At 44.3% G+C, this 72,089-nt stretch overlaps 1 protein-coding gene across 1 annotated transcript; it reads left to right on the top strand.

Moving 5' to 3' along the window:
- The first annotated feature begins 17,818 nt into the window (after nt 1-17,818).
- ATMIN (ATM interactor) lies at nt 17,819-48,436 on the top strand. Its single transcript, XM_073605513.1, has 4 exons — nt 17,819-18,094; nt 35,590-35,715; nt 38,878-39,077; nt 46,331-48,436. Exons 1-4 carry the CDS (start codon nt 17,903-17,905, stop codon nt 48,081-48,083), a joined length of 2,271 nt encoding a protein of 756 aa, XP_073461614.1. The 5' UTR covers nt 17,819-17,902; the 3' UTR covers nt 48,084-48,436.
- Nucleotides 48,437-72,089: the final 23,653 nt, after the last annotated feature.

Below are 72,089 nucleotides of genomic sequence, written 5' to 3'. Positions count from 1 at the left end.
GTGCGGCATATAGTCTGAGCACTGACAGGCTGACCCCCCCCACCCTTTCAACCTCTGCAGCAATGCTGGCAGCACTCATATGTCTATTTTCCAAAGACAACCTCTGGATATGACACGGAGCACGTGCACTCAACTTCTTTGGTCGACCATGCCGAGGCCTGTTCTGAGTGGAACCTGTCCTGTTAAACCACTGTATGTCTTGGACACCATGCTGCAGATCAGTTTCAGGGTCTTGGCAATCTTCTTATAGCCTAGGCCATCTTTATGTAGAGCAACAATTCTTTTTTTCAGACCCTCAGAGAGTTATTTGCCATGATGTGCCAATGTTGAACCAGTGACCAGCATGAGAGAATGAGAGCGATAACACCAAATTTAAAACACATGCTCCCCATTCACACCTGAGACCTTGTAACACTAACGAGTCACATGACAACGGGGAGGGAAAATGGCTATTTGGGCCCAATTTGGACATTCTCACTTAGGGGTGTACTCACTTTTGTTGCCAGTGGTTTAGACATTAATGGCTGTGTGTTGAGTTATTTTGAGGGGACAGCAAATTTACACTGTTATACAAGCTGTACACTCACGAAATTAGTGTATGTTATGCTGCGATCTGGACTAATGTAGACTATAAAGTGTAGCAGTCAGGACTATGTATTATAAAGTACAGTGTATACAATACTGTGGCCAGGACTATGCGGTGTGTTAGGTGCAGCAGTCAGGACTATGTGCTGTACAACATTGCGTTTACAATGCAGCAATCAGAATGAAAAGCTCAGGACTATGTAATATACAGTATCTCACAAAAGTGAGTACACCCCTCACACGTTTGTAAATATTTTATTCTATCTTTTCATGTGACAACACTGAAGAAATGACACTTTGCAATAATGTAAAGTAGTGAGTGTACAGCTTATATAACAGTGTAAATTTGCTGTCCCCTCAAAATAACTCAACACACAGCCATTAATGTCTAAACTGCTGGCAACAAAAGTGAGTGCATCCCTAAGTGAAAATGTCCAAATTGGACCCAATTAGCCATTTTTCCTCCCCGGGGTCATATGACTCGTTAGTGTTACAAGGTCTCAGGTGTGAATGGGGAGCAGGTGTGTTAAATTTGGTGTTATTGCTCTCACTCTCTCATACTGGTCACTGGAAGTTCAACATGGCACCTCATGGCAAAGAACTTTCTGAGGATCTGAAAAAAAGAATTGTTGCTCTAATAAAGATGGCCTAGGCTATACGAAGGTTGCCAAGACCCTGAAACTAAGCTGCAGCACGGTGGCCAAGACCATACAGCGGTTTAACAGGACAGGTTCCACTCAGAACAGCCCTCGTAATGGTCGACTAAAGAAGTTGAGTGCACATGCTCAGCGTCATATCCAGAGGTTGTCTTTGGGAAATAGACATATGAGTGCTGCCAGAATTGCTGCAGAGGTTGAAGGGGTGGGGGGGTCAGCCTGTCAGTGCTCAGACCATACGCCGCACACTGCATCAAATTGGTCTGCATGGCTGTCGTCCCAGAAGGAAGCCTCTTCTAAAGATGATGCACAAGAAAGCCCGCAAACAGTTTGCTGAAGACAAGCAGACTAATGACATGGATTGCTGGAACCATGTCTTGTGGTCTGATGAGACCAAGATAAACTTATTTGGTTCAGATGGTGTTAAGCGTGTGCGGCGGCAACCAGGTGAGGAGTACAAAGACAAGTGTGTCTTGTATACAGTCAAGCATGGTGGTGGGATGAGTGCTGCCGGCACTGGAGAGCTACAGTTCATTGAGGGAACCATGAATACAAACATGTACTGTGACATGCCAAAGCAGAGTATGATCCCATCCCTTCTGAGACAGGGCTGCAGGGCAGTATTCCAACACGATAATGACCCCCAAACACACCTCCAAGACGACCACTGACTTGCTGAAGCAGCTGAAGGTAAAGATGATGGACTGGCCAAGCATGTCTCCAGACCTAAACCCTATTGAGCATCTGTGGGGCATCCTCAAATGGAAGGTGGAGGAGTGCAAGGTCTCTAACATCCACCAGCTTCGTGATGTTGGAGTGGAAGTGCTGGAAAATAATGGTGGTCAGTGCCACACAAAATATTGACACTTTGGGCCCAATTTGGGCATTTTCACTTAGGGGTGTACTCACTTTTGCTGCCAGCGGTTTAGACATTAATGGCTGTGTGTTGAATTATTTTGAGGGGACAGCAAATTTACACTGTTATACAAGCTGTACACTCACTACTTTACATTGTAGCAAAGTGTCATTTCTTCAGTGTTGTCACATGAAAAGATAGAAGAAAATATTTTCAGAAATGTGAGGGATGTACTCACTTTTGTGAGATACTGTACAGCACAGATTGCAGACTTCAGAGGCCAAAAGTTGAATTGTGGAGATTTTTTTTTATAACTGTTTTGATGTTTGTTATTAAAAGTAACATTGAACTCTGAGTAGATACAGTATATTCAGTTGCAGTGTTCCAGTCCAGTACACTGAAAGTCAGGGGTCGGTGGCTGTCCATTGCAATTCTTAAAATGATTAAAAGTGGTGTCTTGGGGCTAGTTTACATTAGAGGCAGACCTTGCCACCTCTCTAAAATGCAGTCAGTAGTGGATTGCATTTCAGAGGACATATAGGAGACTATATATGGCCTAGTCACTGACCATTTTAACCCTTAAAAAACAATTGCATGTGGTTGCAGGTGGTGCGGGGTGGATTCCTTTGAATGGGTCACGCTCTGTGGCGGTACTGCCTGCTGAATGCAACAGTGGTATAATTTTTGCTGTAGCATGTGTAACTGGCTCCAGGACGCTGTGTTGGGTAAAGGTGGGGCGGACAAAGCATGGCTCATCCACTTATTGTTATGGCTCTCCTGTGCAATTGTGACTAAAACCCTTACTGTTTTCATTTATTTATTTAATTATTGATTTATTTTACAGTAATGTGTAATTTCCATTCAATTCATTGTATTTAAAAAATAAAATTTCCAGCACACGAGAAGCCCCGTGATCACTTCACTGTCCTGCAGACAGTTAGCATCATACATAAGTTGGTGGTTTGTATGAAAAGAACAAGCATGTTGGTAATAGTTACAGCCCAACTACAGGCAAAAAAACAACCTGTTTCCAATGCAGTGGGGCTGTACCTGCACTGCATTGGTCAACTGCTCATTTTATCTAGGGGTGAGGAGAAAGCTTATACTTACCCGATCCTTCGTTCCACTAGAAAACAGCGCTCCACCATGGTTTAGCTGTGGACTGTTCCTGGTGCAGTGGCAGCTGGTGCTCAAAATTTTTGGGGGGGCCCAAACAAACTGAAAAATTGTGAAAAATACTAAAAAAAAAACCCTATCAATTGCAGCCTCACTGTGCCTATCAAATGCAGCCACTGTGCCATTAATTGCAGCCACTGTGCCCATCAATCAATTGCAGCTACTGTGGTCGTCAAATGCAGCCACTGTGCCATCAAATGCAGCCACTTTGCTCATCAAATGCAGCCACTGTGCCCATCAAATGCAGCCACTGTGACCCCAGCACCCCCCCCCCCGCTCGCTGTCTGACCATCACTTACCTCAGCTTGGTGGTGGGTCAGGCAGCGTGTGATGGTGGCGAGCTGTAGGACGGGCAGTGGGTCAGGCGGTGGCTCCTCCGTGCTTTCGTCATGGTTTTCAGCCTGCTTAGCCTCCAATAGGAGTGCCTGTCCTAACAGAGCGCCTGTTCTAACACAGCTGGGTGGGCTCATGGCGCAATGCTCTGCGCCACGAGTCCACCCTATTTTGAAGCCTATTAGTTCCTATGGCTCTAATCAGGTGCTTCAAAAAAACCACCCCCGTCGCTGTAATTCAGGCACCCGGTGTCCTAAAAGGGGCTGGACGCCTGAATAGGGGGTGGCCGTGGCACCCATGGATAGATTTATGCTATACATGAATCTATCCATTAAGCATATAGGGGGTGGCGTGATAGAGGGGGCGGCGCTTGGGTACCCCTATGGACGGGCACCACTACCTGCTCTGGGCTTGATGACATCAGGAACAGTTCACAATTCAAGACCACAGGATTGTGGGGTGATGGACCGATCTACTGCTGGGTGGATTCAATTTATAGGTAAGTAAATCTCTTTTCTCCTCTTCCCTAGACAAAATCGATCAGTTAACCCATGCTGTATGGGCACAGCCCCACTGCATGGGAAAACTTTCTTCTTGCCCGGAGACGGCTTTAAAATAGAAGGAAAAGTAAGCTTATAATTAAAAAAAAAAAACAATAAATAAATAAAGGAAGGTAGGTTTGGTCAGACGCAGACTTATGACCCCCATGATCATGTGCACAGCAAAAGGACACACTATTTACTGCTCCACAGCCCTTCCATCCTGTGTTTGGTATAGAAGTTCCATTTAAATTGAATTCCCCTACCAACCCTGGTGCCAGTTATTTTCTTGAAATGACACAGATTATGTAGCTATACATATTGCTGTCACTATGGCAACAACTATAAAAATTCTTATTATGGCGATATGCAAATACTATGGCAACCAGTACGTGGAATTCTTACTATAGCAATATGCAGTTACCATGGCAACCAGTACACTGAATACTATGGCCCTCCCAAGCAAGTGTGAATGAGCCTTTACTGGAAAGCTCTATTGTTATTTTATTTATTTTACAATAACTTGGTATTGTCATTCAATTTATCGTTTTTAAAAGTAAGCTTCCAAAAAACCCTATATAGGAAGGTGGGGTTGGTTGGATTTGAACTCATGACCCCCATGATCATATGCACAGTGAAACGACATCCTACGAGCATGTACTCACCACAGGACTTCATACCTACCTGTGGTATAGAAGTTCCATGTAAGTTGAATCCTTAAGCCTTGTACACACGATCGGATTGTTCGCCAACAAAACTGTGGAATTTTATCCGAAGGGCGTTGGCTCAAACTTGTCTTGCATACACATGGCCAAACAAATGTTGGCCAACATCTACAAACGTAGTGACTTACTACGAACTGATAAAAAGGAAGTTCACTAGTCATGCGCCACCCTTTGGGCTCCTTCTGCTAATCTCGTGTTAGTAGAAGTTTGGTGCGTGTCGATTCGCGCTTTTCAGGCTTGTGCTTGTCAGTTTGTTTCTGTTTTTCAGGTCGTGCTTGTCGGTTCATTTCTGTTTTTCAGTGCATGCTTGTTAGGTTGTTTCTGTTTTTCAGTGCGTTCCTTTCAGTTCGTTTCTGATTTTCAGTGCGTGCTTGTCAGGTCGTTTCTGATTTTCAGGTCGTGCTTGTCAGGTCCTTTCTGATTTCCAGTGCGTTCTTGTCAGTTCGTTTCTGAACGGACGTTCGTCTACTAGCCACGTGGCATTCTCGTCGCAGAGATCATGCTATTGTTGGGCTTGGAGTTATTGCTTTGACCCAAGTCCAGTCCAGGAACAGGGGTAGGAGGAGTTCTTGGACCAAGAATTGGTTGCTTAATCGTGACCAATTCTGTCATATGCCTTTGTTGCGGGCGCTCCAGGAGAATAATCCTGATGATTCCAGGATTTATCTCCGGATAACGGACCCCTGCTTTCACCGTCTATTGGCTTTGCTTACCCCCTATATTAGTAAACAGGACACATTCATGCAGCAAGCCATTACTCCTAAGCAAAGGCTCGTCGCCACCTTGTGGTACTTGGCGACGGGGAGAAGTCTCCAGGACCGTTTACAACTGGGATCTCCCCTTCGGCTCTGGGAATCATTATTCCAGAGACCTGTTCTGCCATCATCCAAGTCCTGCAGAAGGACTATATTCGGGTAAGTTTTAGCCTTTGACATCACATTATATGTATTTAATGTTTGCTAATGTTTTGTATTAATTTCAACATTCCATAATTTCCATTATTGTAGTATGCCGTGAATGTCCTCTTTGTCCTCATGCATGCTGTAAGCTTTTAATGCTCCTTTTTTGTCCTTCATGCATATTTGCCTTCACTAACCTCCCCAGCATGCTATCCTGGGCCCATATACACCTAACCTAGTAACTTAACAATGTATTTTGTCAGCTTCATTGTGTGCCTACCCTAAACACCCCCTAAAATGTGTACAAATGTTATTATTGTCCTCAAATAATTATTGTCCTCAAATTCAGGCAGAGTGCAAGAGGCTATTTTTTGGGGGCCCAAACTCATTTGGAACCCTCCCCCCCAAATGCTAAGTCAACCAATACCAATACCGATACCAATACCTGCTGACTTTGCCAAACACACACACTATACCTCTTTTGTGGTCATATTTATGGATGAATTCACTAAAGCATGTAGTGCAAGGGCCTGCCTGAATACCTTCAAATGGTACTGTTGAAAGTTTTTGTCTCTTATTATCTTGATAGGTAATTTATTAATGTAAAAATGTGCTTCAATTTGGACAGTGTGTATCCATATTTTTGGGTTATGACAATTCTTACCTGTCCAGTGGGCTGCCAATAGTGTAAGTAAGGAGGGGCTGGTCAAAGTATCACCCATTATGTAGGCATTCAGCTCTCATGGAAGTGGAGAGGGTTACCTGTCCAACATATCTACCCCACCCCCCCCCACACCATAAAATTTTTAGAATGGGCCACCAGAGGGGGTGAGGAATCTGATAAGTTGACCTTATACTTTTGTCTTTAAATACTCATTTAAATAAATGTTATACTTATGTTGGCCAAGAATGTCTGTGTCTAATCTGCTTGCAATGTTATGAGCAAAAGTAGTAATTTGTTTTCTTGTTTGACTCCACAGTTTCCTTCCAACCCACAGGAATGGCAGGCTGTTGCTTCCCAATTCCACCATAAGTGGGATTTTCCCAACTGTGGTGCGGCTATTGATGGGAAGCATGTTCGTATTGTCCCACCACCCAACTCGGGCTCTTATTATTTTAATTTTAAGGGCTTTTGCAGTATAGTGATGCTAGCGGTGGTTTCTGCAAATTATGAATTCCTGTACCCTGATGTTGGGAAGAACGTCCGCAACTCAGACAGAGGAGTGATTGCTCAGACAGAATTCTACCTTTGGCTACAAAATGGCACCTTACGTTTGCCACCTCCTGAGGAGAATGTGGAGGGCATCAATTTTGTTTTTTTGTAGCAGATGATGCCTTTGCTCTGGGGGAACATCTTATGAGGCCCTTTCCCATGAGGAACCTGACCCCAGGGCAGAGGATCTACAACTATAGGCTGTCCCGAAGGGTTGTAGAGAACGCTTTTGGAATACTGTCAAGTCAGTTCAGGCTTTTTCTAACAGCAATTAACCTGGCCGAATACAAGCTGAACAATGTTGTCTTGTGCTGCTGCATCCTGCACAATTATTTAAGGAGGAATGCAAGCAGCTACCTTGCCTCACTTTCAAGTGAGGTGGACTTTGCTCTGTCCGGCCCAGCTGAATCAACTGTGATGACGGCTCTTGAAAGTGGCCGTGCTGGGTTGCCCTCCCAAACTGCCCGAGATGTCCGGCAAAAGTATCTGGAGTACTTTGTGGGTAGAGGGGCAGTGGCTTTACAGCAAAATGTTGCTGATATGGAATAAAACTTTTATTTGATACTAAACTCCTATTTCATTTGAATTACTGTTTGTGTTTTGTATCTGTCTCCTTGGTTCTCAAATGGCCTTAATTTTGGCCATTTTCTTCAATAGTGCAAACGTAACTTATTTGCTCCATGAAGTGACAATCTCTTCTTCAGCTAACTATTATGTTGTGCTGTGGGTCTGCTACACACACAGTGTTCTTGTTGTTAATGTATGTAATGTATTAATGATAAAAATATTCAGCCTTTTCAACTCCTTTAATTATTTGCTTGGAGTCCCTAAAATTGCCTGAGTTTACCACATTTTAGAGCACATTGTCACTGCAACTACACCAACTTAACAAATACACTGGTATTGAGCATTGAAATAAGAAACCACACATTGTTTAGTATAAAACATTTTACTCCAAGCACATTCATATGTGCGTTCTAAAAGGTTTTTAAACAAACCAACATCTTGGTGTATAACATGTATGTTTGCCATCATTTTGCCTTTTTTGGGGCTAAACGGCATGTTTAAAAACATAGGATACACATCCCCAACTGAGGAACTTACAAAGTTCGACTTTGCTAAAGTGAAGGCCGTATGAGACATTAGTATCCCAAAACTATGTTGATGTTGTCTTCCTCAGATGGGGTGATCTCACCTCTCTACAAGCCAAAATTTGAAGCCATGTACACATAGAGGCATAATTGTTAAGTGTCCCTTATGATCCCCTGCCTAAAATGTGTGTAGGTACAAACAGGTTATTTCCTCAAGCCCCAAAACACACAGTGTGTCAACATGTGCTATCTTCCATCACGAAAAATGAATGTACGCATTTTGGGGGTGCAACCCCTTCCTCCAAACTAAAGTAGGTGAGAGGAAGAGGTTGCACCCCAGAAACACGTCCATTGATCCCCCATGATGTGAGCTAGCACACTGGGGCTTATTTCAGAAAGGCCAATCCACTTGCACTACAAGTGCACTTTCAAGGTTTTGCCTTTTTGATGTGCTAGCTACTTTAGTTTGAAGGAAGGGGTTGCACTCCCAAAATGCGTACATTGATATCCCGTGATGGAAGATAGCACATGTTGACACACTGTGTGTTTTGGGGCTTTAGCAAAGTAGATGTAGGGAAAGACACACATTTTAGGCATGGGATCATGAGGGAATTCCTAATTTTGTGGCCCAATTTGTGTGCATCTTCAAAATTTGGCTTTGCGATTCATAAAAACACATAGAGATTACAATTAAAACATTACTTAGGGCAGTGTTTCACAACTCTCTTTCTCCAAATGCATTTCTAGGTCATGTTTTCTATATTTTTTGTTTTTGGCAAAGGTGATGCTGTCATTTTCGAGGTTAGTAATTCACACAGTCGTTTTTAGCATGTGGAAAATAAAGAAAACAGGACCTGGTGGTGCACCTAGAGAAGTGGAGTGGCTAAACACTGACCTCAGACACTATAAAGCCTAGGTTCACATTGTAGCGATTTGTCATGCGATTTTAGCTATCGCAGCCTATTTGAGGCAATGGCACTGTTCTGTCAGAAACCATGAAATCAGGCTGAGACAGAAGTACAGTTAAATCACACTTGTTTAATAATAAAACTAAAAAGAACAAACGTCAAAACATAGCCAAAGTTCAGTAACCAGAACGGATAGTCAGACAAGCCAAACGTCAGGGATCAATGTAGTGGAACAGCAAGCAGAATCTGGAGTCAGAAGGGATGTCAACAAAGCAAGTCTTGAACAGGATCGTAGGAGATAATTTTTGTGATGTTGACCAAGGCGAAGGCAGAGGTCCTCTGGAGTGGATGCCTTAAGTAGGCAGAACTGACGAGCAGGATATCATCAACAGCTGAGTAACTGTGGAGAGATAGGCAGGAAGGATTGAGCCCAGCCCTGACAGTACCCCCTCCTCAACGACCCCTCGGAGGACCACCGGGTTGAGGGGAAAACATCTATGGAAATCACGGAGGAGGACAGGGGCATGTACGTCCGAGGATGAGACCCAAGAGCGTTCCTCCGGACCGTACCCTTTCCAATGCACCAGGTACTATATGCGCCCACTGAACCTACGGGAGTCAACAATGAACTGTACTTCATACTCTTCATGGTTCTCAACCTGTACAGGACGAGGATGTGGCACCGAGGTGGTAAAGCAGTTGCAGACCAAAGGTTTTAATAAGGAGACATGAAATACGCATATTAGAAGGCAGGTCTAATTTGTAAGCCACTGGGTTAATCCTGCGAAGTATACGGAAAGGCTCAATAAACCAAGGTGCGAACTTCAGTGAGGGAAGGCGAAGTCAGGGGTTGCAAGATGACAGCCAGACCCTGTTCTCAACCTGGTAGGAAGGCGCAGGCAGGCGTCTGCGGTCAGCATGGAGTCTGTACCTATCATTAGCATGTCGCAAAGCCTCCTGAAATTGTGCCCAAGTGGAACGAAGACCACAGAGATGGTCCTTTAACGCAGGAATACTCTGCGGAACAAACGAGTCAGGCAACATGGAAGGTTGGAAACCATAATTCACCATAAACAGGGACAATCGGGAAGCAGAATTCAAGGCACTGTTGTGAGCAAACTCTGCCCACAGTAATAGGTCTGACCGGTTGTTATGATGGTCAGAAATATAGCAACGTAGGAATTGCTCCAAGGACTGATTGGCTCGTTCTGTGGCCTCGTTAGACTGATATTGATCTGGTGATACGCAGAGGAGAAACCAAGCTGAATTCCCAACTCTGCACAAAAGGCTTACCAGAACCGGGACACAAACTGACTACCCCTGTCCGAGACAATCACCTTGGGTAGCCCATGTAAGCGAAAGATCTCCCGAGCAAAAATGGAAGCCAGTTCCTTAGAAGTGGGTGTCGGGGCTGGGCTCAGCCCTTCCTTCTCTGAGCTGGCCGCTCAGTTGTCGGCTAATTGCCAGCTCCTTTCTCTCCACAGTGACTCAGCTGTTGATGATCTGCTCGTCAGTCCTGGCTACTTAAAGCCATCCAGCTCACTTCATATCTGCCTTCGCCTTTGGTCACATCTCAGAGACTTTCTCCTGCGTTCCTGTTGAAGACTTGCTCGGCTGACGTCCCTTCTGGCTCCTGATCCTGCTTGTTGTACTACTACGTTGATCTCTGGCTCTCTGACATTGGCATTGGCTGACTAACCGATCTGGTTACTGAACTCTGGCTATGTATTGACTATGCTTACTCTGTTTACCTTTTTATTTTTATTAAACAAGCGATTAACTGTACTTCTGTCTCAGGCTGATGAGTGGCTTCTGACAGTAGGCGAAGGCTATGAATTCAGGAGATGCAGTCCGTCCACTTGTTGGTAATATTTCTTCCAGATTGGATGACCAGGATTACCACATGGATCAGTTTGCCTTGGCATTACAAACACTCCTGAGTCGCACGGCACACCTGGAATCTTCCACTATGGCTGCTCCGGTACAACCTGTGTTGCAGGCCTTCCCTTCCCTGCAGGCCTTCCCCAGCGATTTGAGGGCGATCCAGTTCAATGCAGAGGGTTTCTCAACCAGGTTGAGATATACTTTGAGATGCTGCCCCAGGCGTTTCCCACAGACAGAAGCAAAGTAGGTTTCGTGATATCTTTGCTTTCTGAGAGAGCCTTGGCCTGGGCAAACCCTTCAAGGGAGACGCAAAAACCCGTGGTCCTGAGTTACCCAGAATTTGTGGCTTCCTTCAAAAGGGTATTTGTCGTTCCCATACGCTCCGCTTCTGCTGCCAAAAGCCTCATGTCCATCAAACAGAGTACAAGAACTGTTGCCGATTACGCCATTGAATTCCGTACTCTGGCAGCAGAGGTTGCTTGGAACAATGAGGCCCTCGTGGCTGCCTTCTCTCATGGTCTCTCGGATAACATCAAGTATGAGATTGCAGCCCGAGATATACCCACTGAGCTGGAGAGGTTGATCACATTTGCCATCCTCATTGACTCCAGACTCAGAGAAAGACTCTCTTTTAAGGAGCGCTGGCGTAAGCTTTGCAGTCCCACCCTTGCCTCCCTCACCTCCCGGTACTGAGTCGGTCTGTGAAGATGAACCCATGCACTTGGGCTTCACGTGTCTCTCTGCGGATGAGAGAGCCCTTAGGAGGAGGGAGAGATTGTGCCTTTCCCCCTGATGACGTCAGTTGTGACGAAACGGCCGTAGGGTCACAACGTGAATTCGCATCGCGCATGCGCGGTTTCAATTCTAAATGGTGGTGGAGTCTTTTTACTATTTCCCTGCTAGTTTCTATTGGCATTGTATATGCGATTTTATGCAGTGTATCTGCTATTTTAAATAAATGGAATTTAGCTCTCTGCACTATTGGAGTTCCTTTTTTCTTTTTTGATATGATTCACCCCCGCTGGAGTGTTTGCTGCATGAATCATCCTGTGACCACACTCTCCTGAGTGTTTCCTACTGTTGCTGACAAGCTGTCGCGGAAGGAGGTCTGAGGAACCTCAGCTGCAATCCTGACAGGACATCAATGGTGATCTACTAAGCCTGTTTTGACCCCACCGAGTAAGGGCAGCACTATTAAGTGGAATATTGGATTTGGATCCTGCACTCTTTATCTCACATTCTTTTTGGACATTTTCTTGGACTTTTTCACTTTATTTGAACATTTTCATCTGATTACATTTAGGTTTTATGAGCACTTATTTTTCATTGATGGGTATTAGTACATTGGTGGTTCATCATTATTACTGATTGCTCACAGCATTTCATTTGCACATTATCACTTTTATTGATTGATGTTATATTATCATTAGTTGGTATTGCTATTTATTTATATTTATGTCCAGCGCTGCACTGTTCATTATCCATGCCACTTTAAGTAGGCAAGACTGACGAGCAGGATATCATCAACAGCTGAGTAACTGTGGAGAGATAGGAGCTGGCAATTAGCCAACAGCTGAGCGGCCAGCTCAGAGAAGGAAGGGCTGAGCCCAGCCCCAACATGTTCCAATCGGTGCGACACTGATTTAGCGGCGCCACAACAATTTGCAAAAGTAGTTCCTGCACTACTTTTTCCAATTTCAGGTGGGACTTCAATAGACATCTGGGCATGAAGCCACACGAATGTAATCAATTTAAAACTGTACAAGCACATGTACAACATAACAACAAAAATAAAACATTTTGGTTTTTATATTTTCGCTAAAATATCGATGATGTTGATAACTCTGTTTTGTAGATCATGCATGTTTTCTTTCATTTTCTCCAATTCCCTATTGCAAACCAAGAGTTCACTGATAAGTATTTGTGCACTTGCACTGCTGAAGTGATATTGGTCTTCCACAACATCCACATCACCTAAAAAAAAAAAACACACCATGTATTAGAAATATGCAGGCATCCATCTATTACTTGAAGCTGTGGTCTCAGACACTGACCTGAGGTCGACACAGTTTTGAGAACTTTACATAGTACTTCCAGCACATTAGCATCAACATCTTCTTCAGGGTGTCTGGTGAGTTGACTTTCTGTATCTTCAGGAGGTGCTCCCTCTTCTTTTCTCCCCTATGTGAATCCAAAAAAGGTATACTTAGCAGACAGATATGTTAAGCTAGAAATAGTAATATGAAACATTGTTTGGAAGTGTCTTCCAATTGTCTGTTCCAAGCTGAATACATGATTTTTTCCCTTTCCAAAGCAGGAATACTTACCTGTTGTGTGCAAGTTTCACACATGGAGATACCCCTAGTATCCACTGGAGCACCTGCGTGGGACACCATAACAAGGGTGTTATGGTGTCCCACACTAGTGCTCTTGTGTCCAGATGCGTAAACAGCTGCTGAGTGTCCTCTACTGACACTGAATAAAGTTGACATTTCATTATAGAAAATAGCGATATGGGTGCGTGACAAAAAAGTAAGAAAATGGGCACCAACATCCCTGTAAACAAATGTAGAGAAGGGAAATTATTTGGCGGGACTTTATGGGTGCCAACAAGAAAAACAAGGAATTTTAGTCCATACTGGGTAGAGAAATTGCAAGTTTATTAATGTTAAATATAAAGCATGATAAAAAGGTTTGGTATAGATTATGTGCACAAATACATGGTTACATCAAAGATTCAAAGTAGATGACAAGTAGAATCACTCTGTGATGACGTTGGAGTGAATACTTATATAGTGATAATGCATCCCAAGATGGAAAGATAATTTACTTACATAAATAATGCAATGATTGGAAGAAAGATCGAGGTGCCTGAACTGGAGATGGGAGTCTGTTTAGAAGGTTATTAACATAAGTAGCTTGCAGAGGATGGAATAAATTATAATGAATTTGGTATAAGCTAAATGGATCAACAAAGTATAGATATAGGTATAAAAATAAAGCTAATAAATAATGATGGGGAAGGGAACATAGTTCATGATAGTATAAAAAGAGAATGGTCATCCTATATATGAAGATGGCCAAATACCTGCTGCAGATCGTTTGATGCGTTTATCCATGTGCACTACCCATTTACGTTTTTTCCGTGACTTGACCCTGAGTCACAACTATTAGATCTTCATTTGGGTGAGCATTTGTTGATGAGCATGTTAGTCAACAGCTCATTTTTTACCATCATTATTCTAATTTTTGTTTTGTTGTATTTCTAGTCCATGCAACGGTTCTAACTCTGGTTTGGTTTTATGCAGTGTTACATGTAACTGTTTTTAAATTATCCCCTGATGAGCCCAGAGGGGCGAAACATGTCGGGATCATCACTCCAACGTCATCTCAGAGTGATTCTACTTGTCATCTACTTTGAATCTTTTATGTAACCCTGTATTTGTGCACATAATCTATACCAAACCTTTTTATCATGCTTTATATTTAACATTAATAAACTTGCAATTTCTCTACCCAGTATGGACTAAAATTCCTTGTTTTCCTGTCGGCACCCATAACGTCCCGCCAAATAATTTCCCTTCTCTACATTTGACATTTTATTATAGTTACAAACACATCTAGACAACAATCTAATGAACTTATTTTAATCAAAATAGGCCATAACAAATTAATTTAACACGCATCTCCCAAAAACGAAGTATTAGTGGTCGATAAAACAATGTTTAATGTCCCGCGAACGATTCTTGTGTCCACGAAAATAAAACTTGACATTTTAAACTGTAGAACAGTAAAAAAAAGAACATGGACCAGCACGAAAGTAATAATAATAGGAACCCAGGACAAATACATACTTTTTCGCAGCACTTTCCTGAACTTTCTATACTGATCTTCCTCTCTCAATTTAAGGTCTGACCAGCGTTTTCTCAACTGATCCTTGGATCGTCGTACACCAAAATTCCTGTGCAGACTTCTCACAACTTTAGCCATGATCTTGGCCTTTCTGGCATTTGGGTTTCTGTAAGGTCCATAATTCTCATCATAGTCTGTCCTCACTAAGATGTCCACCATCTCGACCATTTCTTCAAACGACATATTTGTGGCCTTACATCTCCTCCATTTTCTCTCCCACTGCCCCGAAAGAGAAGAGGCGGGGAATACACTAGAAAGAAGGACAGGGGCGGAGTTTCACGCATTTGCAGTGTATATAAATCCATAACGCGTGGTCAATGTAACGGCCGTAGGAACGATCTGGGAGTGGAGGATGAACGATTAACATCGCCAAAACGAAACCTAAAACGAAGGTACAGTTGTAAATTGGGGCATTGTGGTTAGTGACCTATACTGCTTATAGATTGAGGCCTATATTGGGACCAGATTATTTATGAGTTTAGCCTGACATTAGGGTTTGTCTTTTGTTCTGTCTTGCAGGCATCTGCTAATTAATTTCAAACACAATGGTGGATAGATTCACAGCGCCAGATTTTTTGCCAGAATTTATACAGCAGTACCGGGAGCTACTGTGTCTATGGCAAGTATGGCAAGGGATTACTCAAGTAAAATCAAGAGGAAGGCAGCGATGGAGAAACTGTTGGAATTGGTGAAGCCTCTGTATCCCAAGTCAGACATCAATTATTTGAAGGCCAAAATTAGTAGCCTGCGTAGTACATTTTATAGGGAGCGCAAGAAGGTCATGCAATCCCAGAGATCAGGAGCATCAGCAGATGACATATATGTCCCCAGGCTGTGGTACTACCACAGCCTGCGTTTTTTTGTCCGACCAAACAGAACCACGCCCATCACTCTCAACACTTCCTTCCACATCGGCTGAGGCCACAGCTCCTGAGGTCCACCCTGGACCTTCTACACAGGAAGAAGATGTGGAGGAGCCCAGTTTGACCCAGGTATAGCATTGTTGAACATATTTGTAGACAAAAATAGAATGATGTTAACTAGATGTTATTGATCCCAAATTTCTGCCTTAACAAAGTGGCTTACATATCAATAGACAGTAGTGGCTAAAAATGATTGGGGCAAGAATGAAAAATGCTGGGGTCAGAATGATAGTTTTTTCTATTTGTCAACATTCAATTTGCAACAGTCATGAGCTCAAAATTGTGTGTGATTGATGGCCAAAAAACAACAAATATGTCCCATTTTCATACGCAGGAAAGTCTCAGTCAGCCCGTGCCCAGCAGCCAAAGTTGCAGATTCCTCCCCTATGCCCTCCTACTAAAAGGGCCAGGAAGACCAGAAACCTGGATGACGCCACTGGCTGCCTTCTTCAGGCATGCAACAAGTGCCATTAGCATGGCCCCGGATGCATAGGAGGCATTTGGCTGCATGACCGCCAATAAGCTGAAGGGTATGGAGGAGGAGTTGTGTGAGGAGTTGATCCTGAAGCTCCTTAACAAGGGGAGGAGGGGCCAAATTACACAGAAAACCCACATTTGCGATTTAGATGACAATCCTCCACAGCCACCCCACCTACCACAGCAGCATGGCAGACTGTGGCAAATGCAGCCTCAACACCCCAACAAGTTCGCTGGGCTGGGGATTTTCACCCCTACAATTTTTTATTTTATTTTTGTTTATTTTTAAAATTATCATTCCAGTTGTTCTACTTTTTTTGTGTGCAGAGAATGCATTTTTTATTTAATTTAGTTTATTTGTGTGGAAGGAAGCGTTGAGAGCGATGGCCTGGGTTCGGTCTGGTCTGGCAAAAAATGCAGGCTGTTGTAAGACCACAGCCTTGGGACATATGTCATCTGCTGCTGCTCTCGATCTCTTGGAGTCCAGGACCGTATTGTGCTCCCTATTAAATGGACTCCTCGGGTTACCAATTTTGCACTTCACATAATTGATGTCTGCCCTAGGGTACAAAAGCTTCACCAATTCCAACTGTTTCTCCATCGCTGCCTTCCTCTTGATTTTTATATAACCTTGTGCTCCCTATTAAATAAAAAGTATTACGTTTGAAAAATACTTGGCTATATGTTTTACTTAAAAAAGGACAGTTTGTTTGTGAGTCAGCATGAACATTTCAAATTAACAAGGGACACCAACATAGTTATATCTTTGAGCTTACAAACTATGAGATAATAATGGTGTTGTGGTAACTTGACCCAAAAAAAAAAAGAAAAAAAAAAAAGAAGATTATTCTGGATATCACTAGGGAAAAAAAATTGAAATACGTTTGGCAGAACTCTGTCAATATCACCAGCAAAGCAGCTTCATTATTATCCCATTATAAAGAAGAAGAGAATTGTGCGCTGCATTGAGAGATTTCATAATTTGCCGCGTCACGAATGTGAATTCTGCATTATGAACGCTAGTTTTACAAGACTGACCGTTTCCGGCTCGTTCCTTGCTTCCGAGCATGCGTGTTTGTACTTTGGACTTTCGTCCGATGGACTTGTGTACACACGCTCGGAAAATCGGACAACACACACTTGTACGCGGAAAATTTTAAAACCTGCTAGCCAACATTTGTCCGCGGAAAATCCGAAAATTGTCCGATGGAGCATACACACGGTCGGTTTTTCTGCCAACAGCCTGTCATCACACATTTCACGTCGGAAAGTCCGATCGTGTGTACGGGGCTTAAGTGTGTGTGTGTGTGTGTGTGTGCAGTAACACAATCCTGCGAGGGGACCTTCAGAGATAATTATGAAGCAGCCATAAGAGTATTGTGTGTTCTCCCCTACAACCTATATCTGAGCTCCTCTTCCCCGCTCTGTGTATACTCCAGCACTGCGCTATACTACATCGGGACTATTTGTCAGGTGTAACACCAGGCGGAAGGTTATTGGCAGCGACTACACTTCCCTAGAGCAACAATACGAGGTTGCTAGATCACGCCCACAAGAGTGCCCCGCCTTCTTATGTAAATATGTCTTTATCATCCAATCGAGCCTTTGTTTTGTTTTATCGCCCCGCCTCAGGAAGTAGGTTTTTTTTTTTTCTTTTACTGCGGACAGGGGAAGGGGGTGGGGTTGGGTACACGCCGGTGTGTGTACGGTGCCGGGTGGGGTGTTATGGCTGCACGGGGAGGTGCGAGGGTGCGGGCTCTCTATTCCTGCGAGCATTGGGAGATTGTCAAGCCGTCCGTCAGCGAGCTCTCCCGGGAGGTCCGCACCAATATACTGTGCACTGTAAAGGGATGCGGTAAAGTGCTCCCCAACCCCCCCGCACTCAACATGCATTTGGTCAAGTCCCATGGAGTGCAGGTGAGGAGAACGTGGGATATACCACCTGGTGGCGTGTGAGAGGGGGGTATGATTTATACAAGGTGTCCTTGTGTGAATGAGGGATTGGAATCCTGTATAGAGCTGTGAGTCCATGTGGGGGAGGGATGAGAGGTATACAGGGGGGGTGAGGGGGTGTTCTGATAACATAGTAACTATTCCTAGCCTGGAAAAGTTCATTGCTGTGTGTGTGTGTGTGTGGCTGCCATTTGTCTTCAGTGTTTAGTACTGGCTGTAGATGTGTAGGCCATTGTCAGGTGTCCCTTTTATATACTGAGGACAGTTCCATGCATGGGGAAAGTACCACCTACATAGGAGGACCTTCCAGGTCCACCTCCCTCCTGCACCCCCCCCATATTTAAAATGTGCTCTTCCCTCCTGCAGCCCCCAGGTTTAACATTCCTTCCTGCACCCCTAACCCAGATTTTAGATGCCCCTTTTCCTTCTGCACACCCAAGATTTTAAAAACACCCTTCCCTCCCGCACCCCCGAGATTTCGGTTGCGCTGTTCCCTCCCCGGACCCCCGAGATTTTGGATGCGCCGTTCCCTCCCCGGACCCCCGAGATTTTGGTTGCGCCGTTCCCTCCCCGGACCCCCGAGATTTTGGATGCGCCGTTCCCTCCCCGGACCCCCGAGATTTTGGTTGCGCCGTTCCCTCCCCGGACCCCCGAGATTTTGGTTGCGCCGTTCCCTCCCCGGACCCCCGAGATTTTGGTTGCGCCGTTCCCTCCCCGGACCCCCGAGATTTTGGTTGCGCCGTTCCCTCCCCGGACCCCCGAGATTTTGGTTGCGCCGTTCCCTCCCCGCACCCCCGAGATTTCGGTTGCGCTGTTCCCTCCCCGGACCCCCGAGATTTTGGTTGCGCCGTTCCCTCCCCGGACCCCCGAGATTTTGGTTGCGCCGTTCCCTCCCCGGACCCCCGAGATTTTGGTTGCGCCGTTCCCTCCCCGGACCCCCGAGATTTTGGTTGCGCCGTTCCCTCCCCGGACCCCCGAGATTTTGGTTGCGCCGTTCCCTCCCCGGACCCCCGAGATTTTGGTTGCGCCGTTCCCTCCCCGGACCCCCGAGATTTTGGTTGCGCCGTTCCCTCCCCGGACCCCCGAGATTTTGGTTGCGCCGTTCCCTCCCCGGACCCCCGAGATTTTGGTTGCGCCGTTCCCTCCCCGGACCCCCGAGATTTTGGATGCGCCGTTCCCTCCCCGGACCCCCGAGATTTTGGATGCGCCGTTCCCTCCCCGGACCCCCGAGATTTTGGATGCGCCGTTCCCTCCCCGTGCCCCCGAGATTCATAAGCGCCGTTCCCTCCCCGTGCCCCCGAGATTCATAAGCTCCTCCCTCCCCGTGCCCCCGAGATTCATAAGCTCCTCCCTCCCCGTGCCCCCGAGATTCATAAGCTCCTCCCTCCCCGTGCCCCCTAGATTCATGATGAGCTTCTCTCTCCCGCTTGACGAGCAACGTCAGATTACATACAGCGAGCATCTCCTGCTTACTCAGCGGCCTCTGTAATAGGAAGTCCCGTCTCCTGGGTCAGCATTGGACCAGTGTTCTGTCTATCATAGAAGCTGGTCCAAGAGGCGGGACTTTGTATTAAAGAGGCCGCCGATTAAACAGGAGATTCTCGCTGTATGTAATCTGACGGCGCTCGTCCCACCCCCCGCCCTGTCTCCTCCGAGGCAGCAGTAATCAGAGTTGAGGCTGCAGATGGGCAATGGTGAGGCTGCATTGATGGGCACTGACCCTTATTTTGCTTCAAAGTTCTTTATTTAAAATTTAAGATTTTTTCCCTGAAGTTTCCCTCCTATGCCGATAAATACTGTGTGTGTGTGTGTATGTGTATATATATATATATATATATATATATATATATATATATATATATATATATATATATATATATATATATATATATATATATATATATATATATATATCTATATCTCACACACACACACACACACTGCAGCCTTTTGCCTTTGAACACAGCACTGCTGAAATGCATGCATTCAGACACCAAACGCATCTTAAAGCAGTTTTAAGCCCAAAAGCAAACCTTTATTATATTGCAGCTTGCCAGTTCTTGGATGTGATGGCTGCATTAGTTTTCTTTTTTAGGCTTTCTCCTATTTCTATCTGGTGATCCAGCCAGTGGGTCTTCTTTTTTTTTTTTTTTTTCCTTTTTTTTTAATGCTATTTAACACTGACAGGAGTGCTTACAAATTTCATAATTTATTCATTCAAGTAAAACTGTTCTCCTAAAAAGAAAAAATACAGTTGGCTGTAACGGTTTATAAAGTGTGATCCAGAGTTTGCATACAATTTTTTAGTGTATTTAAATCTGCTGGTTCATTTTAACACTACCCACCCCAACTGACAATGCTGCTGTCTGCTTTGCCTCCTGTGCTCATTCATCCACAGTGGGGACACTCTTAAAGTGGTTGTAAACTGTTACACCACTTGTACTTACAGGTAAGCCTATATTAAGTCTTACCTGTAGGTACTGTAAATATCTCCTAATCTTGCACAGTTTAGGAGATATTCACTATATACGCTGCTGCCGACGTAATCGGTGCCTGCGCACTGAAGAAACGGCCTGCCTGTGCCGTGACCAGCGGCTCCCGCGCACATGCGCGGGAGTGACGCCATTGCAGCTCTGGCCAATCACAGTGCCGGAGCCCGTGAACCTGGAAGTAACTCTGGTAAAATATGTTGGCCGTGGGAATGGAGTGCGGGCGGCACTGGAGGACATCGTTCTAAGGTAAGTATTTCATAATGAGCTAGTATAATACAGGAAGTGTTACTGGCCAGATCACCAAGTTAAAAAAAAAGGCGGGGGGGGAAGAGTCTAAGCAAACTAATGCAGCCACCACACCTAATGACTGGAAAGCTGTAATATATTACATTTTTGGTTCAATACTGCTTGAAACATGAACAGGAAAACAACTAAATACAGGGATGAAATGCATATAAGGATGTTTTTTTTTACCTGCCAAATGATTGTTTTTTTTTCTGTTAATGCAGTCCTGAGACTTGCACAGCTCTGCCACACAGCACAGACTTGTCTAGGAAGGCAGAAGACCTGATCTTTCAATGCTTCAGTTTTTCACTTGCATGTTCCCTGTCCACCTTACCCTGTGACTGGACAGTGAGGCTGTATACTGATGAGCTTATGTCACTCTGCTCTCTACGTCTATCAGCATGTCCCTTGCATTCTAAATTCTAGATTCAAATCTAAATGACTTCCCTTTCCTTCACTCCTCTGTGAGCTGACTGCAAAAGGCGGATACCAGGTCAGATTCAGCTGACACTACTTGCATACATTAAAGTAAAGGTAGAAGGTTTATTATCTGAATGCATTCTTTGCATTAGGATAAAAAAACCTTCTGCATGCAGCAGCCCCCTAATACTTACCTGAGCCCCATCTCGATCCAGCGATGTTGCACGAGAGACTGGGCTGTCTCTCCCCCCTCATTGGCTGAGACAGCAGCAAAGCACCATTGGCTCCTGCTGATCTCAGTCAGTGAGCCAATGAGGGGGTGGAGCCTGGCCGCAGCTCTGTGTCTGAATGGATACAGGGAGCTGTGGCTCGGCTCGGGTGCCCCCATAGCAAGCTGCTTGCTGTGGGGGCACTCAACAAGAGGAAGGAGCACCAAGGAGGGACCCAAGAAGAGGAGGATCTGGGATGCTCTGTGCAAAACCACTGCAACAGAGTAGGTATGTATGACATGTTTGTTATTTTTAACAAAAAAAACCCAAGACTTTACAATCGCTTTAATAAATTTATGACGTGTTTGAAAGGGTTAATCCTGTGTCTAGGGGGGGGGGGGTCCCTTTTAACCTCTCAGACCTCGGATCGATGTATTGTGCAATTCAGATATATCCGGAGCCAAGTCCCAAATTACAAACGAGATGCACACGGTATTATGTTTGGGAAAGGGCTGTATTGGTTTTGCATCCTAACGTCTTAATTAATATAGCAAAATTACAAGTCACACAGAATACTAAAAAGAAACATGCGCAGTAGATGATGATACATTTCATATGAAGTTCCAACTAGTTAAAACAAATACTCGTTGTTCTTTGTTTCTCAGCTGCTAGGTACAAGGGAGGCTGAGAAAACTTTAGATAAGGAACGTGTGAAATATTTCATTTTACAAGAATCTCACGCTTTGACAGATATTTGTGAAGTTTAAATAGGTATCTAACTGTACATATCAGAAATGGAAATATGTGAATATTAAGATGGCTGATAGAAACAAGATATGGGTGCTTAACATAACCTTTCAGTGCTGCAATATTTGCATTGTTTACAGCTCTTTTGACGTCAACTTTAACATGGTTGTAAACCCTTAGGGCAGTTTCACACTGGAGCGGTGAGAGCGTCAGCGGTAAAGCGCCGCTAGTTTTAGCAGGGCTTTACCGTTGTTTTAGCAGCTCTTTTCAGCCACTAGCGGGACGCTTTTAACCCGCGCTAGCGGCCGAAGAAGGGGTCAATACCGCCTGTGTAGCGCCGCTGTCCGTTTATTTCAATGGTCAGGGCAGTTTAGGAGCGGTGTATACACTGCTCCTAAACCACCCCAAAGATGCTGCTTGCAGGATTTTTTCTACTGTCCTGCAAGCGCACCGCTTCACTGTGAAAGCACTCGGGCTTTCACACTGAAGTGACAGGAGAGGCGCTTTACAGGCGCTACTTTTAGCACTAAAATGACTGTAAAGTGCCTCCTTTTTTTTTTTTTTTTTTTTTTTATTCTGTACAGCCATTCAGAATCCAGGATTTATAAAACGTGTCTGAGCTTTCAGAGAATAGGGGTTTGAGAGCTAAAATTACACACTGCAGAGCTCAGTGAGGAGAGCTCTGAGAGCGGATTGGAGGGAAGAGACACATCCCCCTTCACACAGCACCCAGGAACAGCTGAGGCTGCCAATCAGCTGGAGCTCCCTCCGGTGTCATCATTTTTCTCTTGGTTGTCAGCAAAACTTGTGAGAAGTGACTCGTGCTGATGGAAGCAAGTACACACTATAGAGGGATCTGCTTTTGTTCTTTTTCATGTCTGAAGTTTATAACCACTTTCATGTACACTACAGCATCTAAACTTGAGCTTAGGACCTTTTGACTTTTTTTTTTTTGCCAAAACTGTGTCCATGTACATATAGGCTTTTACAAGAGTTTAGAAGCTGCTGCGGTTAGGGGAGATTCAACCTCGGAAGAATCGCGTTCAGGATAGGAATGTTTTGACCTCCGGCGGTCAACCTAGTCTGTGTGTACATGAGCCCTAACAGGATCTGTTTCAGCCTAAGGATTGCAAAGCAGGTCAAATGCAGCCTCAGAACTGTCATTCACACTATACTATTAACCACTTCATTACCGGGCACTTAAACCCCTTCCTGCCCAGGCCAATTTTCTGCTTCCAGTGCTGCCTCTTTTTGAATGACAATTGTGCGGTCATGCAACACTGTACCCATATGAAATTTTTATCATTTTTCTTTCACACATAGAGCTTTCTTTTGGTGGTATTTAATCACTGGGTTTTTTTATTTCTCGCCAAATAAACATAAAAAGACCCCCCCCCCCCCCCCTTTTTTAAAATAAAAAAAAAAAACTTTTGCAAACAATAATTCCTCAAATTTAGGTCAGGCGGTATTCTGCTACATTTCCTTGGTTAAAAAAAACAAATCTCTGTATTTAGTCGCTAGGAAAATTATAGAGTCTACAAGCTCTAGATCTATTATATATGTCCATATCTATCTGAAAATGGATCAATCCTGATGTACTGACGGCCTTTTTTTTTTCTTTAATATGGTGTTACCATCGAAACCTTGTACTACTCTGGGGAAGTGATCAGGATTTTTTATTTTATTTTTTTCCCACTGGTATAAGCAACCATTTTTTACTGAATGAAACTGATTCATTCAGTGTGTATTGTGATTAACTGTGGCCACAGCTAATCACATGGTAGAGGTGGACTGTGATTAGCCCTGTCTGTACCATGTGATCACTGTGACCAAGCACAGCTAGCAACACAACTGTACGCAAATGGCATGAATCAAAGCCATTCATTGTCACCTGACAGTTTTTGTGGTTATCTTTACTCCTGGTAAAGAGATTCACCATGTCTATTTGTCCTGTTTACCATTATCATTGAAAGTGAAAGTAAATCCCAAGTTTTTTTCCCCAGAAAAGTAATAGAAGGGAAATCTTCCAATGGGGACACTAGTTCTAGTAACATGGGAGTCCCCCTTAATTTTCAGAGATTTCCTCTCCCTTCCTGTTTGGCGGTGGGACAGGAAGTATAGGGGAAATCTCTGCAATGGGATACAGATGGTGAAACAATATCTGACGAAGAGTTATAACCCTCCCCTAGTCTATCCAAAATAAAATACATTTTTGTCTATAGATCTACTTTAGTTTAATTGTTGGCAACCAAGGCATGGGAAAACTACCCAACCTACTCTTGAAAATGAGTAAAGAATTTTATTCCTGGCCCCTGCTGCTGAAGTGATGGGTCCCGGCAACTTTTCTTTAATCACTGGGAACCTTGGTCTCTGGGATTAATGTGCATGCACCCAAAAGTATTTGGGCCCCCCTGCTGAGCTGATTGGGCCTGAGCTCAGTGCAGGAGGGCCAGCTGTACTCCCATTAGTGTCCCTGACTTTCGAACCACTGCCAAGAGAGCCAACGTCCAATAGAGACATAGAGGTGGCTGCTGAGATCTAATGGCTTCTACTGTAAACTAAAAAGTGCTCATTTCCACCCAGGCTGGTTTCAAACGTAGAGTGTCTATGAAGGTTCTGAATGTATCCAGGTCATGGTATATCTAGTAGTATTTAGTCATTCCACTGGAATGTTCTGTAATGTTGAAGACCTTTTGCAGCCTCTTCAAGTCACTTCTTCAGTTCTGATGAGTGTCAGGAAGATAACCCAGCATTTATAGCTACCATGTTCTAGTTGCTTAGTTCCATCCTTGGTTTTGAAAGGGTTCATAGGCGGTAAACCTTTGATTCCCATGGCTGAAGGTGTTTGTAGCTACCTGTGTGGATGTAAATGCTCGGGTATCCTCTTGACACTCATTAGAAGTGAAGAAGTGGCTTGCATAAGCTACAAATATCCAACATTACAGAACAAGTCCAGCTGAATGTGACAAACATGGAGTGCTGTTGAGATTTACGTTCACAGCGCACTCCAGCAAAGCTTGAATCACCTTCCTGTTCCCCTCTGTAGAGGAGGAAATAAAGATGGATCACCAGCATACAATTCATACTAGACGCTGCTGGTAGCCTGTAGTCTCTCTGGATTCAGTATATTGAATGTACAGTCAGAATTGCCAATTAGTGTACTCTTTCCAGATAAAGCCAGAAATCGGCAGGACAAGGAAACAAGCATTTTCAAAAACATTGCCTGCATTGTTTATATCGTGGAAGGATTCTCTTAAAGAGAATGTAAAGACTAAACTTTTTAGTGCAAGGAAATCTATCCAGTGGTACACAGCAAACATAGCCTGATATTCCTTTTTAAAATAGACTTTTCGGGACAACTTTAAAAAAAAAAAATAAAAATCCTAAATCCCACATAGCACTCTGTCCCACATAAGGTCTGTGCATTGGTTCGGAAATGAAAATCCATTTGTTGTTTATGCTGGCTGTAGCTCCACCCCAGGCTGAAGCCCAAATTATTGGCCTTCCCATAGGGGAGTTACTGTCGTCACTGAAGCCTCTGCCCCCCTCCTTGTGTGCTGCATTTCCCATTCAGAGTAATGTGAACAATTGGATTCTTCTGGATTACCTGATCGCAGGCAAAATACTCAGTGCTTACAAACAAGTACCGTAATCCATACATGAGAATACATGTTATTGTCATCATCTTCTCCCGTCGCCCACACTGGTCTCTGTATTGTCTCAAGCTGTCCCGACCCATCTGCCCATCAACAATACAGCTTGGAACAGGACCAAGTGCTACTTGCACTAGGTCCCGTGGGGGATTCAAATATGGTTTTATAATAGTTGAAGTGATACTTAAGTTTTCCCTACTCAATTGAAAAAACATTTACCTTTTACAGAACTTATAAGAAACATTGACCGTGGTAATTTTACCGCTGCTTTCTGGTTGACTTTATTTCTACAGTTATGGAAATCATCTGAGCAGATGGTTTGATTCAATTGTTGAGCTTCCTCCCCTCTACATTGACATAAACTTGTTGCGTCACCAGTCCCAGGCTTTTGAGGTTATGGTGCACATTGTCACTGCTGGTGATCGGATCCTGCCTTCACTTACAACTGACCTCTAATGGCCAGGGAAGCCACAGTTTTGTTAAGAGGATCTTTCAGACCACTTTCCAACAAACATTTGGAGTAATATCAAGATATGTGGGCCCTTTTGACTAATATTTCAACTGAATTGCTTATTGGTGAATCCGAAAAATAGTTCAAGTGCATACGTGTCTTAAGTAAAGATTAGAAGAACCCAAATACATGTTGTGTTACATATTGTGCGCATTGTATGCATGAGAGTAAAAAAAATCTGTGTGCTGCTACCCCCACAGCCCTCCTAATACTTACCTGAGCTCCCTCTCGACCCAGGAATGTCCTGGGTCTCCCCCTCCTCATTGGCTGAGACAGCAGCGGGAACCATTGGCTCCCACTGTCAATTGCATCCAGTGAGCCAGTGAGGAGAGAGTGGGAAGGTGGGGTTGAGCTGCGGCTCTGTATCTTATGGACACATAAAGCAGGGCTCGGGAGTGAGCACACACTTGTGCCCCCCATAGCAAGAAGCTTGCAATTGGGAGTACTGGTCAAGAGGGAGGAGCCAGCAGTGCCGACGGCGGACCTAAGAAGAGGATCTGGGCTGCGGTGTTCAAAACCACTGCACAGAGTAGGTAAGTATAACATGTTTATTTATAAAAAAAAAAAAAAAAAAAAAGCCGAACCTTTAATACCACTTTGAGGCAAGCAAAGGAACATGTCTGACCTTCAGTTTGAGGACCACTGGGTTAGAAGCTCTTGCTGGGACAGGAATTGATTAGATGTCTTTCCAATGGTGACACACAAAAAAAACATTTCTGGAAGAGTGAGGAAGAGCCAGAACTTCCTGTCCCAGTGACATCTGCTCCCCCATTCTCTTCTGCTGCAGGGACAGGAAGTATGGGGGAAATCTCCCCACAGACAAGAAAAACAAAGTAAAAGTAAATATCAGACAGAAGTAATGGAAGTTATTACTTCCAAAACTTAAAAAAACTTTTATTTTGAGTTAAACTTTAAGCCGTTTTAAACCCAAATAAAGTTTTTATATTGCACTTTACCAGTTCTTAGATGTGATTGCTGTATTAGTTTTTCTTTTTTTAGCCTTTCTTTCTTTTATTTTCCCCTGGTAATCTGACCAGTAAGTCTGTTTTTCAAAAGCACAAGCTGTCTTGCAAATGTAGCAGTTTGAGGCAATCCATTTAACACTGTCAGTTGTGCTTACAGCGATCAGCTTTTATTCATCTATATAAAACCTTTGTTCCAAAATAGGAAAAACTCTGTTGCTGTAACTGCTTATAAAGTGATAGATGGAGTATGGCTTCAATTAGTTTGTGTATTTAAATCTGCTAGTCCATCTAACACTCCCCTCCCCCCAGATTAACAACGCTACTGTCCAAAGGTGCCCCTGTGCTCCTTCATCCAGAGTGGGGGCTCTTTAGTACAGGAGGTATGTTACTGGCCAGATCACCAGGTGAGAACAGAGGGAAAGAAGCTTAAAAAATAAAATGGATGCAGCCACACATTTGATTGGTAAGTTGCAATATATTACATTTTTAATTTGAGGTTTATTACCACTTTTAGCTTTCTATGCTGCTCCTTAGAAGTCATATAATTTCTACATTAACTAGGTGAACAGCAAAAGTATGATGCATGATACAGTAACTCAGTCTTCTTGCAGCAAATAATGGGTGTCTGTTTGGAGTGCTCTGCTGAGTTTAATGTATTCTGTTTGCCTTTCATCTTCCAGTAGAGTGGCGTGTTTTGACGTGTACATTATTGTCTGAATGCAACTGCTGATGAAAGTATTGCTGCGTCATTGTTGCTAATGGCTGAATCCGATCTTATCAAACCTTTCAATTACTGTCCTACTTCACCAAGATCACAAAATGGAGCCATGAGACCCCCCCCCCCCCCCCCCTGTAAAAGGACTTGTTCAATATTTCCCTTCCTGGCAAGTGGTGAGCCCATTCTTTATTGGTTTGTAGAGCTATGAATACCATTATTTGACACTTCTGGGTGTGTCAGGCAGGGTGTCCCTTGCTGGGCACAGTGGTCTTTCCAGCTGACTTCAAAGTCATACTGTTTCACCCTAACGGGATGACCTTAAGGCCAGCCATAGACAGTGATTTTTGCAGGAAAGAGAACCCCCTTGATTCCCCCATCAACACTGTCTGCCTCCTGTGGAGCTATTGTGTTCTTCTGGTAGGGAAAGCCATCCCCGCCAGGAGAACACTGTGATTGTTAGCAGTTATAACAGCTGCTAGCAATAATCACATGTAAAACCTGGCAGGCTGGTTGTACCCATGATGTACAATTTAAGTACATTCAGCCTGCCCATACATGGTTCGAATCTCGGCTAGTTCCTGCTGAAAGGGCTGAGATTTGAACCCTTTACAGCCACTGTCTGTCTACATTTGCTTGTGTCAGCTCCATGTCATTAACCACTTGACCTCTGGAAGATTTACGCCCCCTTCATGACCAGGCCACTTTTTGCGATGCAGCACTACGTTCCTTTTAGCTGACAATTGCGCGATCGTGTAACGCTGTACCCAAATACAATTTTGTGTAATTTTTCCCATAAATGGATCACCACTGCGTTTTTTTTTTTTTTGTGCTATAAACAAACAAAAAAAGACCGATTTATTTTGAGGAAAAAACAAACCATATGTTTTACTTTCTGCTATAAAACATATCCAATATAAAAAAAAAAAAAACAGATTTTTATCATAAATTTAGGCAATATATATTCTGCTAAGTTTATGATATTGATTGGTTTACATGAGCTTTATAGCGTCTACAAACTATGGGATATCTACTGGACTTTAGCGGGACTACAGTATTGCGGCGGACCATCAGACGCTGACACTTTGTGGGAACCAGTGACCCTAATACAGTGATCCGTGCTAAAAATATGCACTGTCACTACTACACTGGGAATGGGTTGAACGTCTAGGGTGATCAAAGGGTTAATTATGTGTCTAGCCCAGTGATGGCGAATCTTGGCACCCCAGATGTTTTGGAACTACATTTCCCATGATGCTCAATTACACTGCAGAGTGCAAGAGCATCATGGGAAATGTAGTTCCAAAACATCTGGGGTGCCAAGGTTCACCATCACTGGGCTAGCCAGTGTTTGCGTTTTTACTATGTGTGCTGCTTTTGTCAGAACGGAACTCTGCCTTGTTTACTTAGGCGGCGCATTGTTCTGAGTCTCTGCCTGATGATCATTGGGTGCCAGCGGACATCGATCTACGCCCGCGGATAGGCTTCGGCTCTGAATAATCACAGCAGAAGCGGACCGCCAGTGGCACACACGTGCCCCCTGCAGGCGGAAGTGCAAGAGTGTGTATGTAAAATATAAATATATATATTATAATATAATTTCTATTTATTTTGATCTGGCGTAAAACTGCTATAGGGTGGTTAAAGAAGGCTTCCTGATAGTGAAAACTACCTATAGTGCCAGGAGGCACTTGTGACTGGGTGACCATGCAGAAGAGTACTTGTGAAACTGGCACAGAGTGTTGTCACCCTATAGCAGGAAGTGCCTGAACAAGGTCCTTCAGTGGCAGGGTTATAAAGTGGCATAATAAGAAAATCTGTAGATTTTAAACTGGAAATTGCTAAATGACGATAAATTATTGACCGCAGTAAAGCAGGCTGACTTTGTATTGTGGGCCAAGCTGCCACATTACTAGGTTCTGTCAGGGGAATTCAATAAAGCAGCTAAATCAGGCAAGCATTTGCACCAGGCTTGGTAACCTTGCTGCACCAAATTCAGGTAGTTCTAATTACCGCCAACAAATGTAAGCAAAGTGGTTGGGGATGGCAATGCCCATATTTGGGAAATGACTTGTCACTGGGTGGGCAGAGCCTGATGGGGAACTGAGTAACTAGTTCCCCAGTCAGCTCTGATTGGCAGTGGGTGCATTTGAAATCTGCGATTGGACTAAACAGCAGCTATGGGTGTGCCCGTTGCCATGTGCTGTCCATCAACAGAAAGGCAGACCCGATGGGGAACCAGTCTCTGAGTCCTCCCATTAGGCTCCACCTACCACACTGCAACTCCTTGGCCATACACCCGTCAGTGTGGGGCGCAGTGGTCAAAAAGGGAGTGTACTAAGGAAGGCGCATCCAGTGTGGACACTCCACCTTCGCTGCCGGGCCCCAACAGATTCTCAGACGGTACAAAAATTGAGCACAAGCACTACTCATTTTTGTGTGACGATCCGCCAAAATTCTAAAGGGCGTCTACACCACCTTTTATGCATTTCCCCTTCATTCTGTTTTTCTAAACGAAAGACGCCAGCAAATATGTCCCCACCAATAATGAAGCTCAACCAGTGACTCTGGAAAAGTGGTTAGATTAGAAAGCATAAAGAAATTATGTAAATCTGTTAGTTTTCTTCCTCCTTTTTCTTTTAATTTAAAAAAAAAATTTTTTTTTTAATTTTTTTTTTTTGGTGTGTGTGTGCCCGTGCCCGTGTGTGCCCAACGGTAAAGTAAGGCCACGACAATGAGAATTGCATAACATTTTTTCACTGCTTGTATGTATTGTGTAGCTACATTGTTATAGCTGATTACCAATGGCCATTTTCCACTAGCGAATTTCGGCTTTTTTTTTTTTTTTTTATTTAGTTTTGGGTCTAGACATTTGGCTTCGGAGCAGGCGCTGTGAATGCAGTGATGCCAGATCTATTTTTATTTTATTTTTTTTAAGCTAGTATGTAAGCTATTCATTCTGTGCATTTGTTTTGTTCTTTTCCATCTTTAACCACTTGAGTACAAGCCTGAATATACCCCTTCATTACCAGGCCATTTTTCTACTTTTAGTGCTGTGATAGTTTGGCTGATTCCTCAATCATGCAACATTGCCCCCAAATGAATTGTATTTCATTTTTGTGGCAGAGCTTTCTTTAGGTGGAGAAAACAGCTGGGGGAGTCGATGGTGGAGAAGGATCTGGGTGTTCTGGTAGATCATATACTTAAGGGCTGAAATAACTAATCGATTAATCGGCAACTAATCGATTATGAAAATAATCGATTACTATTTCCATAATCGATTAATCGGCCAGTAACATAATGGGGTTAAAAAAAAAACTAAAATGAGCCCTTTATAGTACAAAAAGAGCAAATCGCTACTGTAAAAATTACTTTCACAGTTCTACTGTAATAAAATGAACCCTTTACAGTGATTATCTGCTTTTTTTTTTGTACTATAAAGTGTAATTTTATTTTTTTTTAACCCCATAATTTTACTAAACGTTTTAGACTTGGTTCACATCTATGTGTTTTTTGGTGCTTTTTGCAGAAACACACTACAGTTCATTTACATGGTTTCCTATGGGACACGTTCACATCTATGCTTTTTTCAGCCACTGCGTGTTTGGAAAGGGTCAGGGACTTTTTTTTTTAACCCAAAACTGTGCATTTTTGGTTCAATATACTTCAATGGAGAAGCTGCAGAAAAGCATGTAATGTGTTTTTGCAGCAATTTGTGTTTTTTAATCTGCCCAACAACAAATTGGCCAAAATAATGCAAAAACGCAAATTGCAGCAAAAATCACGTGTGTAAAAATCAAAAAGCACTGCAGAAACAGATCACAAGCAAACTGCATAGGTGTGTACCGAGCCTTATGCTGGCCACACGGATCAATTTTCAGACGAGAATGTTGTTTGAAATTTTCACTTGCTTTTAACATTTCTGTTTAAAATGAATGTAATCTCTGTACGAAAACCACATACACTGTCTGAAAATTCCTTTGACCCAGAAGTTTTCTATTTCCAAATTTTCCCGTCACTGTGGTTGAAAATGAACGTCAATATGACCCCACTAACAATTAGAAAATCGAAAACCAATGTTCTTAAAATTACATTTTCTTTTTTTGAAGGAAGACATTGTTTTTTTTAATACAGAAACTTGATCTCTGAGTCTGATATTTACCAGATTTACTCTTTAATAGTATATACAGTATATCTCTTCTGTCTGTTATTCTCAGAGTGGATTAGAGATTTTGCTCCCTAACCATATAGTTGGTTATTTATATTTACCACTGCATAGAGATATTTAGGAATAAATTGCCTTTTTTAAAAAAAAAAAAACTTTACATATTAACTAAATTATACACCACACTTTTTTTGATGTTATTAACCGATTTAATCAATTAATCGAAACAATAATCGGCCAACTAATCGATTATGAAAATATTCGTTAGTTGCAGCCCTAATATACTTAAAGTGATATTAAAGGCTAGTTTCTTAAAAAAAAAAAAAAAAAAAAAAAAAAGAAGCCGGTTATTCACCTGCTCTGTGCAGAGGTTTTGCACATAGCAGGCTGGATCTTCCTCTTCTCACCCCCACCGGTGCTCCTGGCCCCTTCCTCCTACCAAGTGACCCTAGAGCAAGCAGCTTGCTGTGTGGGCACCTGAGCCATGACTCTGCGTGTCCATTCACACACAGAGCCGTGGCTTGGACACGCGCCCTCTCTTTTCATTGGCTCACTGGCTGTGATTGATAGCCAATGGCTCCCACTGCTGCCTCAGCCAACAAGGAATGAGTCCCCAGAGAGCTGAGGCTGATGTGCAGGTCACTGGATTGTGATGGGGCTTGGGTAAGTATGGGGGGGGGGGCTGCTTCACAAAAAACATTGAGCCACTTTAATAATGGCATGCAATACCAAGCTGCAGTTTCTGAAGCGAGCAAACAAATTTCTTGTATCAACAGAGGAATGGAGAGGGAGAGACCTAATTTTCCCCTGTACAAATCATTAATAAAAGGGCACCAGTTCACAAAAAGGGATATTTGAGAACTGGAGAGAGTGCAGAGAAGAGCAACCAAACTGATAAGAAGCATGGAGGAACTCTAGCTATGAGGAAAGATTAGAGGAACTGAATTTATTTTAACTTGAGAAGAGGAGATAAAGTGGGATATGGTCCAACATGTATAAATACATAAGTGGTCCATCTAGTAAACTTGGTGTTGAGTTATTCACTTACCGGCCATTGCAGGGGACAAGAGGCACTCTGTCTGGAGGAAAAGAGATTTAACCTTCAATATGGAAAGGCTTCTTCACAGTAAGAGCTGTGGAATAGACTCCCTCAAGAACTACTGTAGCTCTGGCCAGCTCAGTAGATTGTTTTAAAAAGAGCTGGATGTTTTTCTAAATGTACAAAATAATTGGATACTATTTTTTAGAAGTAATAATGCCAGGAGTAAATGATTCAGGGAATATTCAATTGCCTTCTGGGGGATCAGTAAGGAATACCCCCCCCCCCTCCACTGGAGGGAATTGGATCATGCTTTGGGGTTTGCCTTCCTCTGGATCAACTGTGTGTGTGTGTGTGTGTGTGTGTGTGTGTGTGTGTGTGTGTGTGTGTGTTTTTTGTTTTTTGTTAATTGGTTGAACTAGATAGACTCGTCTCTTTTTCAGCGTTTTTTTTTTTTTTTAGAAACTAATAAAAATGCCAGTCTTGAGATGGGTAAAATGCGGAGCTTGAAAATGATGCAACAGTACTGCTTGTACAGGTCATATACAGTGGTAGAAGGTGGATATCATCTGTACAGGAGAGGATGGGGAGGCAAAAGACCATCCCACAATCACATCTCCTCTACCCCAAATCTTCTACTGCCTGCAAACTGGAAGTATAGACTAATCATTCATTCGGTTCCTTCATTGTGAGAGGAAGGGGTGGGCTCTCAATTGTAAACAGCAGTACTGTTTACATTTGTGGTCACTGCGATTGGTCATCACAGCTATCGCTGGGTACAGAGCTGCTCGGATCGGCCTGTAAACCATTCGATGCAAGTAATTGCCACCAAGGGTTATTTCTGCTTTTAAAAATGTTTTAAAAATGTCACTGCAGAAATAAACATCCTCCCATATATCTGTCCACACATTTACAGTGGTAGACAAGTTGTTTAACCACTTCAATAACAGGCACTTATACACCTTCCTGCCCAGGCCAATTTTCAGCTTTCAGTGCTGTCGCAATTTGAATGACAATTGCGCGGTCATGCAACTAATGGGCACTGGCTGGTGGCATTGATGGGTACTTATGGGTGGCACTGATAGGTGGGCACTGATGGGTGGCACCAATGGACACTGATGGGTGGCACTGATGACACTAATGGATGGCATTGCTGGGCATCACTGAAATATAATGGTGCCAGTCAGTGCCCATTTGTGGGCACTGATTGGCACAGATCTGGCATAATTTGCACATGTGGATGGGCATGGGGTACATACCTGGCCATCCACATGTTGCCCACTTCCCTGGTGGTCCTGGTGGCTTCCCTGGTGGTCTAGTGCGAGCATCCGAGGGGGGCTACGCTGATAAACAATCAGCGCAGACCCCCCCCCGTCAGGAGAGCCGCCGATTGGCTCTCCTCTACTCACGTCTGTCAGACGCGAGTGAGGAAAAGCCGATCAGTGGCTTTTCCTATTGACGTCGTGATCAGCCGTGATTGGACATGGCTGATCACGTGGTAAAGAGCCTCCGAGGCTCTTTACCAAAATCGGTGGAGCGGTGTGTCAGATTGACAGACCGCTCCACTGATCGCCGCTATGCGCACCCCCATGGGCACGCAGCGGCATGTTATCCTGCTGGACGTCATATGATGCCCAGTCAGGATAACTGAACCACCGCCTGGCCGTCAATCTGTTATAGGCCGGGCAGGAAGTGGTTAAAGCTGAACTCTCTAGAAAACTATGATCTACACATCCAAAATAAACGTGAACTGTTACCTGTCAAATTTCTTTTTCGGTTTAGCCAGTTTTGTGATTTGGGCACCACCTACGGGAGGGAAAAGCCAGGTACTACACGCCAGTGCTGTTAAAATTAAGTTGTACGGTTAAGGAATTGCCATAATTAAATTGTTACAATGGGGCACACCCTGACTGCTGTGACCATAAACACTTTGTGTACTAATTTATAGTGGCACGTGGGTAAGAAGAGGTTAAGCTAGAAGGCACTCAGAAATAGAGTTGGCACTGAATATTCGGTTCTTGGTGGTCATAGGAAGAACCAATAATCTGATTCTTTACTGTAGGTAGGAAAAAAACTGCCAGTTTAAGGTTAAATAGATTAAGCTGCTAAAGTACGTTTCTGATTGCTGTCTATATGTTAAATAATTAACCTTTATTTAATAACTTTTTGTATCTGTATCCTGCTGTGTGTCACTTGTGACATTAATCTTCAATTTAATTGTTGTGTTTTTTTTTTTTTTTTTTTTTTTTCCTTTTCAGGAAGGAATATCCAATCCCACACTACGAAAAGACTTAAAAGCGTCACAGAAGCTATACTGTTGTCCAGTTGAGGGTTGTCCAAGAGGCACCAATAGACCCTTCTCACAGTTTTCTCGTGTCAAGCAGGTAACAGTTTATATTGTGCTTAAACTTTATTCTTTAGCTTTGGCCCATTCAGATTAAGTGATAATTGTATTTAAAAATGTGTCTTCAGAAGAAGATTCCAAAACGGCCTTATTGCAATGTATTCGTTAAAGTAGAAGGAAAGGCTAAAGAATATACCTGCTTTGAAATGTTGCCTCCATATCGCCCCACATACATTTTAGCAAAAACTGCAATGTAAATGCCTTTCTCCCTTATGGTATTCTATGTGGTCATATGACTTCAAAGCTCTGGCTCCACTGTGTAATCTGGTGTCCCAACAGCTAGGTTACGGTACTTGTAAAGAACAACATTTGTTTTCTTCAAATAAGCATTTTTTACTTACCTGTTCTGTGCCGTGGCTTTGCATAGAGCCAAGCCAACCTCATTTGGTGTCCCTTGCTGGCGTTCTTGGCTCCTTCATTTCGGGTGCCCCCATGGCAAGCTGCTTACTATGGCACTTGTGTGGGCTCAATCCAGGCCGAGCTTCTATAGACACACACACACGCACACACACACCGCGGAACGGCCTTGCCCCGTGCTTCCCCCTCACAGGATTTGATTGACAGCGCTCTTGCTGTTGCCTCTAAATCCTGTGAGGAGAGAGGAAGCAGCGCTGCTGCTCTTGGGCACAGAGATCGGCTCAGGTAAGTATTTAGTGGAGGGGGGGAGCTGATCATGGAAGGTTTTTTTACCTTAAAGTGTTATTAAAGCCTCGTGGGTGTTTTTAATTAAAAAAAAAAAAAAAAAAAAAAGTTGTTATACTTGCCTGCTCTGTGCATTGGTTTTGCACAGGACAGCCATGATCCTCTTCTTTTGGGGTCCCCCGCCGGCGCTCCAGGCCCCCTTTTCGGTGGGTGCCCCCGCACCGCTTTCCTTGGGGGCACCCGTGCCTGCTCGGTCTACATTCCCGCTGCTGCATCCATTGACACAGACAGCAGGACTCGGCTCCGCTCCTGTGTCACAGCTTTTGATTGATTGCAGCGTGAGCCAATGAATACCACTGCTATCAACCTGACCAATGAGGAGGGAGACAGCAGCGGAAGCCGCTGCTCTCCTGCAAGCTGCTGGATCAAATCCGGCTTGGGTAAATAAAAGGGGAGTCTGGGGGGGGCTGCAGCACAAAAGGTTTTTCATCTTAAAGCGGAGTTCCACCCAAAAGTGAAACTTCCGCTCTTTGTACTCCTCCCAGCAGCTGCTGGCTTTTAATTTTTGCAGCTTTAATGCATAGAATGCATGAAGGTGAAAACCTTAAAGGGGGTTGTAAACCTTTGTGTTTTTTCACCTTAGCCTTTCACCTGGCAGTGACCGCCCCCCCTCCCCCGTTTTACTTACCTGAGCCCTGGAACCGGACCTGGCGGGGATGCGCTGTCTCTCTGCCCGGGGTTCTCGACTCTTGATTGGATAAATTGATAGCAGCGCTGCCATTGGCTCCCGCTGCTGTCCATCAAATCCAATGACGTGGGGGGGCGGGGCCGAGTCATACATTCGGCGGCTACGGCCACCGAATGCTGGACTCGGGATCGCACCCGCAATGTAACCCCCTCGGGAGAGCGCTTCTCCTAGGGGGTTATCTGATGTGGGGAGGAGCCACGAGAGCCGCCGGGGGACCCCAGAAGACGAGGTTCGGGGCCACTTTGTGCAAAGCGAGCTGCACAGTGGAGGTAAGTATGATGTTTGTTATTTAAAAAAAAAAATGAACCCTTACAATCACTTTTTAAGGCTTTACAACCAATTTAATGCAGAGAACAAAACATTGGCCTTTGCAACCATTTTAACTAGCCCTACAGCAGTGAGATCACAGTTCCAGGCACTGATAGGGAAGAGTTCGCATTCAACAGTCGCACATCAACATAGATGTTGATGTGCGACTTTGAGGTCATGTGGAACTTAGGTCATGTGACCACATGGAAGAACTTGGGAGAAGGTTATGTACATTGCAGTTTATGCTAAAAAATATGGGGAGCAATGGAGAAGTAATGTTTTAAAGTAGATTTTTTTTTTTTTTTTTTTTTTTTTCCGTAACCTTTCCCTTTAACGTAAAACTTAAAGGGAAGGAATGCAGAGGTCACATTTGATTAAAGCCGCATCTCTGTAATTTTTAGGCAGCTACATTTTATATGCAAATCTACAAGTTTCCTGTAAAGTTTAGATCTAGGCCCTATCATCTGAGCCTCCCTATTGGTCAGTCAGGCCAATTGTTACAAACCAAGAGCTTTATGCTATCTGGGGATTTTTCGAGAGAGAGATTCCCTCACTTGCTGTCCCAGTGACCACAAATTTGGTTTTACTAGACAGAAAGGGAGAAACTGCAACAGGGATGCAGACAGAAATAAACATTTAACAGGGGTTCTAGCCTGGGGCGTGGTCTGGACAGCAATAGAGTAGGGCAGACATAAACTGAGGCGCTGCAGATCAAAATGGAGAGCTCCTCCTGCCCCCTGCCATGCTGCTATGGTGATCTTGTCGCCCGGGCGGAGGAGCCAGGAGAGGACACACTGACTCATAACAGCCTCTGAACTGACAAAAGTAGGAGTCCTGTGCAGGGGAGGCAAAGATTGGAATGGGGAAGTGTGATGTTAAAGAAGAATGGGGGGGGGGGAGGCTGTAGACTGCAGGGGCACTGATGGAGGAGGCTGTGATTGCTAGGGGCACTTTTATATAAAGGGGACTGGTTTTTAAGGGGCACTGTAATTATATCATAGTGCCTCCTTTACAGTGCAGACCCTGTTACATTAATGTAAAGGGGGGGGGGGGGTTGTGATGTGAAGGGGAACTGAGGACACTGTGGGACTGCTTTTTAAAGGGGCAACTGTGATGTGAAGGGGGCTGTGGATACCGATATATAAAGGGGGGTCTGTGCTGTAAAAGGGGGTTGTGGTGTGAAGGGGGGCTGACGACAGACTCTGAGAATATCCCATCCACCAAAACCACCTCCCACCAAAGGGGGGTAGTTAGGGTTATTTATGGGTCCCACCGCTAGCATGGGAGTGCTACATCTTGCATGTAATTGTCACTTTTGTATTCCTTTGTCTATACTGAATTAGTTTTTCTTTAATGCTTGCAACAGAAAACTTTTATGTTCACTAGTTGTAAGCAAATTTTCAGTTTGTTTTTTTTTTTTTTGCTTTTTTTTTTGATTTACAGCACTTTATGAAAATGCACGCAGAGAAAAAGCACAAATGTGAAAAATGTGGAAGCTCGTATGGCACAGAATGGGACTTAAAGCGACATATTGGGTACTGTGGGAAGACTTTCAAGTGCACCTGTGGATGTCCTTACACCAGCAGAACTGCCCTTTTATCGCATACTCATAGAATGGGCCACGAAGTTCCCCTTGAACACAGGTGAAAGAGCTTTGATATGCTTGCTGGATATTTATAAACTCCGATCCTCTTCTTTTTGGGTCTCCTGCCGGCAAACCTAGCTCGGATAGCCACATTCCTGTGAATTTACATTCAGAAGGTTTTTGCCTTCATGCTTAGAATGCATTAAGGTAAAAAACCTTCTGCCTTTAGAACCACTTTAGTGTACACCTGTGTCAGGGATGTATTACAGATGCAAAGGTGTTGGTGCATCCCTGTGCAGGCAGTTCCATTCATGCCAGTTGGGAAGCAGCAGCTACATGACACAACCACTGCTCCCAATTTAACAGCTGTGTGGAGATGCCACCCCGAACACTCACACAGCTGTCAAATTGGGAGCAGTGGTTCTGTCCATGCAGCCACGCTGCATCCCAACTGACATAAATAGGACTGGCATCCATGGAACTCCTGTGCCTCCTCGAGTGGACAAACACGAGCATACGCTTAACCACTTGCTGACCGCCTCACGCATATATACGTGAGCAGAATGGCACGGGCAGGCAAAATCACGTACCCATACGTGATTGCCTTCCCGCGGGCGGGGGGTCCAATCGGACCCCCCCCCCCCCCCCGGTGCCAGCGGCGGTCGGCATTTGGCTATGAGCGATGAGAGACGAGGGGGAGACCATCCGATCGTGGCCCCCCCCTCGCGATCGCTCCCAGCCAATGAGGAACATCCCCTGCCTGTGTATAGTACACACAGGCAGAGGATGTGATGTCATCTCTCCTCGGCTCGACAGTTTCCGTTCTAGCGCCGAGGAGAGAAGACATGTAAGTAAGCGCGGATATAGGCGTGACACCCGCTATTATTGTCTCTCCTGTCCTGACAATCCTGGTCTTTGCATTGGTGAATGTTTTGAACGCTACCATTCACTAGTTGAGTATTAGCGTAGGGTACAGCATTGCACAGACTAGGCACACTTTCACAGGGTCTCCCAAGATGCCATCACATTTTGAGAGACCCGAACCTGGAACCGGTTACATTTATAAAAGTTAGTTACAAAAAAAAGTGTAAAAAAAAAAAAAAAAACAAAAAAAAAAAAAACACATACAAAAATATAAAATAAAAAATAAATAGTTGTCGTTTTATTGTTCTCTCTCTCTCTATTCTCTTTCTCTCTATTGTTCTGCTCTTTTTTTACTGTATTCTATTCTGCAATGTTTTATTGTTATTATGTTTTATTATGTTTGTTTTTCAGGTCTGCAATTTTTTATACTTTACCGTTTACTGTGCTTTATTGTTAACCATTTTTTTGTCTTCAGGTACGCCATTCACAACTTTGAGTGGTTATACCAGCATGATGCCTGCAGGTTTAGGTATCATCTTGGTATCATTCTTTTCAGCCAGTGGTCGGCTTTCATGTAAAAGCAATCCTAGTGGCTAATTAGCCTCTAGACTGCTTTTACAAGCAGTGGGAGGGAATGCCCCCCCCCCCCCCACCACCACCGTCTTCCGTGTTTTTCTCTGGCTCTCCTGTCTCAACAGGGAACCTGAGAATGCAGCCGGTGATTCAGCCAGCTGACCATAGAGCTGATCAGAGACCAGAGTGGCTCCAAACATCTCTATGGCCTAAGAAACCAGAAGCTACGAGCATTTCATGACTTAGATTTCGCTGGATGTAAACAGCGCCATTGGGAAATTGGGAAAGCATTTTATCACACCGATCTTGGTGTGGTCAGATGCTTTGAGGGCAGAGGAGAAATCTAGGGTCTAATAGACCCCAATTTTTTCAAAAAAGAGTACCTGTCACCACCTATTGCTATGATAGGGGATATTTACATTCCCTGAGATATCAATAAAAATGATTTAAAAAAAAAAAAAAAAAAAAATGAAAGGAACAGTTTAAAAATAAGATAAAAAAGAAAAAAAAAAAGCACCCCTGTCCCCCCTGCTCTCGCGCTAAGGCAAACGCAAGCGTCGGTCTGGCGTCAAATGTAAACATCAATTGCACCATGCATGTGAGGTATCACCGCGAAGGTCAGATCGAGGGCAGTAATTTTAGCAGTAGACCTCCTCTGTAAATCTAAAGTGGTAACCTGTAAAGGCTTTTAAAGGCTTTTAAAAATGTATTTAGTTTGTCGCCACTGCACGTTTGTGCGCAATTTTAAAGCATGTCATGTTTGGTATCCATGTACTCGGCCTAAGATCATCTTTTTTATTTCATCAAACATTTGGGCAATATAGTGTGTTTTAGTGCATTAAAATTTAAAAAAGTGTGTTCTTTCCCCAAAAAATGCGTTTGAAAAATCGCTGCGCAAATACTGTGTGAAAAAAATGAAACACCCACCATTTTAATCTGTAGGGCATTTGCTTTAAAAAAATATATAATGTGTGGGGGTTCAAAGTAATTTTCTTGCAAAAAAAAATAATTTTTTCATGTAATCAAAAAGTGTCAGAAAGGGCTTTGTATTCAAGTGGTTAGAAGAGTGGGTGATGTGTGACATAAGCTTCTAAATGTTGTGCATAAAATGCCAGGACAGTTCAGAACCCCCCCCAAATGACCCCATTTTGGAAAGTAGACACCCCAAGCTATTTGCTGAGAGGCATGTCGAGTCCATGGAATATTTTATATTGTGACACAAGTTGCGGGAAAGAGACAAAATTTTTTTTTTTTTTTTTTTTTTTTATTTTGCACAAAGTTGTCACTAAATGATATATTGCTCAAACATGCCATGGGAATATGTAAAATTACACCCCAAAATACATTCTGTTGCTTCTCCTGAGTACGGGGATACCACATGTGTGAGACTTTTTGGGAGCCTAGCCGCGCACGGGACCCAGAAAACCAATCACCGCCTTCAGGCTTTCTAAGGGCGTACATTTTTGATTTCACTCTTCACTGCCTATCACAGTTTCGGAGGCCATGGAAAGCCCAGGTGGCAAACCCCCCCAAATGACCCTATTTTGGAAAGTAGACACCCCAAGCTATTTGCTGAGAGGTATAGTGAGTATTTTGCAGACCTCACTTTTTGTCACAAAGTTTTGAAAATTGAAAAAAGAAAAAAAAAATTTTTTTTTCTTGTCTTTCTTTATTTTCAAAAACAAATGAGAGCTGCAAAATACTCACCATGCCTCTCAGCAAATAGCTTGGGGTGTCTACTTTCCAAAATGGGGTCATTTGGGGGGGGGTTTGTGCCACCTGGGCATTCCATGGCCTCCGAAACTGTGATAGGCAGTGAAGAGTGAAATCAAAAATTCACGCCCTTAGAAATCCTGAAGGGGGTGCTTGGTTTTCGGGGCCCCGTACGCGGCTAGGCTCCCAAAAAGTCCCACACATGTGGTATCCCCATACTCAGGAGAAGCAGCTAAATGTATTTTGGGGTGCAATTCCACATATGCCCATGGCCTGTGTGAGCAATATATCATTTAGTGACAACTTTGTGAAAAAAAAAAAAAAAAAAAATTTGTCACTTTCCCGCAACTTGTGTCAAAATATAAAACATTCCATGGACTCAACATGCCTCAAAGCAAATAGCTTGGGGTGTCTACTTTCCAAAATGGGGTCATTTGGGGGGGGGGGTTATGCCATCTGGGCATTTTATGGCATTCAAAACTGATAGGTAGTGAGGAGTAAAATAAAAAATGTACGCCCTTAGAAATCCTGAAGGCAGTGATTGGTTTTCGGGGCCCCGTACGCGGCTAGGCTCCCAAAAAGTCCCACACATGTGGTGTCCCCGTACTCAGGAGAAGCAGCTAAATGTATTTTGGGGTGCAATTCCACATATGCCCATGGCCTGTGTGAGCAATATATCATTTAGTGACGACTTTTTGTAATATATATTTTTTTTTTTTTGTCATTATTCAATCACTTGGGACAAAAAAAATTAATATTCAATGGGCTCAACACGCCTCTCAGCAATTTCCTTGGGGTGTCTACTTTCCAAAATGGGGTCATTTGTGGGGGTTTTGTACTGCCCTGCCATTTTAGCACCTCAAGAAACGACATAGGCAGTCATAAATTAAAGGCTGTGTAAATTCCAGAAAATGTACCCTAGTTTGTAGGCGCTATAACTTTTGCGCAAACCAATAAATATACACTTATTGACATTTTTTTTTTACCAAAGACATGTGGCCGAATACATTTTGGCCTAAATGTATGACTAAAATTGAGTTTATTGGATTTTTTTTAGAACAAAAAGTAGAAAATATCAATTTTTTTCAAAATTTTCGGTCTTTTTCCGTGTATAGCGCAAAAAATAAAAACGGCAGAGGTGATCAAATACCATCAAAAGAAAGCTCTATTTGTGGGAAGAAAAGGACGCAAATTTCGTTTGGGTACAGCATTGCATGACCGCGCAATTAGCAGTTAAAGCGACGCAGTGCCAAATTGTAAAAAGTGCTCTGGTCAGGAAGGGGGTAAATCCTTCCGGGGCTGAAGTGGTTAAAGTGGTATTAAAGGTTCAGCTTTAAAAAAATAAAATACAGACATGTCATACTTGCCTGCTCTGTGCAATGGTTTTGCACAGAGCAGCCCCGATCCTCTTCTTCTCGGGTCCCCTGCTGGCTCTCCTATCTGCCCCACTTTAACCAGTACCCCCAATAGCAAACCACTTGCTATGGGGGCACTGGTGCATGCTCATTCACAAGCCCTGCTCTATGCGTCTATAAGATGCACAGAGCCGCTGCTCAGACCTACCTCTGCTCTCTCCTCGTTGGCTCACTGGCTGTGACTGAGCCAATGGCTCCCGTTGCTGTCTCTGCCAATGAGGAGAGAGAGTCCTGGGACAGCCGATGCTCTCGTGCACATTGCTGGGTTGGGAGGGGGCTCAGATGAGTATGGGGGGGGGGGGGGGGGGGGCAGAACACAGTAACACAGGTTTTTACCTTCATGTATAGAATGCATAAAGGAAAAAAACCTTCAGCCTTTACAACCACTTTAAATAGCCAACAAGGAACAAGGGCCTTACTGACTGAGAAGTTTTAGTGAAACTGCAATCGGCCTCATGCCTCCTCCCATTCCCTTTTTTTTTTTTTTTTTTTTATTCAGGGGTAGGCAACCTCAGTACACCAGTTGTGGTTAAACTACAAATCCCATCATGCCTCTGGGAGTCATGCCTGTGGCTGTCAGTCTTGAAATGTCTCCTGGGGTTGTAGTTTCACTGCAGCGGGAGCATCAAGGTTGCCTACCCCTGCTCTTATTGAACAGGGGACTTTTGCTTAGGGGTTATATTGTATGACTTAAATAAACCCTAATCTCTGATTTAAAAAAAGATTCTATTCACCTATTGTATGTATTCTTACCTTCTATTGCTCTCAGCCTCCTCGAGTCTTCAAATACCTTTTTGTTGCTTGCTCCTGAAATGGACCATGGGAATCTGTAGTGTGCATGACTGCAACTAACATGCACTGCTTATTGCAACAAAGGATAGGTTCTGGAGCTCACAACGGATGTTGCAAGGAGACAGAAAAAACACAAATGATTTAATGAAAAAGATTACTGACGATTGCTGGACCATTGGGTAGTGGATGTGTATAGATTTGGAAAATAAAGATATTATTTAGGTTTGCACCGATACTAGTATCGGTGCCGATACCAAGCATTTGCCAATATCGAACATCGAAGCCGATACCCTTTCCGAATGCACAGTCAGTGATCACTCACTCTGTTCATTCATAACTGTCACTGAGCATTATTAACTGTGTTTACGATGCTTCAGTTTATGAATGGAGAGGAGCCGCTGTCTCCTCTCCATTCACCTTCAGTGCAGCTGAGGCTGCAGAGAAGGATTGGGGGAATCTGTCCTCAGATAAAAACAAAAACTACTGACATAGTCCATGTGTCATCAGTGCTACATATCCATGCCACTGTCGCATGACATTAAAGGGGTTGTAAACCCTCGTGTTTTCACCTTAATGCATCCTATGCATTGAGGTGAAAACTTCTGACACTGACCGGCCCCCAGCCCCCGTTTTATTCACCTGAACCCTTTGATCTCTAAGCGGAGACGCACTCTTCCTCTCTGCCCAGGGTTCTCGGCTTTTGATTGAATAGATTGATAGCAGTGCAGTCATTGGCTCCCGCTGCTGTCAATCAAATCCAATGATGTCGGGGGAGGGGCCGAGTCCGGAATTCTGTGTCTATGGACGCAAATGCTGGACTCGGGAGCGCGCCTGCAAGGTAACCCCGAGGGAGAGAGCTTCTCCCAGGGGGTTTACTGATGCGAGGAGGAGCCGCGAGTGCCTCCAGGGGACCCCAGAAGAGGATGATCGGGGCCACACTGTGCAAAATTAACTGCACAGTGGAGGTAAGTATGATATGTAATTTAAAAACAAAAAAAACTTTAAGAAAAAGGTATCTGTAATCGGTATCGGTGAGTACTTGGGATGGGGGGGGCTGAAGTATCAGTACTTGTACTCAGTCTTGAAGTGGTATTGGGACAACCCTAATATTGTTTAGTGTCAGTTTCGTTCAAGAAGTCAAGCCCCCCTAGCAAGTAAAAGTAATTTCAGAAGGTATATAGGGAAGGAGTGTCTTGAAAAGCGAGGTAACCGCACTGTTGACATTTTTTTAAATGGTCAGTGTGAAGAGCAAGTTTACTTTAAACACTCTACTGTTTTTTGGTCTTTTTTCAACACTGAGGACAGGACCCCCTTATAATGGCCATGGCAGGTGAGCTGAGGTTTCAGATGCAGAAATTTTTATCCAAGTCCCGGTGTCTTGTCGAATACAGTCCCCTATCCAGAAGTGTCCGCCCTGTACTGCGCAGGCGCAGTACGGAGGACAAACGAGACGCCGAAAGTCTCCGAAGTTCAACAGCTGATCGTCAGCTGTACACGGCGCCTGCGCGTTTATTCTTACCCTGTGTCCAGGATCATTCCCTACTATCCAAGTGGACATAGAGTTAGAATAAATAGTTGCCGAGCGCAGCGAGGCCGTGCCCGAAGCGTGGCGAGCGAAGCGAGCCCGCGAGGGGCCCTCTTACACAGCCATCGCTAACAGGTGCCCGAGCGCCGTGTACAGCTGATGGTCAGCTGATCAACTTCGGACATTTTCGGCATCTCCTGCTGCTCCGTACTGCGCAGGCGCTGCGCCTGCGCAGTACGGGGCGGACACTATCTGATAGGAGGACACTATATGTCAGAACACCGGAAAGCTGTAAGAAGCTGCTGAGCAAGTTTTCCCGGCATCATCTATTCAAAATACAATTTTGGATAGACTAACCTGTTAATTATAAATCATTTTAACCCTTGCCTTTTCCATGATGATTTACACATAATGTCTTGTTATTTGCAGAGACCCCCCTGTAAAGAAAAGAAAACTGGATGCATTAAAACAGAACCAGAAAGCTGTGAATGAGGAGCGTGTTGTCAAAAATGATCAGCTCGAAGCAGTTACAACTTCTGAACAGCAGATGGCAGAGTTAAAGGCATCATCTGGGAGTGAAACTTGCATTGCTTCCTATATTACAGGAGACACTCCTCTACAGCCAAGCCAAGCACAAAAACTCTTGTTACCAAAGCCTAAGTTGGCAGTAGTTAAATTACCAATCATGCAGCTGGCTCACCTGCCTGTCCTAGTCTCGACCAACGACTGTCCTATGAAATCTGTAGTGTTAGCAGTTAATAGTCGTGGACCAGTCATAAGTACATTGCAATTCATACCTCATTATAGCGGAACAGTCCTTCCAAGTCTGGATGCTGAGACTTCGTTATCTAGTAACCTCCCTCAAGCAAGTTGTCTAGGAGCTGCTAATTCTTATGTACAAGTCAATATGGGTAGACTATTGCCCAGTGACTCGCACTTCAAAAGCAAAATCACATCTGATGTTCAAACGGACTTATCTTATTTTACCCCCAGCGCTTTTCCCAGCACCTCCTGGACTGCCAATGAGTTTAGCGTTTCATCTTCTTCCCAAACAGACTTGTCCTTTACTGCCCAGATGACTTTGCCCATCAGTGTAGAGACTCAAACACTGCAGGACTCGTCTTCATTGCCCCCAAAATCTCAGCCAGAGGATTCCGTCAATTCTTGTGTCAATTGTGGAATCTCTCGGGAGACTCAGACGAGTAGTGCTTCTCAGCTGAGAGAGAACCCTCTGTTGGTGGACCAGGCGGTCAGTTGTGATCTCTTCAATGACACTAATTCCTTTTACACTGTGTCTACACAGACAAACCAACCAGACAGTACCTACATCCCTGGAACCTTGGGGCAAAACCTACTGAATACAGATGCCATTAAGGACATCAGAGTAGAGGAAATGAAACCTCCCTCTTTCATTCATTTCAGCACACAAAATGGGACCTTCCCATCCCAAAACATGACCGATAACCAAACACAAACTATGGAGCTATTAAGTGACCTCGAAAAAATCCTATCGGACAATATATCCAGCCAGCCGTTGGATAATCGCAACCTGCTCTCAGCTGGAGAAGCCCATATATCTTCTAACTGTAACCCCAACACAGGCATCGATTTCGACATAGATGATTTCTTTTCAGCATCCAATATCCAGACCCAGACCGAAGAGAGCATGCTGAGCAATCTGAATTCTGAATATTTGGATATTGAAACCCAAACAGATTTTCTGTTTTCGAATGACTCGACCCAATCGTTTTCAAACAAAGGCAATTCCAATATGCTGGGGATGGAGATGTTTGATACTCAGACCCAGACGGACTTGAATCTTTTTCTGGACCGTAATACTCCCTTGCGTCTGGGTAGTCTCTTGAAACAGTCAAGCTTTTCGATAAGCACGGACTCTTCTGATGCAGAAAGCCACACAGATGGAGCATCGACCAGCAAAAATGTGCCATGCCCTGCGCTGGAGAGCCATGTACAGCAGAACAGCGCCCAGACACAAACCACCGACAGCTGCTTTGAGACTCTTGGAAGTTTATTCCTTACGAGCAACGAAACCCAGACCGCTATGGATGACTTTCTCCTGGCAGATCTGGCATGGAATACAATGGAGTCTCAGTTCAGCTCAGTGGAGACCCAGACCTGTGAGGAGCGCTACGCTTTGTTTTCTGACAAATCTGAGCGCTAACTGGCACGCCTTCAGACTCAATCATACCGATAGCAGTGAATGAATTCTAACATCCTCCTTTGCTTTCTATTTATTGGTTTTGTCTCTGCATGTCTTAATGTAATACCTCACTATTTCTGTCCGTCTGCACAGCCTTTATAGATCGTCGTGTCCATTAGTAGGCATGGCATAAATATTAAATGCTGTTTTTATTTAATGTGATTCTGAATTGCATGATGTTGTACACCAATCTTGTAGACTTTTGGTCTATTTTGTATATTGGCGCAAACACCTAGAAAAGCACTTTATTTATTTGGTTTTCATTGTAAATTATTTATAGTGTGACGATAAAGAATTATGTGGCTGACTGTAAACTTCTTGTGGTTCTTTGCTTAAAACGGTCTTACACTGAAAGTTTGAAATATGTGCAAACATACAGCAGCTTTTTGTGCACTAGAGCTAGCCATACGTTAGTAGATTTCCGAGCGAGTATTCTCAGTACATTTGATGACTTGCTGAATGTCTGTTTTTTTTACTCACATTAAGACCAGGCCAATTCTGACACTTCTCACATAAATGTAAAAATCTGCATTTTTTTTTTTTTTTTCACATGAAAATTACACATATATAGATTCTTTTTATATAATCTCTTTTTAAGCAGTGGCCCTAGAGAATAAGATGGTGGGTATTACAATTTTTTTGGCACCCACTTTTTTTTTTTTTTTTTTTTTTTTTTTTAAATGCAAAATTTTGGGGAAAAACAGTTTAACCACTTACCGACCGCCGATCTATGCCATCACTTTGAGAACGGATATCGTTGTTATGGCAGCAGCTAGCTGCCATATCCCCGTGTTCGGCCTGCGGTCGGCTACAAGATAAAAGTGGTCTCAGCGGTGGATTCGCTGCAAGATCACTTTTTTATCGGCGGTGGGAGAGGGACCTCCCGCCACACTCCGGTGCCCTCCGCCACTTACCGCAGCCGTCGGCAGAGAAAGGAGGCAATCCGGTCCTTCTCAGGGCTGTGCATGGAGAGGGGAAGATGGCCCCCACCCGTCTCCTTGACATTGCAGGGCGGAAGCAACGTCAAAACGTCACTTCCGCCCATAGCTCTTAAAGGGCCATTTTTTTCTTTAAATCTTCTTTTTTTTTTTTTTTTTTTTTTTTTTTTTATATATGACGATTTTCTTTTTTTTTAATTTCATTTTAGTCTAATTATGAGATCTGAGGTCTTCGACCCCAGATCTCATGTTTAATAGGTCCTGTCATGCTTTCTTTCTATTACAAGGGGATGTTTACATTCCTTGTAATAGGAATAAAAGTGACCAAAAGTTTTTTTTTTTTTTGTTTTTTAACTGTGTAAAAGGTAAAATATTAAAATAAGAAAAACAAATTTCTAAACTTGCCCCTTCTTCTCGCATGCAGAAACGAACGCATACGTGAGTAGCGCCCGCATATGAAAACAGTGTTCAAACCACACATGTGAGGTATTGCCGTGATTGGTAGAGCGAGAGCAATAATTCTAGCCCTAGACCTCCTCTGTAACTCAAAACATGCAACCTGTAGAATTTTTTTAAAGGTCGCCTATGGAGATTTTTAAGGGTAAACGTTTGTCGCCATTCCTCGAGCATGCGCAATTTTGAAGCGTGACATGTTGGGTATCAATTTACTCGGCGTAACATTCTCTTTCACAATATAAAAAAAAATTGGGCTAACTTTACTGTTGTCTTATTTTTTTAATTCAAAAGAGTGTGGTTTTTTTTTTTTTTTTTTCCAAAAAAAGCACTGCACAAATACGGTGTGACAGAAAGTATTGCAACAACCGCCATTTTATTCTCTAGGGTGTTAGGAAAAATAGTGTATAATGTTTTGGGGTTCTAAGTCATTTTTCTAGCAAAAAAAACAATTTTTAACTTGTATATACACATCTAAAAAAAAAAAAAGAGGCTCAGCCTTTAAGTGGTTAATGCATTTTGGTGCACACAAACCCCTTAGAATACCCATTTTTTATTTTTGGTAAGATATAAAATACTGAGTAAATCGATACTGAACATGTCACACTTTAAAATTGTACACACCCGTGGAAATTATTTTATCTTTACACTCCTTCCCCCTTCTTCCCCTTTTTTTTTTTTTCTCCCTTCACTGCGTTTTGAAAGTGAACATTTATTTGACCCCACTAATCATTAGAAAATCAAACGAAAAATTCTTAAAACAAAGTATAAAATTCTACATTGTACTAGTATTTGGCCAGCATAAGGCAAAATGTTAGAAAGATATATTGCCCCCAACTGGCCTATCACACCAGCTCTATCACAAAGAGGCATCTGATTGGATGCGATAGTATGACCAAATGCTGTTCCTTTTTTCTTCTGTCAGTACAACTAAAGTGAGCCACACGCAGGATTTGATTTTGCTAATTTATTAGTAGAAATTATCAACAAATATGTTGTGAGAACCTAAAAAATAAGAAGCTATAAATAAAAGAGGTTTCAGAAATGCCACATCGTTGTTGAAAAATCTTGAAAGTGTATGTATGGCCAGTTTTTAGGGAAGGGCTAAAATCCATCCGTTAATTGCTGTCTGTGTGCCATTGGGGCATTTCTATTCCTGTCCTGGAGATGCAGGAAATGTCCTTCTTGGTTGTCACCAGAACAAGATGTAAGGGACACTTGGTCAGAAAGTGATGGCAGATTGTTAGCATTATCACTGGAACAAGACACAAAGAATTGGATAAACCAACTTAGATGGGGCAGTTTTTTTTTTTTTTTTTTTTTGCATGCTAGGTTCATATCAAAAACCAATAGGTCACTAAAGTTATGAGAATTCTCATAAGACAGAATAAAATTTTGGAAATGATGTAATGTATTGTATTCTTTTGTTTCTGAGCATGCATGGTCTTGGTCACTCGATTTTATATATTTTTTTTTTGTACAAATATTATTCTAATTACATGAAAATTTGTTTGTCCTGTTAACTTACGAGAAACATTTTGCGTGTTTGTCCCTTCAGATATATTTTTGCATGAACTGTTGTGATTGGCTCTCCAAAGCTGTGCACTAAGGAAAAGATTATTGGAAGATCATGCCCCCCTTTTTTTTGGTCCCATTTTCTTATTGTGTGTACCAGGCTTTACATTAAAGTGGGGGTGGGGGGGGGGGGGTTTGGTTAACCATACCAATATTTACATACAGATGGGGGGAATTATTCCACTTTGCACATCTTTGTCAGGTGGATGCATTTATGCAGAGTCAGATGGCAGCCTTTTGCTTTTTTTTTTTTTTTATTTGGAAGTTCTTGGTCATAGATTTTAAAGTGTTACTAAATCCAGGACCCTGCATTCACTATATCTGGTCTCCCACAGTACACAGACCATAGAAATACAATTATTTTAGTAAATATAAATTGCTAAATACCTTTTTCTCATCAGCAGTATATAGCAGTCTTGTGATTTCTATCAGTGTCTGGCAAGGACTGGTTTAAAGCTTGTGGGAGGAGTTTTCATTCTCATCTGACTGTCCTATTAGGCTGCATTCTTGTCTATATTCCCCCACACATGTTCCTGGGAACAAGTCTCATCAGTAGTGGGTGCTGCAGCAACTACCAGCTGCTTAATGCAAAATCACATGTAAATGCACATATTCGCCAGCACACCAAGGATCCTCAAATGTCGGCCAAAGGTTTTTTATTGCGGAGTGATCACAACATAAGAGAGAGTGCAACGTTTCAAAGCCTCCCAGGACCCCTTTGTCAGGCATGCGATGATGAAGTCCAGCGAGGCTCCGAAATGCACTTTCTATTGTGATGTGATCACTCTGTAATAAAAAACCTTTGAGTATCCTTGGTGTGCTGGCAAATATGTGCATTTATCTATTAGGCTGCATGACTCCTGACCCTCTGTCTGGAGAGAGCTAATTGGCCCTGTGCTGATCACATGCACCCTCCCAAAAAAAAAAAAAAGAAACCTTTTGCAATACACATAAAACTGAGCATGTGCCAAATGCCCCCAAGGCTCTGTTCGATCAGGAGATAGATTGGGGACAGTCGAAGAAGGGGAGGAGCAGAGAAGACAGGATAGCCTTTTTAAACAATGCAAAGGATTAACCCCCTTAGGTTCCACAGGGAGTATAACGAGCATTCTTTACTGCATATACACACTGATTTTACTGTTGTTGGTTTAGTAACACTTTAAGTTTTATTTGTAGAACCAAAGTTCTGTGTGTGGCAGCCACCTTTGTGAAATACCTTCAGCCCCTCTTCCAGGTTTTTCACTATCTAGCCCTACCTGGCACTGCACAGCTGCAGACAAGTCCAGGCTGTGTTCATCTTCCATTGCGCATGCACTGATTCGTCCATTTATTCCTATGGGTGAACAGGTGTTTCCTCCTGGTGACCCCCACACTTCTACTATAGGATGTGGTAGTGACGGGGTCCTGTCGGAGAACCCCTTGAGCACAGTGAGTAAACGCAGGCAATCAACACTCATGAAAGTGTCTACCGTACTTCCGAAAAACACTTCCGTAGATCATTCCTTTTCATCAGCCACACATGGTAATTTTGTTTTATTTTTCTACCGGTCACTTTAAAAATTGACTTCTCATCTGATGTAATGATTACCTTGTAAAACAACCCATTTTGTTTAAAATAGAAATTTAAGGAAAAACCTTATAGATATATAAAAAAAAAAAGTATATATAGTTTGTTTGTTTTTTTTTTCTCCATGAGTGATCACATTCCCTCTGTACCCAGCTGCATAAGAGCTAAGGTGGAGGAGAAGAGACAGTACACTAATCTTCCCAGTGAATGACTGTACTGGGGGGAGGGGCACGTGTCAGGACAAGTCAGAACATTGGAGGAGATCAGGTAAGAGTTCTCAGCATAGCTAGAGAACCGACCACGCTGTGCTCTCCTGCTTAGCGTGGTCAGTTGCTAATAGGAAAGAGGAGGGACTGGCAGGAACTCCAGGGATTTCACACAAGATAACAGGAGACTCTCTACGCATGGTACAGCAGGCACATATCAGGTATATAAAATGCTGGGGTAACAACACCCCCCCCCCCCCCAAAAAAAAAAGCTTTAAAATGCTCTTCTTCCTAGAGAACAGTGCTCTATTTGTTCAGGCATCCTCTAGGTCAGGGGCCTCAAAACTTTCTAAACAAGGGGCCAGTTAGCTGTCCTTCAAACTTTAGAAGGGCCGGAGTGAGGCCATTGGGAGTAGAAAAGTTTCTGGCACCAGTGGGGAAAAAACATCTTTGGATGTTATTGGGAGGAATTGTACCCAATCATGGGTGTCATTGGGCCCAATTGTTGGTGTCATTGGGAGCAATTGTGTCTTATTCTTGGTGTCATAGGGAGGAACTGCGCCCCTTCAGTGGTGTCATGAGGATAATTAGGCCTCATTGTTGGTATCAGTGGATGAAATGGTGCCCCAAGATAAAAGCAAACAAAGGGCCGCAGTTTGGAGATGCTGGCACAAAGCTGACACCATTATGTAAATCCCAGTATGCTTTTTACTAGGTGAAGATCTCACATGTTACAAACCAACCCTACACCCACCCACCCTCGTTATATAATCCCACAATGCTATTCACATTCAATGATAACCACGGATTGGCTGTTATATCAGCATTGTAATAGCGATACAATCTTTCTTTTTGCCAACCCCAAATAAGCATACTTGAAAAATCATTCATGTGAGTGCTGCCTGTCATCTTTCCACAACTTCCTGCATCCTCTGCTACCTGCCAGCAGTGATTGCTGTACTGACTCCGCCTCCTGTAACTCCTCCTCTCAGCACCTCTGTAGCTCAGAAGTGTCTACCAATGGGGCATAATGAATACGTGTCACAAAATTCAGGGAAGTAAATATTTGCGGATCTTCACAAAGTAAGTTTACAAACTTCAAGAGTGTTCAGATAATTAGGCAGTGGCGACCCGTGCACTGTGGGCGCACAGCTGCCGCCCCCCCATCCATGCGGTTGAAAAAAGACACAAGTCCAACCTGTGTGTGATTATATGTCAGTATTACATTATTACATTGCATATCCCTGTATGTTGGGGTCGTTCAGGTGCTTATCAAATAGTTTCTTGAAACTATCAATGCTGAGACCACCGCCACATCCTTGCTGCTCTAACAGTAAAGAACCCTCTACGTAGTTTAAGGTTAAACCTCTTTTCTTCTAATTTTAATGAGTGGCCACGAGTCTTGTTAAACTCTCTTCTGCGAAAAAGTTTTATCCCTATTGTGGGGTCACCAGTACGGTATATGTATATTGAAATCATATTCCCTCTCAAGCGTCTCTTCTCCAGAGAGAATGTTCAGTGCCCGCAACCTTTCCTTATAACTAATATCCTCCAGACCCTTTATTAGCTTTGTTGCCCTTCTTTGTACTTGCTCCATTTCCAGAACATCCTTCCTGAGGACTGGTGCCCAGAACTGGACAGCATACTCTAGGTGCGGCCCGACCAGAGTCTTGTAGAGCGGGAGAGTTATTGTTTTATTTCTGGAGTTGATCCCCTTTTTAATGCATGCCAATATTCTGTTTGCTTTGTTAGCAGCAGCTTGGCATTGCATGCCATTGCTGAGCCTACCATCTACTAGGACCCCCAGGTCCTTTTCCATCCTAGATTCCCCCAGAGGTTCTCCCACCAGTGTATAGATTGCATTCATATTTTTGCCACCCAAATGCATTCTTTTACATTTTTCTACATTAAACCTCATTTGCCATGTAGTTGTCCACCCCATTAATTTGTTCAGATCTTTTTGCAAGGTTTCCACATCCTGCGGAGAAGTTATTGCCCGGCTTAGCTTAGTATCTTCCGCAAATACAGAGATTGAACTGTCTACCCCATCCTCCAGGTCATTTATGAACAAAATAAATAGGATTTGTCCCAGCACAGAACCCCGGGGGACCCCCCTACCCACCCCTGACCATTCAGAGTACTCCCCATTTATCACCACCCTCTAAACTCGCCTTGTAGCCAGTTTTCAACCCATGTACTCACCCTATGGTCCATGCCAACGGATCTTATTTTGTACAGTAAACATTTATGGGGAACTGTGTCAAATGCTTTTGCAAAATCTAGATACACCATGTCTTCGGGCCTTCCTTTATCTAGATGGCAACTCACCTCCTCATAGAAGGTTAAAAGATTGGTTTGGCAAGAACGATTCTTCATGAATCCATGCTGATTACTGCTAATGATACTGTTCTCATTACTAAAATCTTGTAAATAGTTCCTTATCATCCCCTCCAAGAGCTTGCATACTATTGATGTTAGGATAACTGGTCTGTAAATCCCAGGGATGTATTTTGGGCCCTTTTTAAATATTGGTGCTACATTGGCTTTTCTTCAATCAGCTGGTACCATTCCAGTCAGTAGACTGTCTGTAAAAATTAGGAACAATGGTCTGCCAATTACTTGACTGAGTTCCCAAATACCCTCGAATGCAAGCCATCTGGTCCCAGTGATTTTATTAATGTTAAGTTTCCAAAGTCTAATTTTAATTCTGTCCTCTGTTAACCATGGATGTGCTTCCTGTGATGTGTCATAAGGATAAACACTGCAGTTTTGGTTACTGAAGCCCCCCGATTCACTCGTGAAGACTGAGGAGAAGAATAAATTCAATACCTTCGCCATCTCCCCATCCTTTGTAACCAGATGTCCTTCCTCATTCTTTATGGGGCCAATATGGTCTGTCCTCCCTTTTTTACTGTTTACATACTTAAATAATTTCTTGGGATTTTTTTTGCTCTCCTCCGCTATGTGTCTTTCGTGTTCTTTTTTTTTTTTTTTTTTTTAATATTCTTTATTTATTTGAAAGGAGGCAGGTAATACAATAACATATCACTTTCCATATACACAATTGCTTTTAACTGCCATACATTTTGTACCAACTTAATAATCCATAATTATATAGGCATGTATATATACGTCTTCATTTACTTATACTTATAAGTGTATATCCACTCATAAAAAGAAAGAGAGGATTTCTTTTTTCTTTTATTTTACCAAAAACAAAACCTACCAAAGTAAATAAATCAGTAAACCCACAAACCCAAGAAACAAATAAAAATTAAAGAAGGAAAAAAAAAAGGGGGGGGGGGGAGGGGTCGTCCTCCGCTCCCAGAGGAGACAGGCGTACAAAGCGAGCACACACCAACAAAGGGCCCATCATTCCCCAGACACACTCCCCATTAGTCTCCTCCCCTCTTCTGAGTATACGAATTGATCCCAGTCTGCCCATGTTCTAGTGTATTGCTTTTTTCTGTCTTGTGCTGACATTACAAGATCCTCCATAATCCCGATGTTCCTTACCCTATTTAGCCACTGAGCAATAAAAGGAGGTTTGGGATCCCTCCAGCTAAGAGTAATACAGGCTTTAGCTGCGTTGACCATGTGACATAACACAGATTTTTTATATGCCTGCCGGGGGATTTGTGAACAATGAAGCAGAAAAAATGCGGGGTCGTCTGATATTGGGAAAAATGTAAACTTTTGAGATATCCTCTGAAACCTCCAGCCAGTATTGTCTAATCTTAGGGCAGGACCAGAATATGTGAAATAGTGTCCCCCGATCCTCTCTACATCTCCAACAAAGGTCTGAGGCCTCTGGAGAAAGTTTACTTAACCTTGCCGGGGTGTAGTACCATCGTGTCAGTAATTTATAATTAGATTCCTGAATCCGTGTGCATATTGATGAGTTCAACGAAAGATAGATAATATTCTGTCGTTGAGCTGGGCTAAAGGTCCTATCCAGATCTGTCAGGTCCCACACTTACCAGACAGGTGAGTCCGCTTGGGCAGAGGGTAGGATCCCTTACGTATCCGATTCGGGGCCCCTGATAGAGTAGACAGGAGGCCCACGAATGCGGAGTGGTATGAGGGCCTGAAGTTAGGATCCTGGAGCAAGATGGTCTGGCAGGCAACCGGTAGAGCTTCAGGGCTGGATGAAGCGGATGCTGAGCAGGAGCTATCAGGCTGGTCACACACAGGCAGAGGTCGGCAACGGGCTGGCAGCAGCGGTACAAAGGAGAAGGCAGAAGCAAGGTCAGACAAGCCGGGGTCGGGTTCAGGCAGCAATCGAGGGAGGTCCAAAGGCAAGCCGGGTCACAACGGGTAAACACTACTGAGATACAGGAAGACAAGGTGATCACGGGGTAAGACACGGAGCTGTTTGATCAGGCAGCACCGGATCAGAGTAGAGGCAGGCTTAAATAGGCTGATTGGCGCCAAAACGCCACGCACGTGCGCGCGCCGATTCGCCAAAGCGCGCCGCGCCCCCGCACGCGCCCGAGCGCGCCCCCGACACCGGCGTGCACGCCCACACCACCGGACATGCCAACGGTAACGCTCACAGGCGAACGCGCGCTAGCGCGTACGCCCGGGCGCCACCCCGCATGCCACGGCTGGTCAGGACAGACACGCCAGCATCCCCAAGGACACGCGCCCCAGCACGCACAGAGGCACGAGCGCCAACGCGCCCCGGCGCGCACCGGCGCCCAACCAGGTAACCTCTCTGACAGTGCCCCCTCCTCAAGGGCAGACTCCGGATGCCCAGCTGGGCCATCTTTGAGGAATGAGAGGTTTTAAAAGACTGCAGAAGTTCTCTGGCATGTAAATTATTTTCCGGCTCCCACGAATTATCTTCGGGTCCATAGCCCTTCCATTTCACCAGATATTGAACCTGATTGCGTCTTCTTCTGCAATCTAGGATTGCCTCTACTTCAAACTCCTCTTCGCCATCAACCACGATAGGTTTGGGTGGACCAACACTACGACCAGGAAAGAAATTTGGGGTGACCGGTTTCAGTAGAGACACATGAAAAACTGGATGTATCCTTAGGGAATTAGGAAGGTCAAGTTCATATGCCACATTGTTGATTTTCCTTTTAATCAGGAACGGACCCAGGTATTTGGGTCCCAGTTTTCTGGACGGACAGGCCAGCTTGAGATTAGCGGTAGACAACCAGACAGAATTGCCGGGTTCCAGGGTAAGTTCTCCCCGTCTTTTCCTATCAAAGATTTTCTTGTAATCTTCCTGAGCCTTGGTCATGGTTTCCTGCAGCAATTTGTTGTTGTTTGAAAAAAAGTCCAAAGTTTTGGAAACCGCGGGAACAGGGCACTCTGGAAATGGTCCAGGCAAGAAGGATGGGTGGAAACCATAATTGGCATAAAACGGAGATTGATTAGTAGCTGAATGTAGTGAGTTATTGTAGGCGAACTCTGCAATGGGAAGCAGGGACGCCCAATCATCCTGAGAGAATGCAGAAAAGCAGCGGATGTATTGCTCCAAGGTTTGATTCGTCCTCTCGGTTTGTCCATTTGACTGAGGGTGGTAGGCCGAGGAAAAGGACAACTCAATTTCAAGGGCACCACAAAGGGCCTTCCAGAATCTGGAGGTAAACTGGACGCCTCTGTCCGAAACTATGTTGGTCGGAACCCCATGTAGTCTGACAATCTCCTTAATAAAGATGGAAGCAGTCTCTATGGCTGAAGGGGTGCCCTTCATAGGGAGAAAATGGGCCATTTTCGACAGTCTATCCACCACAACAAAAATGGATGAAAAGCCTTCTGATGGGGGGAGCTCCACGATAAAGTCCATTGAGATCATGTCCCATGGTCTCTCTGGGACTGGTAATGGTCTCAACAGACCCCATGCTCTTGTCCGGCTCGTTTTGTTTCTGGCACACGTGTTACAAGACTCCACATATTCTCTACAGTCCTTAGTAAGGTGAGGCCACCAAAAGGTGCGTTGGACAAGGTCAGTTGTCTTCCGTGTGCCGAAGTGACCGGCAAGTTTGTGGTCATGACACAAGTTTAACACCCGTACTCTTAGCTCCTCAGGAACCACAATTTTATTCTTGAGCCAGAACAGCCCATCTTTGGCACAAGCTTCGGCAGGTGGAGACATTCCCATAGAGGCTCGTCGGATTTGGGAGATTAGATCTTCCTGTAGGATTAGGAAATTTCCAGAGGGCAAGATGGTGTCTGGAGACAGGGTCTTCTCAGAATCAGGAAACATCCGGGAAACGGCGTCGGATTTGACATTCTTGGATCCGGGTCTATAGGTAATATGGAAAATAAATCGGGAAAAAAAAAGTGCCCATCTGGCCTGTCGTGGTTTTAATCTCTTGGCCGTTCTTAAGTACTCTAAGTTCTTGTGGTCTGTATAGACCAAAATGGGGTGTGCTGCACCTTCCAGGAGATAACGCCATTCCTCCAGGGCTGCTTTAATGGCTAGAAGTTCCCGATCTCCCACGTCATAATTTTGCTCAGAAGGGGAGAGTTTCCGTGAGAAGAATCCCACAGGGTACAGGAGTGCTTTGGCGCCTTGCCTCTGTGAGAGCACAGCTCCAACTGCAACTTCGGAAGCATCGACTTCTAGAACGAAGGGCAAGGCAGGGTTGGGATGCTTGAGAATGGTGGCTGACGTGAACAGCGCTTTGAGTTTTTCAAAGGCCTCTTGTGCCTTAGGGGTCCAGCAGAACCGGCTTCCTTGTTTAGTAAGTTCTGTAATGGGAGTTATGATCGAAGAGAATCCTTTAATAAATTTCCTATAGAAATTGGCAAAGCCAATAAAACGCTGTACTCCCTTTTTGTCTATAGGTGCAGGCCAGTCCAGGATAGCGGATACTTTTTGTGGATCCATTTTAATGCCGTCAGGGGAAATGATCAGGCCTAGGAACTGGATAGATTGGAGCTCAAACTCGCATTTTTCAAGTTTGGCGTAAAGCCCATGTTGTCTAAGCCGGGTGAGAACGTTTCGTACATGCTGGCGGTGTTCCATCAGGGAGGCAGAGAAAACCAGGATATCGTCCAGGTAGACAATGACGTATAAGTCCAGGAGGTCATGAAAGATGTCATTGACGAAATGCTGGAATGTAGCCGGTGCGTTGCACAGACCAAAAGGCATGACGAGGTACTCGTAATGTCCAAATCGAGTACGAAAGGCTGTCTTCCATTCGTCCCCCTCTCTTATGCGGATCAAGTTATAGGCTCCACGGAGGTCTAACTTAGTGAAGATGGTAGCAGATCCTAACCTCTGAAATAATTCGGGAACCAAGGGTAGTGGATACCTGTTCTTTATAGTGATTTTGTTAAGCTCCCTGTAGTCAATGCAGGGACGTAAGGAGTGATCCTTCTTTTCCACGAAGAAGATGCCTGCTCCAGCTGGTGATGTGGAAGGACGGATGAACCCTTTCTCCAGGTTTTCGTCTATATAGGTTTTCAAGGTGCCCAGCTCCTGCTCAGTTAGGGGGAAAATCCTCCCAAAAGGGACTTCAGTACCCGGTAAAAGTTCTATTGGACAATCATAGGGTCTGTGTGCTGGAAGAGTTTCTGCCCCCTTTTTGCTAAACACGTCCAGGAAATCCCGGTAAGGTTCGGGAAGATCTTGGTTGGACTTGTTTTCTGAGTCCATGCACAGGCATTGGGAGGAAGTTAAAGGAGTCCCCCGTAAGCAATGTTGTTTGCAGTATTCAGAGGAGAACTGGATCTTGCCCGTGGACCAGTTGATACTGGGATTGTGAGCCTGTAGCCAAGGTATTCCTAGAATAATTGGGAAGAGGGGTGAGGAGATGACATCTAGTCGTAGAAGTTCCTGATGTTCCGGGCCAATGGTGGCCAATAGGGGAACCGTTTCCTGGGTAACGGGTCCGGAGCGGAGGGTGGAGCCATCCGCTAAAAAGACTGCCAGTCCCTGGGCTTTAGTTTGGGTAGGGATGTGATGTTTTTCAACGAAAGTCCGGTCAATGAAGCCACTACATGCCCCCGAATCAATAATGACCGGTGCTGGGATGTTCCTTCCAGGTAGCTGCAATATAATGGAAAACGTTAGGTGGTTACCGACACTGGGTAAGACAGGTGCACACAACGAGGAGGACGGCAGGCACTTACGTCTTTTATTAGGGCATGTTTTTGCAAAGTGTCCAGGTTCCCCACAGTACAGACACAGGTTGAGTGAGCGTCTGCGTGTCTTCTCTTCTAGAGTCAGAGATGGACGGAGCAGTCCCAACTGCATAGGCTCAGGGGGTTCCTGGGCTGGAGTAGGCTGGACAAGTGGAGCTTGGTTCGGGGCACTAGGAGCCCTGGGCAACATCCAGGTGAGGCGTGGGTGGCCCGCAGACCTCTCAGAGCGTCTCTCCCTGAGGCGGCGGTCAATCTGGATTGACAAGTTGATCAATTCTTCAAGAGTCTGAGGTACCCCCACCCGTGCTAATTCATCCTTGAGAGGATCTGATAACCCCAGCCGATACTGGTGACGCAAGGCTGCGTCATTCCACTCCGTATCGGAGCTCCAGCGCCTGAATTCCACGGCGTAATCTTCGGCCGCTCTGCGGCCTTGTTGAAGGGAGTGCAAAGCGGCTTCTGCCGTGGCTGTTAGCTGAGGGTCTTCATACAGCTGAGACATGGCTAAGAAAAAGTCACTCAGAGAGTCAAGAGATTGGGCCTTTTGCTCCAGCAGATGATGGGCCCAGGTCTGAGGCTCGCCAGTTAACAAGGATATGACGAACCCCACTTTGGTAGCCTCCAAGGAGAATGTACAGGGTTGTAATGCAAAATATAGTTCACATGCGTTACGGAATGCCCGGAACTTGCTACGATCTCCGGAAAACTTCTCGGGCGTAGGTACCCGTGGTTCTGGTGGAAGCATAACTACAGAAGGTGCTGAAACAGGGTTAGCAGATGCTGCTCCCGGAGGAGGGGCTGAAAGGGCCTGGACCTGTCCTTCCAGTCTGGTGTAGCCCTCTTGTAGGCTTTTGACAGCTTGGGTAAGACCCGCGAGATGTCTGCACAGTTCATCCATGGGGGAGGCCCCCTGCCCGGACTCAGTCATGGCTGCCTGATACTGTCAGGTCCCACACTTACCAGACAGGTGAGTCCGCTTGGGCAGAGGGTAGGCTCCCTTACGTATCCGATTCGGGGCCCCTGATAGAGTAGACAGGAGGCCCATGAATGCGGAGTGGTATGAGGGCCTGAAGTTAGGATCCTGGAGCAAGATGGTCTGGCAGGCAACCGGTAGAACTTCAGGGCTGGATGAAGCGGATGCTGAGCAGGAGCTATCAGGCTGGTCACACACAGGCAGAGGTCGGCAACGGGCTGGCAGCAGCGGTACAAAGGAGAAGGCAGAAGCAAGGTCAGACAAGCCGGGGTCGGGTTCAGGCAGCAATCGAGGGAGGTCCAAAGGCAAGCCGGGTCACAACGGGTAAACACTACTGAGATACAGGAAGACAAGGTGATCACGGGGTAAGACACGGAGCTGTTTGATCAGGCAGCACCGGATCAGAGTAGAGGCAGGCTTAAATAGGCTGATTGGCGCCAAAACGCCGCGCACGTGCGCGCGCCGATTCGCCAAAGCGCGCCGCGCCCCCGACACCGGCGTGCACGCCCACACCACCGGACATGCCAACGGTAACGCTCACAGGCGAACGCGCGCTAGCGCGAATGCGCGTTAGCGCGTACGCCCGAACGCCCGGGCGCCACCCCGCATGCCACGGCTGGTCAGCCCAGACACGCCAGCATCCCCAAGGACACGCGCCCCAGCACGCACAGAGGCACAAGCGCCAACGCGCCCCGGCGCCCAACCAGGTAACCTCTCTGACAAGATCTCTCTCCCATTTACCAAAGCCTGGCATCACAAAATCTTCTGAGGGCATGCTAAGCAAGGCATATATCATTGAAATCGTCCGAGGGAGGGGTTCATTTCCATCGCAGTATGACTCAAATAAAGTTAATTGACGCTGATAATTTATCGGTGGTCCCAGGGACCTAAGGAAATGACGCAGCTGCAACGCCTGCCAAAGATTTATTTCGTACCGCCCCCCCGGGTGCGTCAATGTGGCCACCGTGGGCCATTTCTCGTGATCCAGAAAGTGTGATGCCTGAAAACAGCCTCTCTCTATTAAATTCTTAAACGCCCCTAATTCCATACCTGGGGGGAAACTAGGGTTTCCCAGTATTGGGAACAAGGGTGATCGTGTCGTGGAAAATTTTGGGTTCCGACAGAGCCCAGATCCCATTCTCAGTGTAGGGCCTATAGTAGGATGTGTTTTAAGAGGGACAGGTACAGCTGCATAGCACCAAGGTGCTCTACCCAAAGGTATTGGGCTAGAATGTTGTTCTATGTCTATCCACAGTTTGAATGCCCTATGTCTGCTCCAATCGATCATCCTGCCCAGATGGGCTGCTTGATAATATTTATATGCGTCTGGGGCAGCTACACCGCCAAAGCACTTGGGTAGCGTCAGAAGACATCTACTGATCCTGGGGCGTTTATTCGCCCATATAAATTTAGTAAAAAGAGTGCGAATTTGACGAAAAAGAACTGCCGGTATAACGATAGGTAATGCCTGAAAAAGGTACAGGAATTTTGGCATGATACTCATTTTGATAATATTACATCGGCCAAACCACGAATGTAGCCCCTGGTTCCATTTATCCAATAAAGATCGTACTGCGTTGTATAATGGAGGAAAATTTGCTGTAAAAGTATTGCCCAGTTTTGATGGTATATATGTACCCAAGTACCTTAACGCTGAAGTCACCCATTTGAATTTAAAGTTAGGTTGTATAATACCACGCTCTAATTGAGGAAGTGCCACTCCCATAGCTTCCGATTTAGTAAAATTTATTTTTAAATTTGAGAGAGCTCCATAGCTTTCAAACTCCTTCATAAGATTAGGCAGTGAAATGTGTGGATTAGACATAGAAAACAACAGATCGTCTGCATAGGCTGAGACTTTATAATTGTGATCTCCTATCTGTAGCCCCAAGATATCTGGATTTTGCCGAATTTTATTCAACAATGGTTCCAGCGAAAGCGCAAACAATAGGGGCGACAGAGGGCATCCCTGCCGTGTTCCATTTGAGATCCTAAAAGGTTTTGAGAATACTCCATTTATTTTAACTGACGCCTGTGGAGCAGTATAGACCTTAGCAATCCATTGCAGCATACGGTCTCCTAGTCCCATGTGCCTCAGGACCGAAAACATAAAATTCCAGTTTACTCTATCGAACGCTTTTTCTGCATCGGTACTCAGAAAGACACATGGGGTATTTGTCTTATTAGCGTGATGGATCAAATTAAATACCTTGATAGTACTGTCTCTTGCTTCACGAGAAGGGATAAACCCTACTTGATCTAGATGGATTAACTGAGTAAGCAGAGGTTGAATACGGGAGGCTAGTAATTTAGTAAAAAGCTTTAAATCTACGTTTAACAGCGAAATTGGACGGTAACTTCCACATTCTGACGGATCTTTCCCCTCCTTAGGAATAACAGAAATATACGCCATAAGTGCATCTGGGGGCAGTGTGGTCGTCTGGCCCAGCACATTAAACATCTTTATCATGTGTGCACCCAGCACAGAAAGATAGTTTTTATAGTACTGTAAGGTAAATCCATCTGGGCCTGGTGCCTTCCCAGATTTGACCGTTGTCAACTCCTCTATAGTAATAGGGGCTTCTAAGCTACTACGTACCGGAGAGGGAAGTCTAACAAGACATGATGAGGAAAGGTATTCTTCCAAAACAGAGGGAGAAGAGGATGGTGGTGTCAAATTATATAAAGACGAATAGAATTCTCCAAACGTCTTAGCAATATCTTTTGGCAGCGCAATTAGTTGACCATCCCTTCCTTTTATGTGAGGTATATATGTTGTCGAACTCCTCTCCTTAAGCTTCCCCGCCAACAATTTACTGCATTTATCTCCCAGTTCATATGTCACCTTCCTGCCAGACTGTATCGCTGCTTTAGCTTTAAAACGTAGGAGGTCTGTTATTTGTCGCCTCAAATGAGCCAGATCATTCCCCACAGAGGGCTCCTGTGTTCTCTCATGTTGTAATTCAAGGACCTGTATATCTCCCAGTAATTTTGTTATCTGTACTTCTCGTGCTTTCTTCAAACGGGAACCATGTTTGATCAAAATCCCCCGTATTACTGCCTTATGTGCCTCTCATACCATGCCCGGGTCGCTCCCCGGTGTGTCGTTCATCTGAAAATATGCTGTAAGTTCTTTTGCCACATCATCCCAAATTTCAGGATTTTGTAGCAAACTCTCATTAAGACGCCAGCGCCACTCCGGGATGCCAGCCGAGCCTGACAGAGAGAGGCAGAGAGTCACCAGGGCATGATCTGACCACGTTATGTTTCCAATGGAAACATCTCGTACTGAGGAAAGTAAATAATGTGGAACCAAAAATAAATCTATTCGAGAGTACACTTGATGTGGGTTGGAAAAAAAAAGTATAATCCTTTTCCCCTGCATGAAGGGTTCGCCAAGCATCTAGCAGTTGCAATTCGTAAAGTTTCCTCAGAATACGCTTTCTGACACTGCCTGGAACCGATGAAGTCCCTACGGAAGTGTCTATTCTAGGGTCCAGAGGGATATTAAAGTCCCCCCCCAGGATCAGTTTACCTTCTGCAAATTCTGCTAGCTTTGGTAGAACTTTGTTCAAAAAAGAGTCTTGGTTTAGATTTGGTGCGTATACAGTGGCCAGTGTCACCTTAATGCCATCGAGGTATCCTTTAAGAAAAAGATAACGACCATTTAGATCCAAACATTTCTCTATAAGAGACCAGGATACTCGACTGGAAATCAAAATGACAAGGCCTTTAGATTTTGCTTCTTGATTACAAGCGTGATATACACATGGAAAAAATCTGTTCTGAAGAAAAGGGAGTCTAACCGCCTTAAAATGTGTTTCCTGTACAAATGCCACATCTGTGCATGTTCGCTTCAGGTCATTAAGGAGCATCCTCCGCTTCTCCGGGACATTCAGTCCTTTCACGTTTAGAGTAGTCACTCGCACCCCGTCCATCTCCCCTGGGAGCGGAAGGGCAAACCCCCAAAGAGGGAAAAAGAAAGAAAGAAAGAAAGAAAGAAAGAAAGAAAGAAAGAAAGAAAGAAAGAAAGAAAGAAAGAAAGAAAGAAAGAAAGAAAGAAAGAAAGAAAGAAAGAAAGAAAGAAAGAAAGAAAGAAAGAAAGAAAGAAAGGAAAGCCTCGCCCCCTAACTAAACCCCTAAAGAGAGCTGCGGTTCACATGGGTGCTGGCCTATATAGGGAGTTGGCTTGACATGGCCGAGATGCTCCGCTCCCAACTCTACTCCCCCGGTCATCGTCACATAATATATTACGGCCACACCGCCCAGCCAAAAAAAAAAATATCTTCCTCTTCTCCTATTTCCCCAAGCATAACCACTTATTACATCCTGTAGCAGTCTTCCCCCTAATATAGGAGAGAGAAAAAAAAAAAAAAAGAGACCCCAAACACAGAGAGGCGAGGGTGAGCAAGGGAGAGAGCGCAAGATAAAGGGAAAAAAATAAAATAAAAATCCCCATCTCCCCTCTCTCCACCTCCACTGCACCCCCCCCAGTTTTCCCAGCATGCACCACTTGTCTCCCTTCCCTCCCATCAGTCCTACAGGGGGATTGAAGGCAAGTAACAGCACCCCTAGTCCCGCATGCTATCCGCTAAGCCATATTTATCTCTCATACTTAGTAACCGGAGCCCACCTTCCGGGCCAACAGCCTACTCAGACTAAATTCTAGTGTTATCCCCTTTCCAAGAAAAAAAAAAAAAAAAAAAACTAACAAACAACCAAGCCAATGCCAAAACATATACCTAGTTTATCTATTTTCCCTCCTCCTGCCTTCCCCTTAAAAAAACAAAAAACAAAAAAAAAACAAAAAAAAAAAAAACAAACTTTCCCCTTCCCTCTCCCACCCCCCCTTCCCCTGTGCCAGTGAAAACCCCAATCCTATCCCCCTAAATCCTCAATAAACCTTTCCCAAAATGTGTTCCTCCATAACTCCTCAATAAATTCACTTAGGACTAATTGTGTGTTTAGTGCCTTTCAAGTCTGAGTACGCTGTGGTCCTTGATCTATCTAACCAGACGGGCATTCCCCCATGTAGGAGATGCCCGTTAGTTTAACTGTTGAAGGAGGGCTCTAAGAACCCGACTTTGTTATATGGCTTTATCATAGTAAAAAAAAAAAAAAAAGTGTAGATGTGGTTCTCTATGGACCAATCATCTACTTAGGTCCGAAGTATATATAAACATACACATATAGGTATATACACACCCACACCTGTGCTCCATCCCAAGAAGTCCATTTCCCCCCATTTAGTCATCAGCATCCCCATTGGATCCGTGAAAAAGAAATTAAATAAATAAATAAATAAATAACAAACATCCCTCCCCCATCTCTATATATAGTGCTTTTGCAAGGCGCCCTTCTAATTCGTGACACAGAACAAGGGACACCCCTATCGTCCCTACCCTCACAAAGTGCCCCTCAAACACCCACATACCTATATACATACATACATACATACATACACACATACATATATATACACATACATACATACATGCATGCATACACATGTACACACACATACTTACATATCCACACATACATACACACCTACATAATAAAAATAAAATTTCATATCAATCCCAAGATATAAATAGAATAAATAAAATAATGAATAAAGATAATAAATTAAATTCCGATACCCTCCAAATGTGTTGTCCCACCTCAAATTATACACATCATGCTCATACAGTGAAAAAATAAGTAAATAAATTAATAAATAAATAATTAAATAAATATAACACTTCTAATTATACACCTCATACCCACACAGTGCAAAGAAAAGAAAAAAAAAAACTAAATAAATAGAAATATATAGTGCCTATACCATGTCTATACCTATACAGTACCAGTAATGTCCATATTCTCCACGAGGTTGCAGTAAACCAAGTTTTAATAACAAAAGATAAATAAATAAAAGTGGACCAGGTATTACTGACGTCTCCCCGAGAGGAGGGAAAGAGAGAGAAAAAAAAAAAAAAAGGGGGCAGGGGGGATGTAAAAATATTTTTCTCTCCTTTCTAAAAAAAAAAAAAAAAAAAAAAAACTAGGGAAAAAAGGAAAGGAAGAGGCCTAGGCCGCTTAGTCACGTCATCCACTGGGGTTACATCTCCTGTCCTCCCCCATATTGAGATATACCACCCGGTCCCCCGCTTCTTCCTGTTGCTTGGAGTAATGGTTCTTCTGCTGCGCCTGGGGTCACTGATCGTTTCATTGGTCTTAGTATAGGCCGCAGCCAATTTGGAATAGCAAGGGTCTCTATCTCAAGAAAGCTAAACAGTTCAGGGAGATCAGTGGGGTGCTGCAGAACGAAAGACGATGAGCCTTTCCTTACAATAAGTGCAATGGGGTACCCCCACCGGTAAGTTCCCCCCAGCTTCCTAATTCTTTGTAAAAGTGGACGTAACATTGCTCTTCTCTGTAAGGTAGCCTGAGATAAATCAGGTAATATTTTCACTGATGTCCCCTCGTAAACAATTTCCCCAACCTCCCATGCCTTGCGGCTTATTAGTTCTTTGTGGGTATAGCGCTGGAAACGGCATATCGTATCCCTAGGTCTATTCGGATTCATTGAACGGGGTCCGATGGATCTATGGATTCTCTCAAACTCTAGGTCATGGGGGGAGATAGGAATATCTAGTTGCTGGCAAATTGCCAGAACCGCAGGTTGTAAAGCTTCTTGTGCTACCCCCTCTGAAATACCTCTAAATCGCAAATTATTGCGTCGGCTCCGGTCTTCGAGCTCTTCCAAATGGAGTTGCAGTGAGGATGCATAGGAAGCATGTAAACTCTGTACCTCTTCCAGATGAGCAACCCGATTTTCCAGGGAAGCCAGGGATGATTCCTCAGTTGTGAGCCTGGCAGTCAGCTGTTCAACCTCCGTCTGTACCACCTTCAGGTCTCTGCGATGTACCTCTTCCAGGCGTGCCATCATTGTCCGCTCTCGTCGGTAGCGCCTGCATGAGTGCTCTGAGATCCATCTCCATGGACTCTGTAGGTGGAGCTTCCCACGATCCTGGAGACCTCTGTTGTTGACCGTCCATGCTGTTCTGAGTTCCCGAGACGGACCCCAGCTTAGCTGCAGAGCAGGATGGGGCAGGATATGCCAGCCCACCGGGCATTGCTGCGACGATAGGTGAGACAGTATTCACCAGTCCTCCAGGCTCTGCTACACCGCGTGTCTCCGCTGTTTGACCCCTGGCTTTGGCCGCCCGTGTGCACGGGAAGTACTGCTGGATCTCGGGTTGTAATGGTATCCCCTGTAATTGCTTATCCTTCCTCTTCATTCCGGGGGACTACCAGGTTTAAGATGCTGCCTTAGTAGCACGTTGGCCGGCTAGTATAGCAGGTATAACCGCATGCTTCAAAAAATAGCCGGAGGAGTGTTCTGGGCTCTGTGAGCATGTGTCTCTACTCGGCCATGTTCAAGCCCCTCCCCCGTCTTTCGTGTTCTATCTTAGCCGCCCTAATTGCACCCTTACATTTTTGCATTCTTTATACTGTAAAATCTGAATGCTAATAATGCTCCTTCGACCTTGTATTTTTTGAAGGCCTTCTCCTTTGCTTTTATATGCATTTTTACATTGGAGTTAAGCCATCCAGGACTTTTGTTCGCTCTTTAAATTTGTTACCTAGTGGGATGCACTGGCTAATGCCCTTATTTAATATGCTCTTAAAGCAAACCCATCTCTCCTCCGTGTTTTTTGTTCTTAAGATTTTATCCCAATTCATGCCTTCTAGCAAGGTTCGTAGTTTAGGGAAGTTGACTGTTTTGAAATTCAGTGTCTTTGTATTCCCCTTATATTTCCTATTTGTGTGATTTATACTGAAGCCAATTGACCTTTGATCGCTGTTTCCTAAATTGCCCCGTATTTCCACATCCGTGATCAAGTCTGTATTGTTGGTAATCAGTAGATCCAGTAACGCTTTATTTCTAGTTGGTGCGTCTACCAACTGAACCATGAAATTGTCCTGCAAGACATTTAGGAACTGGCGAGCCTTAGACGAATGCATGGTTCCTTCCGCCCAGTCTATGTCTGGGTAATTAAAATCCCACATTATAACACTTTCCATCCTTGCTGCTAATCCAACTTGTGATAGGAGATCCGTCTCCCTCTCCTCCCTCAGGTTAGAGGAGCCTATAGCATACTCCCAGTATTATTTTCCCCTTATTTTCATCCCTTTAGAGCTCCACCCATAAGGATTCCACCTCCTCCCTAGCTCCCTTAGTGATGTCATCTCGCACATTCACTTGTATATTATTCTTGATATATAAGCATACCCCCCCTTTTTTACCCTCTCTATCCCTGAAATAAAGGGTATACCCTTGAATGGTTGCCAGCCAATCATGAGAGCTGTTGAACCAGGTCTCTGAAATTCCCACAAAATCCAAATCCTCCTCATACAACAGTATCTCTAGTTCACCAATCTTGTCCGCCAGGCTCCTGGCATTGGTGAACATGCCACGTAGTTTAGACCGGTCGCATACTATCCTCTTATTGGGTTTTCCAAGATTGCAACTAAGACTTGCTACTATATTTACCTTGGGTTTATGTGCTTTAGTCAACCTACCATTAATGCCCCCAATACTACCCTTATATGTTCGGCGCTGACTATCTCTACCTCTGGACCCTCTCCCCGTCATCTAGTTTGAGAACCTCTCTAACGTTTTGGCCATCTTTACTCCCAGCTGATCTGCACCCTCCTCATTTAGTGCAGTCTGTCCCTTCTATAGTACTGGTGATCGACTGAGAAGTCGGCCCAGTCCTCCAGGAACCAAAACCCCTCCTTACTACACCAGCTCCTCAGCCACTTGTTTACTTCCCTAATCTCCCTCTCCCGTCTGCGCTGAACATCACGGGGGGGAAAAACCTGATCACGTCACTTCGCCCAGCGTTCCTCTTCCACTGGGCAACTGACTCGATTTGCTTTCTGGGTGTGGATATCACCCCCGAGCCCTCCACTCTTTACTCTGCAAACTTCTTACCCTTACTTACGCTCCTCAAAACAGATCTTCTCCATTGGCACTCACTCACGTTAACATGGTTTGGCCATTGCAATGCCCTCAAGATGACGCTACTGCCCAGGATGCTATACTTGTTGCAAGCGCTTCCAATTTGCCTCCCTCCAGTGTTTTTTAAAAGGGTGAACTCACTGTTCAGAGATTTCATCTGGTCTTACCGTAAATCTCACCTTAAGATGCAACTTCTCCATCTTGCAAAGCATAGGGGAGGAGTTGGTCTCCCAGATGTCAAAGCCTATTACAGAGCTTTACACCTCACCAGGTTGGTGGACTGGCACTGCCACGCAGCAGTGAAACAGTGGGTTGCCATGGAGATGGAGGACTCTGGAGATACAGCCAAGAGTTGGCCGTGGATTTCATCACCACTCCCAAGGACCCTCACTGAACACCCTACATTGGGTAGTTCCCTTCTGGTAGCCAGGGACGCATTTAGACATACTTTAGTGTCACCGCAGCCTTCTCCTATGGTACCGGTGCTGGGCAACCCAGAATTCCCCTCAGGCCTTCAGAATCCCCGTTTACAGTCTGCGCCTCGGAGACTTTGTGGACCCTGATTGCTGACTTACCCCTTGGCAGGGGTATCTGCTACGGACTCCCCATTGGATTTCTGGAGCGGTTTTCAGCTGCGCAACTTTCTGCGTGGGTGTTTACGAACACAAGGTGCATCTCGCCAATTGACGGAATTGGAACTCCTCTGTTGCAGGGGGGAACCAGTCCACCATGGCCTTTCAATAATATATGCATCTCTGATTCGGCCAGCGGATGGATACACCCCACCCTTCCTAACCAAATGGGAATCGGACTTGGGCACCCAGTTTAACGATTCCCAGAAAGAGAAGATTCTTTATTTCTCCCAGAAGTCCTCTATAGCCACAAGGATCCAGGAGACAGGTTACAAAATCTTGACCAGATGGTACAGAGTGCCAACCACTTTGCACCGTTTCTTCCCACATGTCCCCAGTGTTTGCTGGCGCTGCAGAGGAGCTGAAGGGACGATGCTGCGTATTTTCTGGGATTGTCCCAAATTTCCCCGCTTTTGGCGCAAGGTGTCCTGTACGATCAAACACTTGACCAATGTTGACCTAGAAGGGAACACGGCGGCCTGCCTGCTCCATCTCTCTAAT

The sequence above is a fragment of the Aquarana catesbeiana genome, linkage group LG11 (genome assembly GCF_042186555.1).
Source record: "Aquarana catesbeiana isolate 2022-GZ linkage group LG11, ASM4218655v1, whole genome shotgun sequence".
Lineage (NCBI taxonomy): Eukaryota > Metazoa > Chordata > Amphibia > Anura > Ranidae > Aquarana > Aquarana catesbeiana.
This window is presented reverse-complemented; position numbering and strand designations above follow the sequence as displayed.

What these genes read in the sequence shown, in the direction of transcription:
- ATMIN (XM_073605513.1), top strand. Translation starts at nt 17,903, where the DNA reads ATGGCTGCACGGGGAGGTGCGAGGGTGCGGGCTCTCTATTCCTGCGAG. An exon ending in TCAAGTCCCATGGAGTGCAG is followed by an intron (nt 18,095 to 35,589) that starts GTGAGGAGAACG and finishes TTTCCTTTTCAG; the next exon opens with GAAGGAATATCCAATCCCAC. An exon ending in AGTTTTCTCGTGTCAAGCAG is followed by an intron (nt 35,716 to 38,877) that starts GTAACAGTTTAT and finishes TTTGATTTACAG; the next exon opens with CACTTTATGAAAATGCACGC.